Here is a 66,824-nt window from a genome sequence, read left to right as displayed (position 1 = left end):
CACTGCATACAGATTATACAGCCACCACTAGAGGAAGCTCACTACATACAGATTATACAGTCACCACTAGAGGGAGCTCACTGCATACAGATTATACAGACACCACTAGAGGGAGCTCTCTACATACAGGTTATACAGTCACCACTAGAGGGAGCTCACTACATACAGATAATACAGTCACCACTAGAGGACACTCCCTGTCCTCCTCACCCAGCATCATAGCCACACTGTCCTCCCTCCCCAGCAGCATAGCTGCACTGTCATGCTCACTTACCAGCATAGCCGCACTGCCCTCCTTCACCAGAAACACAACTGTCCTGTCCTCCTCTGCCAGAAACATAACCCCCCTGTCCTCTTCCACCAGCAACCTAGCCCTACCAGTAACCTAGTCACATTGTCTTCCTCCACCAGAAAAATAGCCTCACTGTCCTCCTTCTCCTTTGTACAATGATAGATGGAATCTGATTGGGCTATAGGACAATAAGGTCAGCTTTCCTTTCCACCAGTTTTGATAAATCTCCCCAAAAGTCCATGACGCGGTTGCAGAACTTATTGCGATGATTCTGCTCGATTCCCAGAAGTTTGGACACTGGCCCTTTAGATTCATGAGATGTTTCCTTGCACACTGTGCAGCATCCGGGCAGAGAACGGATCCCACCTTGTAGAATTGACCATATTAACCTCAAGTGATCATATTCCAGAATTGAAAGAGTTAAAAGACAAGCTCGGCCCTGCTGCATCAGAGGGAGGCGGGGTGTAGAGCAGGAATAGGAAGAGCAGCTGCTCACACACAGCTGACTGGAGGGGCTGTGCAGAGGCCGATAGCAAACATGGAGGTAGAAAGGCCGGAACCTCACGCCTCCCTGAGGGCAGCACAACCACAGCCTGAGCCCCAGAGGAAAAGAGGAAAACGAAGGCCGAAGAGGGAGCGAGTGTCCAGAGCCAGTGAGATGGGCCAGCCTGTCAGGTGAGAGGCCTGTGCCACCTACAGCAAAGGGTACACCCCGTCCAATAATCCGGCACCGCGGCTGGAAAAGACTATATATCAGAGTGCAGCCTCCTTCCCTGCTGGCATAGCCACACTATCCCTTTCCACTGCCAGAAAGGCCTTCGTCAGGATTCCTGGTGGGAGATTTATCAAAATGATTCCACCAGCAACATAGCTGCATTATTCCATTCCACTGCCAGTATAATCACACTGCTCCCTGCGATCATGACGCACTGTCCCTTCCCTCCAAAAGCAACATAACCACACTGTTCTCCTCCCCCAGCAGCATAGCCGCACTGTCCTCCTCCCCCAGCAGCATAGCCGCACTGTCCTCCTCCCCCAGCAGCATAGCCGCACTGTCCTCCTCCCCCAGCAGCATAGCCGCACTGTCCTCCTCCCCCAGCAGCATAGCCGCACTGTCCTCCTCCCCCAGCAGCATAGCCGCACTGTCCTCCTCCCCCAGCAGCATAGCCGCACTGTCCTTTTCCACCAGCAACATAGCCGCACTGTCCTCCTCCCCCAGCAGCATAGCCGCACTGTCCTCCTCCCCCAGCAGCATAGCCGCACTGTCCTTTTCCACCAGCAACATAGCCCTACCAGTAACATAGACATATTGTCTTCCTCCACCAAAAACATAGCCTCACTGTCCTCCTTCCCTGTTGGCATAGCCTCACTATCCTATTCCACTGCCAGCATAGCCACACTATCCCACTCCTCCACCAGCAACATAGCCCTACCAGTAACATAGACATATTGTCTTCCTCCACCAGAAACATAGCCTCACTGTCCTCCTTCCCTGCTTGCATAGCCACACTATCCTATTCCACTGCCAGCATAGCCACACTGTTCTTCTCCACGCCATCATGATGCACTGTCCCACTCTGTGCTCCACAGAATTAGCCAATTGCAGCTACAGATTCCATCTCTTTTCCTCTGTCTTTCTTCAGTAATGACTCTCCCCTGCCTCCGGATGGCGCCATTGGCTTCCAGACCCTGGTGGAGGACATCACCTGCTCTGTGTGCCTCGATGACCTACAGAACCCGGTGTCTATCGTCTGTGGTCATACCTTCTGTAGAAACTGCATAACCAGACACTGGAGCGCCCCACAATCGGGGGGTTACCTGTGCCCCGAGTGCAGGACACCGTGCCCCCCACATCAGATTGTCCCCGACTATCGCCTGATGAACCTCATTGACAAGATCAGAAAAGGAATCCAGGAGAAAACCAGTGTGACGGTAACGAAGCAGCATAAAAAAACATGAAAATATAATCAAAAGTGAGAAACTGGCGTCACTCGCATCTATTGTTCCCACAGGAACGTCCACGAGCCACAGAGCAGGGTTATCCTGTGCAGCTGGTGTGGACGGACGGGAACGGCTGCTTACACTTGGACGAGTCAGTGGTCTACAACTGCTTCATGGACAGCCGTCTAAGCAATTACCCTGTCTACATGCTCTGCGTCATCGGAGAAAAACGGCGCGGGAAGTCGTTCCTGATGAATTACATCATGAGAGCCTTGAAGAGTCAGGTGAGGGGAGCTCAAGGGGGGCACAAACTTATTGCGTCCTTATATAAGAAACTTTTATATCAATCTGTCAGGATAGTAGATGTCATTTGTAGTGATCTCTGGTGGCCATTAATATTACTGGATGCCTAATGGACGGCATGTGACGCTTAAAGGGGTTCTCTGAGAATTCATAAAATTTCTGGAAATACTTAAATATTACTTTACTATAAATATGTTCCTAAATACCTTTTATTAGTAATAATGAATTGTTTTGTCTGGGGAGCGATCATCAGAGGCAATAAAATGGCCGCCGTCCTATTAGTACACACAAAACTTGTCCTCATCACACAGCAGGACGGGTTACTTCAGAGCACTGAGCTAAAGAGCTGCCTCATCCTCCTCTCTGCTCTGTTTGTCAGGGATTATGATCCTGAATGCAGCTGGTTAGTGTTGAGCGAGCATGCTCGGCAGAATATCAGTTCGGCTCGAGCATCGCTATGCTCGGCACATGGCGGTAATCCCGCACGTTTCGTGGCTGCTAAGCAGCTAATAAACGTGCAGGTAAGTATTGCCCTCACTGTAATGCTAGTAGCCATGTTAGCTACTGGCATTACAGTGATTGGCTGGCCGGAATGCGTCATCGGGTGCTATATGACGCATGTTCGGCTGATTCTAAGGCTATATGCACACGACCGTGCCGATTTTTGTGGTCCGCAAACCGTGGATCCGCCAAAAACGAAAGCCGCCCGTGTGCCTTCTGCAATTTGCGGAACGGAATGGGCGACCCATTGTAGAAATGCCTATTCCTGTCTGCAAAATGGACAAGAATAGGACATGTTATATTTTTTTTGCGGGGCCACGGAACGGAGCAATGGATGCGGCTCGGATGTGGATCAGAACTACGGTCATGTGCATGAGGCCTAAGTCAGGGAGAGCTGAGCATAGGAAGGGACAGACAGTGTAGGGAGTGTTACTGGAAGATTTTTATACAAAAAACTTTTCAGAGACCATAGAGTCCTTTTAAGGACTATTGTGTGTGACAGTAGCTATATATATTTTTTTAGCGCATCCTGCGCTAAATACTGTGTAATTGGCCGCTGCGGACAGTTAAATTATCTGCGCCACATCTCCTGTTTAAAGTGTGCATTCCTAAAATATCAGGGACATCCAGTGTCCTTTTTCCGTAGACAGTGTCCGCTACGGACAGTGACATTACCTGCGCTACATCTCCTGTGTAACGTGTGCGCATCCTAAATATCAGTGACATCCAGTGTCCTTTTTCCGTAGACGGTGTCTGTTGCGGACAGTTACATTACCTGCGCTACATCTCCTGTGTAACGTGTGCACATCCCAAATATCAATGACATTCATTCAGTTTAATTATTTATTAGGCGGTGGTGGCAGCGACATTGCAAGCGCTTTTGGCCAGGGACGCTACATTTCCCGGATGGAACACTGGGTGAACATTGTGGAGGCCAGGAGCAAGTCGTACCCTGGGATGGCAGAGGTGCTACCGACGCCAAGGATTGCGAGCCCTACTTCCATCGGGGTTTCCGCCGCCACCTACATTAGTGCCTCCCCCCCTTCTCCTCCTCCACCTCCTTCTCCTCCTCCTCCACCTCTGAATTATCATCTTGCAGCAGCAGTCAGCCATTGGTCAGTAGCTGGAAGCAGTGTAGCACTGCAGTGGGGAAGCGGCAACAGGCCGTGATGAAGCTTATTTGCTTAGGTGACAAACATGACACCACCGCAGAGCTGTACCTCTCACCCACAAATTTTCTTACATTGTCAGCTCGGCAGCAGGCACTCGTCCACACAATTTTTACAATGGTCAGCTCGGTAGCAATCCCTCGTCCACACAATGTTTTAATTGGTCTGCTTGGCAGCAGGTCCTCACCTACAATCTTTTACAGGGTCAGCTCAGCTCCTGATGATGACAGCGAAGTCTCGCCTGTTGGGACTCTGGCACACATGTCTGACTTCATGTTAGGCTGCCTTTCCTGTGACCCCCGAGGTATACGCATTTTAGACAACACGGATTACTGGTTGTTCACCCTTCTTGACCCCCGCTACAAAGAGAAATGATCATCTCCAATTCCTCTGGTGGAGAGGACAAGCAAAACGGTGCAATACCAGAAGGTCCTTGTGGAAAAATTGCTCCACATTTTTTAGGGCTGACATCCAAATGGATCGTGGATGTCACGGGGACGTGCAATCGCCCAGAGGTTATCTAGCGTCAACAAAGCGGCAGCAGGCCCTCGCCCGTAAGAGTCTTGTCAACACAATTCTCACCGCCGGGGGTCACGTAACTAGTTAGTACAGAGGAGTCTTGTTGGTTATCGGAATTAACCATACAAATCGCTCCACCAACTCACGACGGCCATGCACCACCATCCACAGAATCGAGCAAGAGCTATCAATCTGTCAATCCTTTCCGTGTCTGGGCCGGGTGAGGTTTGCCGTGTTGAGTCAAATTAAGCCGCAGGCTCCACTCCTGGTGGTGCCCTTCCGTCAATTAGTTTAGTTTTCGCTTTGCAACCATACTCCCCCCGGAACCCAAAGACTTTGGTTTCCCGGAAGCTGCTTGGTGGATCATGGGAATAACTCTGCCGGATCACCTGTGGGATTGTCTTTAAACCTCTGACTTTCATTGTTGATTAATGAAAACATTCTTGACAAATGTTTTCACTGTGGTTCGTCTTGCGCCGGTCCTCTAGCGGGGCAATACGGATGCCACCGGCTGTCCCTCTTAATCATGGCCCCAGTTCCAAAAATCTACAATTTTTGGCTGCACTTTATATGCAAGTAAATATACAGGAAAGAATGTTTCCTAACAATTTTTCTTTCTTCGGTTTGGTGCGTATTATTGTCAGTCTGTAAAAGTGGCGTACTACTTGGACAACATTGCCCCCAGCAGTGACCTGGGAGTCCAAGATGCATCTAATGAAAGGTATTTGGGAATATGTTTATAATATAGCAGTATTTAAGTATTATCAGTAATTTTATTTTAGGAATTTCCAGAAAATCCATTTAATTTCCCCTGTGATCTCCAACAACACCAGATTATAACAGAGATGCAAAGCCATAAACATCTGGATTTTATGCAGAAAGGGCCCCAAAACTCCCTCTTATGTCCATCAACTTCCATATTGTATACTAGTTCCTACATTTATTGGGCACATTTGGCAATGGCCCACTAATTTTGAAAGCGGGGGCATTCAGGGCTTCCTGGGGACAGAAAATGAATTTGAGGCTTGCCTGGTCTCATGCAGTGACTGGTAGGTTTGGGGTGGCCCACAGGCAAAATCAGGCCCCTAATTTGCCTTTGGATTGTATTCACCTGGATTCTTTGCTATATCATCTTGTTTCAACCTGACGGATTGAATAACTTCTTGTAGGAGAAAGGCAAGGAGTTCAGTCTGGGAGCAGATGATGAGCCTCTCCAAGGCTTTGAATGGAGAAGTGGCATAGACAGCACTACAAAGGGCATTTGGATCTGGAACAGACCCTTCATCTTGGGCGAAACAGGAGAGAAGGTGAGATCCACCAGCTAAATTTCGGTTATGGGCTCTCTCATTCTTAGGTTGTAAAAATATTGACCATTACCAGAAGGCTGGAAAGCCAAGTGCTCCATTTCATGGTCCATCTCACCTGTGAACCTCAATTCATATGACTTTATTATAGTTCCATTCCTCATTGACCCCAGTTTTCCTCTTCTCAGGTTGCGGTCTACATTTTGGACACAGAGGGGTCACTGGACATTGATGGCGACCGGGAAAGCTGCATTAAGTTGTCTGCATTGTCCATGCTCCTCAGCTCTCACCTGGTGAGAAATCTCCCAGCTCTTCCTTATGCCATACACAATATGAAGGATTGTTGATCTTATGGTGTAAGAATCAGAGAAGAATTCACAATCTGTTGTATTTTCCAGGTTTTCAATGTAGCTGGAAGCTTGAAGGTGACAGAATTGGACTACATGGAGGTGAGTGTTGTTTGGACATATGGCTGGACCTTCTAAGGTTTCTGATGAATTTTATGGAATAGACCTTTTTATACAATGCATTTCTGCATGACTCATTGATCGGAGTATGTCGGCTCTCAGATGACTCCTAAAGGGGTGTAGGACTGAGCAAGTAACTGGTTTATCTGCATATCCAAAGATAAGACTGACCTACTTCCTTGACTACAGGTAGATTGGAACGAATGGATGTAATGCTCAGGAGAATGAGTGCTGGACCTCATACAAGTAGAACTGTGGAAGCTTTGTCAGGGGTTCAGATATAAACTGGAAATTTGATAGAGATTTATAGTTCTTGAATTTGTATGGAGGATGTGGCCGGTTCTTGGGGCTTCGTGTAAGGCAGGCTACATAGGTATGATGACTTCTCCGGCTAGACTTTTATCTTTTGATGATCTTTGCAGCAGCATGGAGCATTTAGAGATAGACCACTAAATCTTAATGACGTTTGGAGGTCCGCCTTGATCTTCTTGGCTGATGTATGAGTCCTGTTGAGATCCTAGCATTTTACTCATTTTACGAGGGGGCAACACAATTCATCATGTCTGGTTGCAGTGCAGAGAAATTATGCAGTACAAGGAGATGCAACCAGGAAATGGCCATTGCTTGATATGACTGGACTGCTTGGAGAAGGGTATGACATGTTCCGCTTTAACTTTCCACCAACAGGTTAAGTGCCCTCCAGAAAATTACTTTCATGTGTCCATCTGATGTATGATTGTGAGATCCATTGGATGTGAGTGTGTCCTGTGTACAGCGCCGCCAAGTGTTGATAATAACTGACATAACTCATATCCTTCCAGATGTATCTCCACATGGGAGAAGAGTTTGGCTCTCAGCAATTACAGGTAGGTGATCCTGTAGGTGACCTTGTCTTGTCTGCACCAGTAAACAGCTGGTGATCTCAGGAGCTTGAGCTGGACCTCTGGTTGGGGGCGTTTATACAAGGTTTGTGTCATTCTATTTTCTATAGCTGATGCTCAATGTCGCCCCTTCTCTTGCTGTTTCAGTTCTTGGACATTTTAATCAGAGACTGGCATGACTCCATCAATTGTGGCCGAGATGCTGCTCGGTTTTACATCAGTCGGGAAATTGAGGTATGAAAATTCATGAAAGCCCTCCTGACCATCTCAGTCTACATGGTCAGAGTTCTACCAGTGTCACATCAGATTTTACAGGATGTTTATAAGTTGTGGAGACCATAACGGCAGCTCATGCTGTGTGGTCCATGAGAAGAGAAAGCTGCCTTAGCTGACTGTAAAGCCAGCCATCAGTGGCAGACTGGCCATAGACTCTACTGGGAAACTTCTCGGTGGGCGAATGGCCAGTGGGCCATCTGAACCCTCCATACGGCTGGCCAGTGGCAGTTTTTGAGGATGTATTTTGTGCTTAACTGTGGTATGAGTCCACTTTAAGTTTCTTTCCATGGGCCACTTTAAGTTGCCAGTCCGTCCCTGCTAGCCATTCACTTCCTTCCACTAGATGTCTCTGCCCCCCTCCACTAAGCCCTGTGTCTCCCCACCAGACCCCCTATGTGTCCCCGCTGGACCTTGGCTACAAGGATCGAGCATTCTGAAATCCAACTCCTTGATAATTCTTTTCCTTGGAGAAGATTCAGCACATCTCCATACACCCTTGGTGGTTGGCAGGTCATCAGGTTCATCCACTGTTCATCTAATGTCTATGGCCGTATTAAACGTTGTCTCCATTTTTTTTATATCCATGTTAGAAGCTCCAGAAGGGCAGTAGTTACCCCAAAGTTTTATGGGGTCTGAAGAGCAGTCACACTCGCTGCTTCCTCCTCCCACACCCGGGCAAAGGCATCACAGGAGAGAGCCAAGGACGACTCCAAGGTGAGGTCCTCTGACACAGTGGGTAATGGGGAGAATATGGGATCTGGTCAGTTACTTGAGCCTGACATAATGGAATTAGATCGGGGGTGGAAGAATGCAAGTTTGGTGACTACGAGGAAAGATGTAGAATTTAGAACCATGATGCTCTTGCTCCTAGAAGATCATCCAAGGTTAGGTGACCTCCATTTAGGTTTGTGGGGGATGGTAGATGACCTTCGTTTGTTACATTACATGATGAGCGCCACATTTTTATCCCCCGAAGGAGCATTTATTATCTGATGTGACTTCTCTAGATGTCTTGGTCACGATATCTTGAAATGAGTTGAACCTCCATATATCACAGTAACATTCTCACTGATCACGTGTAATGTCTCCTGATAGATATGGATGAGGATTTCCAGGAGAATCTGAGCTTGTATGTGGCGGATGTGGTGCGAGGAGTGTGGCACCGGACTAAGACGGACATAACAGGACAAGTGCTGACCTGCGGCCATATTCCCTCCATGTTACAGGTGAGAGGGGAGTTTTCATTTTTCTTTTTTTTTTTTGTTTGTTTTTGGAGGGGTGGGGCTGTGACTACAGAGGTATCATGGAGGGGTGGGGCTGTGACTACAGAGATATCACGGAGGGGCGGGGCTGTGACTACAGAGGTATCACGGAGGGGCTGTGACTACAGAGGTATCACGGAGGGGCTGTGACTACAGAGGTATCACGGAGGGGAGGGGCTGTGACTACTAGTGCAGATTACAGTTGACACTGCACTGATCTCTCGTTTAGGTTTTCGTTGATGTTCTGGAGCAGCAGAAATATGGTTTCTCCACCCCGATGGAGGTGAGTGACGTCCTCCTATAAAACCTATGATAAGATGTGACTTCTACAAGGACCTGTCTACAGACTTCACACCAGGAGACCCCGACCACGTGCTCCTGTACGGTGAAATCCGGCGATTATTACTATATACAGAGCAGAACCAGCTCCACCTCACCCCAGTGTAGCCTGCAGAACCTGGAGCAAGAGAGGATGTGAGTGGGAGGAGCTATAGATGCAGAGGTGGGTGGAGCCATAGGAGGAGTTATAATCGGAGAAGGCAGGAGGAGCCAGAGAAGGAGGTTATCAGATGGGAAGATCTACAGTGGTTTGCGATGAGAAAAAGGACATTGGGGTAAGGGCCAATATGAGAAGGGAGGAGCTACATAAGAAGTGGGAGGGGCTTGTAGGCAGGTGGGGGCTTTCTGAATTCATTGTGCAGTAGTCAGTGATGGAGGCTCTGAAGATATCACCGACTGGTTACGATGTGTCAACAATAGACGATTTCTAAAGGTTCACAGCGCGGAGATCGCTCCCGGCCCTGGCTGCTCCGCTGTGCTCCGGGTATGTAGGTTTGACACCACTGCAGCCAATCGCTGCTCCCCTTGTGTCATGTGACCATTTGTAATTGGGTTGGTAGAGGAGACCAGGTCACCTCTTCGGCCAACGATTGGTTGCAGCAGCATCAAACCGGAAGTTTACCCGGAGCACAGCGGAGCAGCCGAGGCCAGGAGAGAAGGAGCTGGGAACCAGTGGTGCTGGGAAGCAGGTAAGTAGCCTTCCCTTGGCAGGTATGCGCAGGAGGAGGGGGGGGGGGTACTGTTGACCGCTGAGAAAAATGACTGACTGCAGTGGTCATGTACTGGGATAGCTGTCGACCTCTGAGGACAGTAACTGGCTGCAGTGGTCATGTACTGGGATAGCTGTAGACTGCTGAGGACAGTAACTGGCTGCAGTGGTCATGTACTGGGATAGCTGTAGACCGCTGAGGACAGTGACTGGCTGCAGTGGTCATGTACTGGGATAGCTGTAGACCTCTGAGGACAGTGACTGGCTGCAGTGGTCATGTACTGGGATAGCTGTAGACCGCTGAGGACAGTGACTGGCTGCATTGGTCATGTACTGGGATAGCTGTAGACTGCTGAGAACAGTGACTGGCTGTAGTGGTCATGTACTGGGATAGCTGTAGACTGCTGAGGACAGAGACTGGCTGCAGTGGTCATGTACTGGGATAGCTGTAGACCGCTGAGGACAGTGACTGGCTGCAGTGGTCATGTACTGGGATAGCTGTAGACCTCTGAGGACAGTGACTGGCTGCAGTGGTCATGTACTGGGATAGCTGTAGACCGCTGAGGACAGTGACTGGCTGCAGTGGTCATGTACTGGGATAGCTGTAGACTGCTGAGAACAGTGACTGGCTAAAGTGGTCATGTACTGGGATAGCTGTAGACCGCTGAGGACAGTGACTGGCTGTAGTGGTCATGTACTGGGATAGCTGTGGACCGCTGAGGACAGTGACTGGCTGCAGTGGTCATGTACTGGGATAGCTGTAGACCTCTGAGGACAGTGACTGGCTGCAGTGGTCATGTACTGGGATAGCTGTGGACCGCTGAGGACAGTGACTGGCTGTAGTGGTCATGTACTGGGATAGCTGTGGACCGCTGAGGACAGTGACTGGCTGCAGTGGTCATGTACTGGGATAGCTGTGGACCGCTGAGGACAGTGACTGGCTGTAGTGGTCATGTACTGGGATAGCTGTGGACCGCTGAGGACAGTGACTGGCTGCAGTGGTCTCATGCCGTATCCCGGTATATATCACCGCTGCTGTTTGTAAAGAATCAGGGACAGGAGGAGCGCGGCAGTGCTGGACTATGGGGGGAGTATATGACGGTTTAATATTTTAACCTATTCTCGGGCTTGTCTGAGATTTTAATTATCTTGGAAACCTCTTGCTGTCATCATAGTCCTGTAGTTCTGCCAATCACCAGTAGAGGGCAGTGTTACAGAACTCCTGGAGTGTATACAGTAACTAAAAACTGATACAATGAAGGATACAAATAAGTTTCAATCACAGGGTGAATACATTGTAACCGGCAGGATGTAGCAGCACTACAGGGCGGTAGACGCTCTTATCATTCTGCCTGATTCTGCTCGATATCACCAGTTACAACATATAATATGGCGGCTGAGGGGGTGAAACAAATCCACACCGCATGGTTCATTCCGTCACTCTATAGGCTACAGATGGAAGAGGAGGGAGGAGCCACAGAAGGAAGACTAGGGAGGGGCTACAGATGGAAGAGGAGGGAGGAGCCACAGAAGGAAGACTAGGGAGGGGCTACAGATGGAAGAGGAGGGAGGAGCCACAGAAGGAAGACTAGGGAGGGGCTACAGATGGAAGAGGAGGGAGGAGCCACAGAAGGAAGACTAGGGAGGGGCTACAGATGAAAAGGTGGGAGGGGCCACAGATGAAGGAGGTAGGAGGAGGAAGGGAGAGAACAGAGACTGAGGAGATGGGGAGCAGATCGGAGGAGTTGGGAGCCAGTAAACTCCTGGTCCTTCACTGCTTGAGGCTGGTGATGTGCAGACGTTATAGTATAGACCACTGTCTATGGCCACTAAGGTCCATCCATGTAACACCGTCATCCTCATTGCATCTTCTTCACTCCACAGATGTTTTATGCCATCAAAAACCAAAAGATCCTTGAAGGCACCAAGGAGGAGCTGCAGGAGTTCCTGCAGAAGCAGGTAAGTCACCTGGAAAGGTCTTCTGTTCTGTCCATACATTTAAACCTTCCATTGTGCGTAAAACGATAAATCCCATCTTCCGGGAACCTGAAAGACATCAGAATGATGTCCTGTGACCTGTCATTCATGTAGACCCCAGATGAGCTGGAGATGTGAATGTGGAGGGCTGACCTCGATGGCCGGATGCTTTTCATTGTGTCCTTTTCTCTCCCCCCTGTAGCCGAACCACCTTCTCCCATCCACAATGAGGACCCTGGTCTCAGAGAAGGCAGCAGAACTCAACGCAAAGTTCAAAGACTCCATCCAAGGTCCCAACATGTCCCACCACACTGAGCTGCAGAAAGAACTGGAGTCTCATCTCCAAGAGGAGCAGGCAAAGTTTTGCTCCAGTTACACCACGCGCTTCACATGCAGTGCTGTTACACTGGGAGTCACCGCAGGTCTGGGCTTATATGGGGTGGTCGGCGCCGCTGCAGCCAGGGGGACTGTCGTCTTTGCAGCGCAGCCGGCAGTGGCAGCTGTAGCAGAGAAGACAGTGGCGATGGAAGTAGTAACGGGCACGGTGGCACTGCTGAAAACAGGGTTGTCTGCAGTTGTGGGGCGATTTTTCCGGTTGTAGGGTCCCACCACCCTATCTTTGGGGCAGAACCTCAATATTCTTACTTGAACCTCACAGAACCCCGATACAACCAATCACTTCTGCTGGATGCGCTGCCATAATGCAGATCTTGGCTTTAAAGCTGGTTCACACCATCTACTTCAGAGGAGAAAATCAGGGACCTCTGCATAATAAGGGGTTCACTGGGAGCGGAAGACTGCAGGGGGGTGCGGTGCCAGATTGGTCCTCTGCCAATAAATAAAGAAGGTATCGGGATCTTACCTGATGTATTCTACTCTATTTATACCCAGAGCTGTATTCATGATTCTGCTGGTTCCCACACTAAAAGCATACGGATTTCAACAGTTGATGTATATGGTTCATTTAACATAGTCATGAAGTACTGTGAATGCAGCTCTGGCTGTAACTGGAGTATAAGGTTTGATGCGTTCTTTAAGTTGCATTTACAATATTCTGCAATGTGGATTTTACGAGGAACTTTGGCTTCATTTGCTTCCAGTTAAATTCTGTGCTAATAAGTCTATAAAATACATAAAAATGCAAAGACGATAAATGTCTGATAATTACTCTTCCTGGACACTTATCCTGTACTGCTCCTGAGTTACCTCCTGTATTATACCCCAGAGCTGCACTCACTATTCTGATGGTGCAGTCTCTGTGTACATACATTACTTATCCTGTACTGATCCTGAGTTACATCCTGTATTATACCCCAGAGCTGCACTCACTATTCTGCTGGTGGAGTCACTGTGTACATACATTACTGATCCTGAGTTACATCCTGTATTATACTCCAGAGCTGCACTCACTATTCTGCTGGTGCAGTCACTGTGTACATACATTACTTATCCTGTACTGATCCTGAGTTACATCCTGTATTATACTCCAGAGCTGCACTCACTATTCTGCTGGTGCAGTCACTGTGTACAGACATTACTTATCCTGTACTGATCCTGAGTTACATCCTGTATTATACTCCAGAGCTGCACTCACTATTCTGCTGGTGCAGTCACTGTGTACAGACATTACTTATCCTGTACTGATCCTGAGTTACATCCTGTATTATACTCCAGAGCTGCACTCACTATTCTGCTGGTGCAGTCACTGTGTACATACATTACTTATCCTGTACTGATCCTGAGTTACATCCTGTATTATACTCCAGAGCTGCACTCACTATTCTGCTGGTGCAGTCACTGTGTACATACATTACTTATCCAGAGAGCGAATCTTCACCAGGTCTCCAAGAATGTTCCTAACCACCCCATCCATGGGGAGGATTTTGCGCTGCGTCGAGACTAAACATGGTGCCTGCTACGTGTAGTACCTGACCACTGAGCTGACTATGAATAAAGTGCAGCGGTCCCTACCACCCAGGTGTCTGAATGCTCCATAGGCCCATCTGCATAGGAAAGAGTGACCGGCCTAGGCCAGCCGATGGAGGTCCCCATCCTGGTGTAAACCTTTATGTTAAAGGGACATTGAAGCAGGAAGTGGTCCATGCTCTCCAGCACACCACCGCACTCCTCCCGGGGACACCCACCTGTCCTCAGAGCTCCTACACTTCAGATTGTCCCTCAATCACAGTTTCCCATGGAAGCAGCGCCAGGTCAAGTCAAAAAACTTCAAAGGGAGCCCTTAGCTGACTTGATTAGACAAGATAAAGAAATTGTGGATTTCAGGTTTGGGGCCCATGAGGAAAACATTTCCCTATATGCAGACGACATCATGCTGTTTGTGGGATCGTATGGTTCACTTGGGAGGATTTTTCAAGTATTTAAAGACTATAGCAACTATGCGGGACTGAATATAAATTGGTTGAAATCAGCTTGTACCCCGATTGATCCTTTAAATGTTTTTTTACCGGGTCCACTCGAAATTAAAGAGAGGCAAGAACCGGTTAAGTATCTAGGCATTCAGATAACATCTATGTACAGTTGAATGTACTCCCAAAAATACACGAGAGGCGTAAAAGGATAGAGGTTTGGGGAAAAAAATGCCCATTTCGATGGCGGGACGTATTTCGCTTGTGAAAATGTGTATGTTGCCTTCCTTGAACTACATATTTTGGAATGCACCGATAATAATCCCTAAGAGAATTTTTTTAATAATATTCACCTTAATAACTGATCTGATATAGAGAGGGAAAAAAACGAGAATAAGAACACAGATATTGTAAATTCACGAGAAAGAGGGCGGATTATCAGTCCCCGATTTGGACCTTTACTTTATGGCTGGTCAGATTAAAAATATGATAACGTGGAGTAAATCACATGGCTGCAAGAGCATGATAGCGGGGCTTAATAAAAACTTGGAAAATTGTAGTATTTTTCAACTACTAGAAGCAGAGTTTTTTTCACAACAAGTTAACAAACCGCCCCTATCTGAGCTGTGGAGTAAATCCTGGAATCGGTAAAGGAATTGTGGTCCCAGAAGGGTCCACATTCAGACACGCTGCTAGGGCATAACATCCATCTAAGGGAATTTAAATTAATAGAAACAAAAAGTTTGGTGGAAATATGGAATTTTTAAACTGGGCCAAAAATGGAAGGAGGGAGATATAATTACCTATCAAGATCTTAAAAACGAATACTTATTTGGAAATAGAGATTTGAGCTTCTTTTATTATCAATTCAAGCAAGCGGTGCGAGCAGAGATAAGAAAGGGAACGCAAATTGTCCCCCTCCCATTACCCTTAGCCAATATCACTAAGCTAGCTGCAGGGAAGAAATTGGTTTCCAGGATATATGGACGCCTACTCCACCAGAAGACAAAAAAAGAGCCCTTATTACTTTAAATCATAGATGGCAAGAGGTACCTTACCTGCAACAGGAAGAATTTGGGGAAAAGGCTATACGGTCCAAAAATAGTGTGTCGGGTAATTTCTCTTATAGAATCATGCAATTTAACATATTATATCGCCTATACTACTCTCCCAAGATATTCATGAAATGTTAAAAAACTAAACAATTTAACTGTAAAAAATGTGGAGAAGAGAGAGTAGATGATGTCCATATACTTTGGACAGGTATAAAAACTCTGCAATTTTGGAGGGTGGTGAACGAAAACATAGAGAGGTACCATGCGTTTAAGGTCCCGACTTGATTTGAGTTTGTGTTCTGGGAGTGATGGATAAAGTAGACGTTGTTCAAGATCGAGAAGTAGCAGCCAAACTCTTATTCTTGGCAAGAAAAACCATTGTAGCAGACTGGGGAGCCGGGACAATACCAACAGTCAAGGAATGGGAGAATTTGACAAGACTCTCGCTCGTTAGAGAGGAATTTCACTTGGTATCAATTAAGAAAAAACATATATTTGCTAAAAAAAATGGCAGAAATGGTTGAGATAGCGGGCTTGGTTGGCGGTGGACTCGGGGGTGGGGGGGTCGGGGGGTGGCGGGTGCAGGAGATGGGGGTGGCGGGTGCAGGAGATGGGCCGTGGCGAGTGCAGGAGATGGGCCGTGGCGAGTGAGGCGGGGACACTTTTATATACATTTTTTTTTTTTTTTCTCCCTACCCCCTTCAGAATAAGACACAGCAACAGGGAAGGTACAAGGGGTTTTGCAGCTATATATTGCTGTTTACTATTATATGGTTAATGAATAAGAATAAGGGACAAAGATGTTATTCTCTAAAATACTTGTATTTATTAAAACTAATAAAGACTAAATTAAAAAATCACAGCCATACCAGAACTTGCTTTATAATCAATAGGGATGAACTCGTGCTCCATAAGTCTCAGTTCAGTCATTCCCCACTTTCTTATAGCTGTAGGAAGTAGAATAGTCTTAGGCTGGAGAAGTGGCGCTCTTCCTTCTATACAAATGGATAACAAGGGAAGTGGATACTAATGGCTGGTATGAAGGCTCTCGGCCTCGTCACATAAAAACAAGGACTTTCCAAAGTAAGTGGAACATCTGGCTTAACAACGCACCCTGCCGTAATCCAATTGACTCTCCTATTAGAAGATGAGAACTTATTATGTTGCTATTTTTTCTTTCTTTTTTGTTTATTCTTCGGAATCTGGTGCTCTGGTATACCCCCCCCCCCCCCCCCCCCCCATACCTACTTCCCTGTAACTTATGCCGATGTATGAGTTGTGTTCCTGATACTTTTGTGTCCTGATGTAAACCTGTATTAATGGTGCCTTATCTTTGGTTCCAAATAAGTGTATTGTATAAATTCCTTTTCTTTTTTGGCCTTAATCCAATGATTTAACCCAACCCCAGAGGTGCTGTATACTGAAAACGGTTTAGGACTTTGCAGCGCGCAGGTACTGACACATACTCAGACCTGGCTGATGGAGAACCACTTCAGGCAGTGGACACAGGGATTGGGTGTTACCACTTCTGAAGACCTGGAGGATTGTCATGGACCAGTTCCTCCACACCTGTCCTATGAAAGTGATACAGTTTATTCTGGACCAGGAGCCCAAAACGCTGGATAAAGCTGCCCAGATAGAGGATGTTTATGCTGGCAATCAAGTGCCAGAGGAATCCTGCTGTTCCAGGTTGGAAAGAGGGAACCCCCCCCCCCCCCCCACACTGATGATAGTCTGCAGAAGCTGTGGGAGATGGCTGGTCGGACCTCTGAGGACACAGAAATAATAACCTGGGACCATGTGAGACTGTATAGACAAAGTATTCCCACTGGTCCCCATCAGGATGTATTCAAAGACAGGCAACTCGTGGTACCTTGGCAGTTCCGAGAGCAACTCCAACGGGTGGACCATGAGATACCATTAGATGGTCACCTAGAGATAAGTAAAACGAAAAGTCGTCTAAAACACAGCGTTTACTGGCCCAGTTTGGGGAATGATGTGGCAGGGTACTGCCATTCCTATATTGTGTGCCAAAGGGCTGACAAGGTGGCAGATGCACTTCTCACCATTAGGGTTGAGCGAACCCAAACTTTAGGATTTTTGGACCCCGGACCCTGAACCTGAACATTTCAGTAAAAGTTCGGGTTCAGTGTTTGGCGATTTCTTAGCGCTTTTTGTAAGGCTGCAGAGCAGCCAATCAAAGTTGAATACTGCAGTTATATTCTGGTTTTAAAAAAACACCCATTTTATGTAACACACTACATTTAGGGCCTTTGCTGCATTTCTGACAGTCCAATACAACCAGTCAATCCTGCAGTTATATTACTGGTTGAAAAATTCAAATTTTTGAGACCGTGAAGTAATTGAATTAACTTCGCCTGTTACACTGTTGTGTGACTTCAATACATTTTTTCTCTTTATGACACCGTCACAGCCTTACTGTCAGTGACTTTATTGTTGACTATTGGCGGTTACATTGTCGCCTGACATAAACCATCTGTTAGTTTAGTGGGTGAACGCAAAGAATGAAGAGACCGTCAAATAAGGGACGTGGCCCAGGTCATGGTGGAGCTCCTGTTGCAGGGAGAGGACGTGGTCGATCTTTGCCAGCTACATGCACAAGTGAAACCCCTTCCTCAGGTGAGTACACTGATGCCCAACCACTTATCTTTCAAGTTGAGTACATGGGAGGAGCACGTCTCGGATGATGACGAAACAGAGGTGCCAACTGCTGGGGCCTTTGAAAGTGTTCAGACCGACAAGGAGTGCAGGGGTGGAGACTGGGGGGGAGATGATGTGGAGGACGATGAGGTCCTCGACCCCACATGGAATCAAGGTCATGCGAAAGACCGATGTAGTTTGGAGGAAGAGGCGGTGGTCGCACAGAGCCACCAGCACAGCAGAAGAGGGAGCAGGGTGCAAAAGCGGAGCGGCCATCCTCTAGACCGTACGCCTCCTACTGCCCACCGCAGCAAGGGACCGAGCACACCAAAGCCAGCTCCAAGGAGTTGGCAGTTCTTCAGACAATGTGCTGACGACAAGACACGAGTGGTTTGCACGCTGTGCCATCAGAGCCTGAAGCGAGGCATAAACGTTCTAAACCTGAGCACAACCTGCATGACCAGGCATCTAAGTGCAAAGCACGAGCTGCAGTGGAGTAAACACCTCAAAATGTAAGAAAGGTCTCTGGCTCCTCCTGCTTCCTCTTCTGCTGCAGTCTCGGCCTCTTCATCCACCTCTGGAGTGACAGTGGCACCTGCCACCCTGCAAACAGAGGATCTGCCAGCAATACCAACATCTGGGTCACCAAGCATCTCCACAATGTCCCAAGGAAGCGTTCAGCTCTCCATCTCCCAAACACTGGAACAGAAGAGGAAGTACCCCCCTACCCACCCGCGATCCCTGGCCCTGAATGCCAGCATTTCAAAATTACTGGCCTTTGAAATGCTGTCATTCAGTCTGGTTTTAAAGGTCTTAAGGCGGTGGCTGTCCCACAGTGCGTCGTGCCCAGCCGCCACTACTTTTCAAGGCGAGCCATCCCTTCCCTGCACAACCAAGTAGGGGACAAAATCAGGTGTGCACTGCGCAACGCCATCTGTGGAAGGTGCACCTGACTACGGATACGTGGACCAGTAAGCACGGTCAGGGCCGTTATATCTCCATAACAGCACACTGGGTAAATGCAGTGGTGGCTGGGCCGGAGGCGGATAGCAGTTTGGCGCATGTCCTTCCACCACCGATGATTGCAGGACGCTTCAGTTTGCCTCCTGTTGCTTCCTCCTCTGCTTCCTCATCCTCTACCGGCTCCTGATCCGGTCAGCGTAACACCTTCACCACCAACTTCAGCACAGCCAGAGGGTAAATCACAGCAGGCAGTTTTAAAACATATCTGTTTGGGGGACAAACCCCACACCGCGCAGGAGCTGTGGACGGGCCTTGAACAACAGACAGATGAGTGGTTGCTGCCGGTGAGCCTCAAGCCCGGCCTGGTGGTGTGCGATAATGGGTGAAATCTCGTAGCGGCTCTGGGACTAGCCGGTTTGACGCACATCCCTTGCCTGGCGCATGTGCTTAATTTGGTGATGCAGAGATTCCGTAAAAATTACCCCGATATGTCAGAGCTGCTGTATAAAGTGCGGGCCGTCTGTGCGCGCTTTCGGCGTTCTCACCCTGCTGCTGCTCGCCTGTCTGCGCTGCAGCGTAACTCCACCTTGCACATGCTGGACAGACTGTGCGAGCAGCAGCAGGCCATAGTGGAGTTTCAGCTGCAGCACGCACAGGTGAATCGCTCTGCGGAACAGCACCACTTCACCACCAATGACTGGGCCTCCATGCGAGACCTGTGTTCCTTGTTGCGCTGTTTCAAGTACTCCACCAACATGGCCAGTGGCGATAAAACTGTTCTCAGTGTTACTATCCCACTTCTATGCCTCCTTGAAAAAACACTTCGGGCGATGATGGAAGAGGATGTAGCACAGGAGGAGGAGGAAGAGGGATCATTTTGTAGGGTTTCCGGGCAGTCATTCCCAAGTGGCTCCGAGGGTGGGTACTCAATTGTCCAGCCAGGGCACAGTTCTGGAGGATGATGAGGTGGAGGATGAGGAGATTGAGGAGGAGGAGGAACCGTGTTCACAGCAGGGTGGCACCCAGACCAGCTCATGGCCATCACTGGTGCATGGCTGGGAGGATACAGAGGACACAGACGATACACCTCCCATAGAGGACAGCTTGTCGTTGCCTCTGGGCAGCCTGGCACACATAAGCGATTACATGCTGCAGTGTCTCCACAACGACCGCCGAGTTGGCCACATTTTAACATGTGCTGATTACTGGGTGGCCACGCTGCTGGATCCCTGTTACAAGGACAACGTACCATTCTTAATTCCGTCACTGGAGCGTGATCGTAAGATGCGTACAAGCGCACGCTGGTGGTGGCATTCCCACCTGACAGCGGGGGCACAGTGGAAGCACAAGGTGAAGGCAGAGTACGAGGAAGAGGCCGCCAACGCAGCTGGGGCACTCACCATATTTTACGGTGTAGGATTTCCCTGAGAGATGCTCACTGATCAGGGGACCTAGTTTATGTCTAATCTTATGCAGTGCCTCAGTAAGAAAATACAGGTGCAACACCTGGTAGCCAGTCTCTACCACCCACAAACTAATGGTGCGGGTGAAAGATTTAATGGGTCCCTCAAGAAAATGATCAAAATGCTTGTAGATACTCATGGACGAGACTGGGAGAGTTATGTCCCACACCTGCTGTTTGCTTACAGAGAGGTACCTCAGGCTTCAACAGATTTCTCAACCTTTGGCGGTTGCCTATAGGCTATACCACTATAGAGAAAGAATGTTTGGCCATTGTATGGGCTTTGCCGAAATTGCAGCCATACCTGTATGGGTGAAAATTTACTGTAGTGACCAACCACAACCCCCTTAGTTAACCCCCATGCCCCGCATATAGGGTTGCAGGTGACAAGGGAAGCTGCTGAGATTGAGTTGATTCACACATGACTACACTATTACTTCACTATCCAACACAAAAAGGGCAGCGAGCATGGCAATGCAGATGGGTTATCGTTAGGTTTGCCACCTGTCTGGTATTTCACCGGCCAAACTGGTATTTTGTTCTGCCTGCCGGTGCCGGTATTTTTCTTGTATTTTCAGGCTTGCACTATCTGGCCAGATCACACAGTGGGTGGCCTGTCCCAGCCCTATGAGGAAAGCTCTTTATTTGTGTCCAGGAATGCAGTCTAAGGAGGACCGCTGGGCGGCAGCAATACACGTTAGCAGGCCGCCAAGCCAATGAGGAGCCGGCTCTACACGTGTGCCTGCTGACCTTGATTGATGCCGCCCAGCAGTCCATAGCAGGAAGCATGCCGAGGTCAGGATGGAAAGACCTCTCTGCATGTTGTCAGCGCTGCTCTCCCTCCTTCGTGCCTCCTGACCGCTCCAATCCTGTAGCCTCCAAGTAGGAAGGTAAATATGTTGGTGATAATTACTGTATTTTTCATCCTATAAGATGCGCTCTTTTCAAAAGTGGTAGAAAAATTGCAGTGTGTCTTATAGAGCGAATGCTGATGACCGCTTCCAGTAGCTGTACTCGCCTCTCCTTGTCTTCTTCCTGGCCCCGCTCTACACATGTCCTGACCACGTACAGCACCAGGACATACTGCACGTAGGCGCTCACTATGACCTGACACTGTGCGACCTCCATTCACCGCTCACCTGAGATCGTCACAGCCCCTATAATGTGCCAGTATAAAATGCCTTTAGTTAGTGCCCCCAGTAGATGTCCCAATAGTGCTCCTCTGCCTCCCCCCAATAGTGCGCCCAACAGAATTGAGTCAAATAAAAATAAATCTAAACTGACATACTTGGCTCCATGTAGCTGTCACAGATGTGGTGCAGGCCTCTTCCGGCCTGTGTCCCGCGCTGTACACTGCCTGACTCAGGCGGCCGCATGATAATGACATCATTGCACCGACCTCTGATAGGACTTACAGGCACTAGGCCTGAAGCCTATCAGAGGGAACTGGAGAAGTCGCCCCCGTGCCCCGTGGCAGCATTCATCTGTATCGCCATCCTGAGAACAGGTGACACAGTTGTTGAATATAAAGAGATGAGCGCTCATTTGCCATTGCCCTGATGCTGCCCCCCACTTTTCTCCAGGGTCGCACCTCCTGAGGCGATGGCCTCACCTTGCCTAATTGACGGTGCGGCCCTGCATGGTTGTACTTGCTCCAGCACTGCTTTGCTCTCTCTCTCACCAAACTGGTTTACACTAGACTACAGTCCGCATTCACTCATCTCCTTACATAGAGGGTGACACCAGCCCCATCTAGTGGTGGCTGTTAGATTTGTCCTGTCTCTGAGCTCTACAGGCAGTGTGAGACCAGATATAGACAGGGCTGTGTCTTTCCAAATCATGTCCAATCCACTGAACTTACCACAGGTGACTCCAGGTGTAGAACATCTCAGAGATGATCCAGAGAAATGGGAGGAACCAGAGCTAAATGTCATGTGTCATAGCAAAGGGTCTGAATACTTACTGTATGTCAAGGAGAAAGGGTCTGAATACTTACTGTATGTCCAGGTGAAAGGGTCTGAATACTTACTGTATGTCCAGGAGAAAGGGTCTGAATACTTACTGTATGTCCAGGTGAAAGGGTCTGAAATAGAGATGAGCGAATCGAATTCCACATTCGATCCGAATTTCAGGATAAATTCGATTCGCCTAGAAGCCGAATTTCCTCGTGGCGTGATGACGTAATCTCGCGCCGCACAGGATTTCGGCCAAGATCTTCAAGCAATATGGCGGCATCTGAGGGGTACAATGATGAGGGCGGCGCTATCGCTGCTCCCTGTCATTGCACCCGCTACTTACTTCTTCACGAAGCGCATTTTTTTTGTAATTCGTCACAAAGCAAATTTTTTGGGTGAAATTCTGAAAATTAGCCGAATCTAACTTTTAAGAAATTCACTCATCTCTAGTCTGAGTACTTACTGTATGTCCAAGAGAAAGACTCTGAGTACTTACTGTATGTCCAGGAGAAAAGGGTCTGAGTACTTACTGTATGTCCAGGAGAAAGGGTCTGAGTACTTACTGTATGTCCTGGAGAAAGGGTCTGAGTACTTACTGTATGTCCAAGAGAAAGGGTCTGGGTACTTACTGTATGTCCAAGAGAAAGACTCTGAGTACTTACTGTATGTCCAGGAGAAAAGGGTCTGAGTACTTACTGTATGTCCAGGAGAAAAGGGTCTGAGTACTTACTGTATGTCCAGGAGAAAAGGGTCTGAATACTTACTGTATGTCCAGGAGAAAGGGTCTGAATACTTACTGTATGTCCAAGAGAAAGGATCTGAGTACTTACTGTATGTCCAGGAGAAAGGGTCTGAGTACTTACTGTATGTCCAGGAGAAAGGGTCTGAGTACTTACTGTATGTCCAGGAGAAAGGGTCTGAGGTCTTACTGTATGTCCAGGAGAAAGGGTCTGAATACTTACCGTATGTTCAAGAGAAAGGGTCGGAGTACTTACTGTATGTCAAAGAGAAAGGGTCTGAGTACTTACTGTATGTCCAGGAGAAAGGGTCTGAGTACTTACTGTATGTCCAAGAGAAAGGGTCTGAGTACTTACTGTATGTCCAAGAGAAAGGGTCTGAGTACTTACTGTATGTCCAGGAGAAAGGGTCTGAGTACTTACTGTATGTTCAAGAGAATGGGTCTGAGTACTTACTGTATGTCCAAGAGAAAGGGTCTGAGTACCTATGTTCAGGCCAAGTTTTAGTTTTTCCTTTTCCTCCTGTCTACATTGCACTATTTTATTTTCCCATTATGAGGTACTGTGTGAAAATTGATGGGAAAATGTGTTGTTTTTGTTTTTTAGCACAAGGAACATAACAAAATGTGAAAAAAGTAAAAGGGTGTGAAGACTTTCTAACTGCACTTTAATGGGTTTCCGGCGAGTCTCTGGTCTGGATATAATGGGCATTTGGTGAGTTTATGGTGTTGGCACGAGATAGTATTAAGTTGTTGGTGCTGTTCTTCCTGTTCTGTCGGTTGCTCAGGGGTTAATTTCTCAGGGGCGTTGCCTTCTCGGTTTCGTTTCCCATACTTTCTTCTCTCCTGCAGGCTTCGCCATTATCGGAGTGACCGGTGGCTGTGCTGGTCACATGGGGTGCGGCAGCTGTAAACCGTAAGTTCCCCTCATTTATTCTATACTGTAGTGTGTTTGAGCCTTTTATTCCCGGCACAGGTCATGTGATCCCGTGTTCAGACGATCATATTGTCGGCATTGCTTACACTGTACTTTTTCCTCTTCTTCTGATCTATGCTGTGTATCAGTCTGACATGCATACAGATGTAGCAGAGCTGGATTTCTCATGTACCTGCATTGCTTGAACATTACTCTCTGAGCAAAAATTATGCAGAATTCCTAATAAAACCACAGATAGCAGATCATGATTAGTGTTAATCACGAATATTTGAATTGCGAATTTTTATCGCGAATATAGGCACTTCGAAAATTCGCGAATATTTAGAATATAGTGATATATATTAGTCATTTCGAATATTATTATTTTTTTTCAATCAGAACACATGATCCCTCCCTGCTTCTAGATTGTGCGCCAATGAGAAGGCTGCAGTATCTTTGACTTTAGGAGTAGTGTTGATTGCGAATTTTCGTGATGTGAATTTTTATCGCAAATTTTTCAATTGCCGAGTAAAAACATGAATCCTCCCTGCTTCTTGCTTGTGGGCCAATGAGTCATTGGCCCACAAGCAACTTAAACAGGGAGGAATCATGACTTTAGATTGGAAAAATGAAGAATATTCTAAAAAACTAATATATAGCACTATATAAAATATATACGTTTTTTGGAATATTCATAATATTCTAAAACAAGAATATAGAGCAATTTAGCTAATATAGTGCTATAATCTTCTTTGTCTAATAGTTGTAATTTTTTTTTCTCATCTGAAGTTTAGATTGGAAAAAAAAGATTATAGCGCTATATTAGCTAAATTGCTCTACATTCACTTTTTTCGAATATTCGCTATATTGCTATATATTCTTGTTTTAGAATATTACGAATATTCGAAAAAACTAATATATTCGATATAGTGCTATGACTCATTGGCCTACCTGCAAGAAGCAGGAAGGAATCATGTTTTTACTCGGCAATTAAAAAATTAGCGATAAAAATTTGCATCACGAAAATTTGCATAATACTCGATCATTACCTTGCCGATTTTTTGAGTAAAAAAAAGTTGAATATAACGAATATTCAAATTCGCAAATATTCGACGAATATTCTACAAAATATTTGCGAAATATCGCGACTTCGAATATGACCCCTGCCGCTCATCACTAATCATGCTGAGACTCTGAGATGAAGCAGAGCTGATTGTGTCCTGTGATGCACCTGTATCAGTGTCAGACCACATATATTCCTTCCTTGTAACGTTCCTTTTATTCTCTCCTGGATATTTCTGTGTTACAGCTGCCATGTCATATGAAGGCTCTGCTCATTTCTTCAAACTAGAAGAGGATATCACCTGCTCCATCTGCCTCCAGGAGCTCAGTGACCCGGTTTATATCACCTGCGAGCACACCCTGCATCTCTTCCTACTGGGCCACCCCACAACCCCAAGGTCATCGATGTCCAGAATGCAGGAAAGTCTGTCCTAGAGACCAGCTTATACGTGCCTACAGCCTACAGCACTTGGTGTCCAAGGGTCAGCTGGTTCTCAAAGAATAGAAGTCCAAAATGGTGGGTGAAAGTGAGTTGTCAGAGCAGAGTGTGACGGTGCGCGGTCTATAACAAACACTGAGTGATGACTAATATTTAGTCTTATCTGGTGCAAAGTCCATAGTTCACGGTGCAACACAGATCTATGACAGTTTGTCAAGATGCCATTTGTAATCTGTATAATGTGTTATTAGTGAATAGAAGGGACCGCTATGGGCACCTCAACCACGCCAGTGATGTTAGTCTAAGATAAATGAACCAGAGACAACCTCCAAAAGAAAAGTCATTCACTCCAGTGAGATCTTAGGTGGGTTTACAGTGGAGACACCTGTAGATCTTTTTAGATGACAGGCCATTAGACACCGCTTGAGACACCACCAGCTTTAGTAGGCATTGCTTTACCTCAAGAGTTATATAGAAATACCATATTCTTCATCTTACATGCACTTTGTCCTCAGGATTTCACACGTCCCATCCAGTTGGTCTCCACTGATGCAACATGCAAGATGTGGTTGGATGAATCCGCTGTGGACAGATGCTTTTTGGACAGTGAGATCTCCGATTACCCCCTGTGCCTCATCTGTGTGATCGGAGAGAAGAGAGGAGGAAAATCCACCTTGCTGAATTATATTCTGAGAGCTCTTCATAGACTGGTGAGGAGCCATAACCTGCAGTATACAGGGCAACGTCCTACAGTACATGAGTGGGGATGAAACTGTCCCCTTCACCACCCTCCTGTCCAGGGTCAGGTGTCAGGCTTGTATTTTCTCCAGCCACAAACCAAAATGTACTCTGTACAGATGAGGGATCTGCACACATTTACACTCTCCATATGGAAGGGAGTGGTGAAATACACTGAACTAAAATATAAACACAACACTTTCGGTTTTGCTCCCATTTTGCATGAGCTGAACTCAAAGATCTGAAACATTTTCTACAGACACAAAAGACCCGTTACTCTCAAATATTGTTCACAATCTGTCTAAATCAGTGTCAGTGAGCGCTTCTCCTTTGCCGAGATAATCCATCCCACCTCACAGGTGTGGCATATCAAGGTGCTGATTAGACAGCATGAATATTGCCCACAATAAAAGGCCAATCTGAAATTTGCACAGTTTTGCCTTACGGGGGGGGGGGGGGGGGGAACACATCTTCGTGGCATAAAGTTGATCAGGTTGTTGATTGTGGTCTGTGGAATGTTGGTCCACTCCTCTTCTTCAATAACTGCGAAGTTGCAGAATATTGGCAGGAACTGGAACACGCTGTCGTATACGCCGATCCATAGCATCCCAAACATGCTCAATGGGTGACATGTCCGGTGAGTATGCTGGCCAGGCAAGAACTGGGATGTTTTCGGCTTCCAGGAATTGTGTACGATCCCTGCAATATGGGGCTGTGCATTATCCTGCTGCAACATGAGGTGATGGTCGTGGATGAATGGCACAACAATGGCCTCAGGATCTCGTCACGGGATCTCTGTGCATTCAAAATGCCATCAATAAAATGCACCTGTGTTCGCTGTCCATAACATACGCCTGCCCATACCATAACCCCACTGCCACAATGGGCCACTCGATCCACAACGCTGACATCAGCAAACCGCTCACCCATACGACGCCACACACGCCGTCTGCCATCTGCCCTGTACAGTGAAAACCGGGACTCATCTGTGAACAGAACGCCTCTCCAACGTGCCAGACGCCATGGAATGTGAGCATTTGCCCACTTAAGTCGGTTACGACGACGAACTGCAGTCAGGTCCAGACCCCGATGAGGACGACAAGCTGCAGACGAGCTTCCCCGAGACGGTCTCTGACAGTTTGTGTAGAAATTCTTTGGTTATGCAAACCGATTGTTGCTGCAGCTGTCCGGGCGGCTGGTCTCAGACAATCATGGAGGTGAACATGCTGGATGTGGAGGTCCTGGGCTGGTGTGGTTACACGTGGTCTGCGGTTGTGAGGCCGGTTGAATGTACTGCCAAATTCTCTGAAACGCCTTTGGAGACGGCTTATGGTAGAGAAATGAACATTCATTGCACGGGCAACAGCTCTGGTAGACATTCCTGCAGTCAGCATGCCCATTGCACGCTCCCTCAAACGTTGCGATATCTGTGGCATTGTGCTGTGTGATCAAACTGCACATTTCAGAGTGGACTTTTATTGTGGGCAGTCTAAGGCACACCTGTGCAATATTCATGCTGTCTAATCGGCACCTTGATATGCCACATCTGTGAGGTGGGATGGATTATCTCGGCAAAGGAGAAGTGCTCACTGACACAGATCTAGACAGATTTGTGAACAATATTTGAGAGTAACGGGTCTTTTGTGTCTGTAGAAAATGTTTCAGATCTTTGAGTTCAGCTCATGAAAAATGGGAGCAAAACCGAAAGTGTTGCGTTTATATTTTTGTTCAGTATACATACCAAGTAGAGATGAGAGAATATTTCAAAAATTCGATTCGGCCAGTTCGCCGAATTTTTTGAAAAAATTTGGTTCGATCCGAAATTATTAGCGGAGAATCATGTTAAAAAAGTCTATATTTCCTGGCTGCAGAGAGTCTTTATAGCGGTGTAGAACACTGTGCCTGTATAGCGGTGTAGAATACTGTGTCTGTATAGTGGTGTAGAACACTGTGCCTGTATAGTGGTGTAGAACACTGTGCCTGTATAGCGGTGTAGAACACTGTGCCTATGTAGTGGTGTAGAACACTGTGCCTGTATAGCGGTGTAGAACACTGTGCCTGTATAGCGGTGTAGAGCACTGTGCCTGTATAGCGGTGTAGAGCACTGTGCCTGTATAGTGGTGTAGAACACTGGGCCTGTATAGCGGTGTAGAGCACTGTGCCTGTATAGCGGTGTAGAGCACTGTGCCTGTATAGTGGTGTAGAACACTGGGCCTGTATAGCGGTGTAGAACACTGTGCCTGTATAGTGGTGTAGAACACTGTGCCTGTATAGCGGTGTAGAACACTGTGCCTGTATAGCGGTGTAGAACACTGTGCCTGTATAGCGGTGTAGAACACTGTGCCTTTATAGCGGTGTAGAACACTGTGCCTGTATAGCGGTGTAGAACACTGTGCCTGTATAGCGGTGTAGAGCACTGTGCCTATATAGCGGCGTAGAACACTGTGCCTGTATAGCGGTGTAGAACACTGTGCTGTATAGCGGTGTAGAACACTGTGCCTGTATAGCGGTGTAGAACACTGTGCCTGTATAGCGGTGTAGAACACTGTGCCTGTATAGCGGTGTAGAACACTGTGCCTGTATAGCGGTGTAGAACACTGTGCCTGTATAGTGGTGTAGAACACTGTGCCTGTATAGTGGTGTAGAACACTGTGCCTGTATAGCGGTGTAGAGCACTGTGCCTGTATAGCGGTGTAGAACACTGTGCCTGTATAGCGGTGTAGAACACTGTGCCTGTATAGCGGTGTAGAACACTGTGCCTGTATAGCGGTGTAGTACACTGTGCCTGTATAGTGGTGTAGACACTGTGCCTGTATAGTGGTGTAGAACACTGTGCCTGTATAGTGGTGTAGAACACTGTGCCTGTATAGCGGTGTAGAACACTGTGCCTGTATAGCGGTGTAGAACACTGTGCCTGTATAGCGCTGTAGAACACTGTGCCTGTATAGCGCTGTAGAACACTGTGCCTGTATAGCGCTGTAGAACACTGTGCCTGTGTGCGGTTAGCGGTGTAGGAAACACTTGTGCCTGTATAGCTGTGTAGACACTGTGCCTGTATAGCGCTGTAGAACACTGTGCCTGTATAGCGCTGTAGAACACTGTGCCTGTGTAGCGGTGTAGAACACTGTGCCTGTATAGCTGTGTAGAACACTGTGCCTGTATAGTGGTGTAGGACACTGTGCCTGTATAGAGGTGTAGAACACTGTGCCTGTATAGCGGTGTAGAGCACTGTGCCTGTATAGCGGTGTAGAACACTGTGCCTGTATAGCGGTGTAGAACACTGTGCCTGTATAGCGGTGTAGAACACTGTGCCTGTATAGCGGTGTAGAACACTGTGCCTGTATAGCGGTGTAGAACACTGTGCCTGTATAGCGGTGTAGAACACTGTGCCTGTATAGCGGTGTAGAACACTGTGCCTGTATAGCGGTGTAGAACACTGTGCCTGTATAGCGGTGTAGAACACTGTGCCTGTATAGTGGTGTAGAACACTGTGCCTTGCAGTAACACCCATAGGGAGTCTGCTGTGCTAGTGAAATAACACTGTGAGTCCGTATGACATGCAGATGACGGGCGTCGCTCTTAGAATCACTGCACACTTCACTTATTGGGGCAGTCACGGGGCCAAAACTGACCAAATAACTCAAGTATGATCTCAGCCTTACAGGTCGATGTTAGCGCCAAGAAGAAGCGCACTCCTTTTACACCATCATCAGCTGATTCCACATAGATGTCTACAGACCTATTAACCCCTTATACAAGTAGAGCCCCCGACAGAGAGGAGAGGGGGTCAGCAGTAAGTTTGTGTTGACGTCACTGATTATTTTGCCCTTCCTCTGATCCGTCAGAACAATAACCCCCAAAAAACGGACCCAACACTACACACTGACCGACTGCTACCGCAGCTGCCTCCGTGAACCCGTGCACCTTTACTTCCCAGGCAGGTAGGTTCCTGTGAAGCAGGTGGTCTACCCCAGGCACGTTTCTCTACCGACCTCTTACTGCTGCCACCCTGCTGACTCCCGGCAACGCTAGCGACTTGCTGGCTCCGCCGCTGCCTCATGGGAAAGCTGCCATCCTCTTCTCCCGATGATGATGAAGCCCCTAATTCACCCGGCTCCCAAGTGCGATCAGCTACATCATCTGTGGGGGTGTCTGATGTCACTTGGGACGAAGTGGATGACCGAGTAAACCATTCAAGAACCGCCGGGTTGTTGGTCAAGACCGCTAGATGACACCGGGAGCTCAGGCTTCTCACTGCAACTCCTGCTGCCACCTCCCCTTACTCTGCTGCCACCCCCCTTACTCTGCTGCCACCTCCCCTTACTCTGCTGCCACCTCCCCTTACTCTGCTGCCACCTCCCCTTACTCTGCTGCCACCCCCCTTACTCTGCTGCCACCTCCCCTTACTCTGCTGCCACCTCCCCTTACTCTGCTGCCACCCCCCCTTACTCTGCTGCCACCCCCCTTACTCTGCTGCCACCTCCCCTTACTCTGCTGCCACCTCCCCTTACTCTGCTGCCACCTCCCCTTACTCTGCTGCCACCCCCCTTACTCTGCTGCCACCTCCCCTTACTCTGCTGCCACCTCCCCTTACTCTGCTGCCACCCCCCCTTACTCTGCTGCCACCCCCCTTACTCTGCTGCCACCCCCCTTACTCTGCTGCCACCTCCCCTTACTCTGCTGCCACCCCCCCTTACTCTGCTGCCACCCCCCCCCCTTACTCTGCTGCCACCTCCCCTTACTCTGCTGCCACCTCCCCTTACTCTGCTGCCACCCCCCTTACTCTGCTGCCACCTCCCCTTACTCTGCTGCCACCCCCCTTACTCTGCTGCCACCTCCCCTTACTCTGCTGCCACGTCCCCTTACTCTGCTGCCACCCCCCCTTACTCTGCTGCCACCTCTGCCTGCGCCAGAAACATTTAGGCCTCTGCCACTTCCCTGTGCAGGGCCTGGCACTTCTCTGTCTGACATACTGTTAGACAGGGGTGTTGCTAGGGTCTCAAAAGATCCAGGGTCCAAGCCCCAATGTATATGGCCCAATTCGACCAACCAACCCCAAACCCCCCCTCCCACCCCCCGCAAACACTAGCACTGCAGAAATTTTACTGTACTTGCTATCCCTCTCACATCCGGTGCCTCCAGGTGACGTCTCCTCTGATGTAGATCTTCTCTGTCATCATCTTCTCCATTCTGTCCAGACAACTTCTCTCAGCCGCCTCGTCTCTGCAGAGTGTGACACACGGACATCTTAGCTTCCTTACTTTTCTGTACCCCCAAATATTATCCTGAAGAAAAATGAGTGCCCCCCATAGTAATAGTACTCCTCATAGTCCCACTAATAGTAATTCCCTCATTAGTAACACTGCCCCCTACAGTGCCCCCCAACAGTGATAATGCTCCCCAAGAGGGCCCCCATTAGTAGAAGAGCCCTCCGGTATTAAAAGTGCCCTCACAGAGCCCCTAGTAGAAATAAGGCTACCCTACTGTTCCCCCCAATTGTAATAAAGCTCTCTACAGACCCCTCAGAAGTAATAAGCCCCCATAGTGCTCTTAGTAGAAATAATGTGGATCTATAAGTCCCTCCTATAGAGCCTCCAGTAGTAATAGGACCGCCTAATGTCCCCTGGATTTAAAGGGACCCTGTCACCTCCTATGCCACCCTCACTGAGCGTTTCTAAATGTTCATTGTGTTACCCTAAACATATAAATTACACTTTTAATTTCATTTGCAGACAAATTCAATAAGTATTATGCATTTTTGTACTTCCCGCCTTTTATGCAAATTAAGAGTCATCTCTTACTTGTGTAACCAGAGAAGAGTCATATTTTCAAGCTCTGACTCATCTCAGGTTAATTTGCATATGTAACAAATCATTTTTTTGACACAATGAAAGCACACAGAGCTATGGGGACTGGGTATTAAGGATGTGCTAGCGGCCATCTAGCAACCCATGTCCTCAGCTCTATACACAAAATCCTGGTGACAGGTTCCCTTTAAAATGTCCCCACAGTGCCCCCAGTATTTATATCGCCCCCTACTGTTATAATGCTCTCCCTGAAGTTCCCCCAGTATTTATAATGCCCCCTGCAGTGCCCTCTGTAGTTATATTCCTCCGTTTAGTGTCCTCAGAAATCATAATTCCTCAGCCCATCCACCATACAGTCCCATGTAAATAACATTTCTCTTCTCCGCCATAGAGTCCCATGTAAATACCATCACACTATCTCTCCAGGCCCCTCCAATATACAGTCCCATGTAAATAACATCCCTCTCTATCTACAGCCCCCTCCAAAATACAGTCCATGTAAATAACATCACACCATCTCTCCTGCCCCCTCCAATATACAGTCCAACGTAAATAACATTACCCCCTCCCCAGCCGCCTTCAACATACAGTCCCATGTAAAGAACATAACTCCCTCCCCAGCTGCTTCAAACATACAGTCCCATGTAAATAACATCACCCCTAAATATTCAGTCCCATGTAAATAACATCACTCCCTCCCCAGACACCTTCAACATACAGTCCCATGTAAATAAAATTACCCCCTCCCCAGCCACCTCCAACATGCAGTCCCATGTAATTAACATTACCCCTGAACATTCAGTCCCATGTAAATAATATCACTCCCTCCCATAGCCGCCTTCAACATATAGTCCCATGTTAATAACATCACCCTGCCCCAGTCACCTCCAACATGCATTCCCATGTAAATCACATCACCCCCTCAACTTTCAGTCCCAGTTAAATAACTACAACTCCCAGCATTGCTCTGCTTCTCACACTGAGTAATCTACCCCTTCACTTACCTCTCCTCATGTACAGACCTCGCCATAGCTTCTTCCCAGGACTTCTCTTCACTGCTGAGCCGTCCTCTCCTGCACTGATCACACAATGGTGACATCATCGCAGGTCCTTTCAGCTACTGCGTTTAGCACTGATCACATGACCTGTGATGTCATCACAGGACCTTCAGCTCTTGCAGGGCATTAGATTAAAATGCATTGTTATCCTGAGGATGGCAATACAGTTGTATCTATCTGGCAGGTGGGACATTCGGGGCCTGGGACAAAGCATCAGGGGCCCAGGCCCCGAATGTTTTAACCTAGCAACGCCCCTGCTTGTTAGATCAAAAAATAAAATAAAAAGGAAATTAAAACACCCCAAAAAGGGCTGTAATTTTCTCACTTCACCACACAATGGCAAATATTATTTTTGTGCCACTAATACACGCAAAAAAGAGCTTTAGAACATATATCTGCACCGCTGAACGGCAAATATATTTCAATTTTGCCCCTAATACACAACAAAAAGGGCTGTAATTTTCCCACTTCACCACACAACAGCTAATGACCCCTTTTTAAAATACAAGCCAAAAAATGCTTTAGAACAAATAACTGCACCGCACAAGGGCAAATAAGACATAGAACTATTTCCTTGTAATAACCCAGTTAATGGCGCTATCACACAGCACTTGTACCCCAATATGGGGTACATTACAGAGCTGTATGATGGCAATGTGGCTCCGCAGTCAGTGCAGCAAGGTGTAATAGGATTGCTCCTGTTCCCCAGGCTGTAACCTCCCCGACTGAACCCTGTTCTACATAAACTGCTGTGGAATGATTCCTCCCTGTCCTTTCCCTGCACCTTGAATAATCTTTCCCTGAACTTGTAAATTGTTTTTTGTAGCACAATTATGTTTTTTCTCGCACTGTCCCTAGCGCCTGCTGACGTCTCTCCCTGCACTAAGTGCACTGGAAAATGGCAGAATCCAAGATGGCTGTCGCTATTTATAGGGCTGTGACATCACAGGGCTGGCTGGCTGCTGATTGGCTGCATGCATGGCATTATGGGTGATCCCGCCTTCCCTGAGTTCCTTTCTCCGTGTCCTTTACATATGCAGCAGCCATTTTAGGAAAAAATTTGATTGGTTACCACGAATCGCGAGGAAATTCGGATTCGGTGCGAATCGAATTTTTCTTGAAATTCGGATCGAATATCACTTCGTTAACTTCGATTCGCTCATCTCTAATACCAAGTTCTGTTCTTCTGAGGGTTAATTCTTTTGCCATGGTACATGCCCCTCCTCGCTGCCCCTGGAATACTTTAGAAGGTTTTGAAGGATGGTGGCTGCCCAATATTGAGGACATGGGCCACCAATCCTTTCGGCCAGACATTAGGAATCCTGTCCTGAGGTGAAGCTAAGCCTAGGTCTGCTCCTTCCATCATGAGTGAATGGGAAGGTGACACAACAGCCTTGGTCCTCATCTTTTTCTAATGTCATGTGAGCGTTGTAAGGCCAGCAGGGCACGTTAGACAGCTGTTGGGCAAACTTTCATTCAGTTAACAGCTGTCCTGACCTCTTCATATAGATTCGCACTCATCTCAGTTGTACGTTAATAGAAGAGTTGAGGCGTATCGTGTACAGGAATTTAGATGATAAAAGGCCATAGCTGAGGATAATGCATGTTGAAATCTAACATCCTGACCCTTCTTCCTCCAATATATTTCATCCGGGTAGAATCCATGCACACCCTTATGCACTAGGTCAGCCGGTCCCACCCGCAGATTCAGATGACATTCATCTGAGGTGTATGACCACCATAACGCCACACGTCTACTGCACCCATCTTCTCCCTCATGATCTCATTCACAACATGATGATTTATTACACTGATCTTTCTGTGTGCAGGAGAAGGGTCAGCCGGTCAGCCTGGGGGAAGACGATGAGGCCCTCAAGGGCTTTGATTGGAGATCTGGGACAAACAGTGTCACCAAAGGGATATGGATTTGGGGTAGACCATTCATCCTGGAGAGGAACAGAGAGAAGGTAAGGAGCCCAGTGTGTCTCTCTCCTCAGGTCTCCACTATGGAAGGCAGGTGAAGTCCTTATGTGTTATGTGCATGAGGACAAATTTATCATGCGACGAAGGAGCTTCATCTACATCATCAGTATAAATTACATTCGGCAACTTTAGTATCAACTCAAGATCTCTGCTTGCTCTGTGTTAAAGAGAAGACTTGTTCACATCTAGAGGAGTAAAACCTCTTCAAAATTAAGTCCTGCTCGCATGTCTGAGAATGTGTTACCATGTATCAGTATAAGTAAGAGTCTATGGCCGGCAGGTGTCGGACTGGCAACATAAAGAGGCCCTGGAAAAAAATACTAAAAGTGGCCCCGTTTTGTAGTCAGGTCCAAATTGATGAAAGGCAGAGCCAGCAATACCATATAGTGGCCCATTATAGCACCCCAACAGAGCCAAATACCACAGTCCATCACAAAATACTGCCAGCAGCACAAAATACATCCCCAAAGACTTCCACTGGCCGGCCATGGGGAGGGCTCAGGCGGCCCCCTGGGCATCGGCCAACTGGGAAATTTACCTGTAAGGTCTATGGCCAATCCGCCCCTGATGGCAGGAGATATATGCTGCTGCGGCTGTGATTCGCTCCCAGGGACGGTCTCTACTGATACACTGTAGCAAACTCTTGGAATATTCATAAGTTTATATCCTGATGACTACAGTGAACCTGTTCATTACTGTTACAGAAGTGCATATTTTAGGTGATCTGTATGATCTAATCTGTTAGATTGATGTGAGTTCTGATGTGAACCTCCTTTGTTCTCCTCTTCATAGATGGCCGTGTTTGTTCTGGACACAGAGGGGTCACTGGACATTGAGAGTGATCGAGAGACCTGTATCAAGCTGTCCGCCCTGTCCATGCTCCTCAGCTCCTACCTGGTAGGTGGCTCTCAGTCTATTGGGAGATTTGCTCTTACACCTAATTTTTCCTTGTGTCTTGGAGATCTGGAGAGGGTTGAAGGTCTTTGTTTTTTACCTTCTCAAAGTTGCTGCAGGAACCCCCATACTCAATCATCTGGTAGAATCTTGCTGCTGATTTGAATGTATCAGTATGGTGGACCCCTAAAATAAATTTTACTGGTAGGCTCTAGGCAGCCCAGTCCGACATTGCCCCCATACATAGATCAAAGGAGACAATAATCTGTAAATGGAGTTCTTGTATCAAGAAAAACAACCATCATAAACCAGATGTGGATGACCTTCAGCATACGCCCATCTGAAATAGTTCACAGTGTCAGCGCAATTCATGTGATTCTCATCTTCTTTGTGTGGTGCAAAATCAATTAGAAGTATAAGTATGTACGTATCATACTGCTTTATAATGAGACCAGACACACTAGGTGGTTTCTTGAAAGCATCTTTCTCTCTTCTCTGGGCCATGGTAGAAGAGAGAGCATTATTCACATTACATTGACCTAAATAGCAGACATGACATCACAAGAGGGGGGTTCCTTAAGAAGAGACTATTGGCTCCTTAACCTGATAGGAGTGGTTTCAGCAACTTCAACTCTGAGTTCATAGGTAGATTTAAAAACTGCAATGTAATCCCCATTCCCACAAAAGAATGCCCACATGGCTCATACATCTGGTTTGTGGCCATCTAGTGGACAAAAATGTGTCCTACAGAATGTTCACACCACATACACATAGAGAAACAAAGCCCATCTCTCACAACAGCCATTCCTGGGTTCTGCCCTGTCCTGCTCCAAGTAGATAAACCAGTACGGTACGGCCATACTGGGTGGAAACATTGCTGATTTTCTGCCACAGAAATGTAATAAAATCAGCCACAGAAATTCCACTGTGGAGAATCCGTCTTGTGTGGCCGTAACTTTGTATATACTGGTCTGTGCTAGAAATTTCTGCAGCTGAAAATCTGCTACATTCATCTGATTGGGGAGAGTTGGGACACCACACGTATCGATCTCTCTCTCCAATGGGATATGTCATTTTACTCGCTCCCCCAGGGTATTGAATCACATCTTGTAGTGGGGGTGATGGGGTGTACACCCATTACTGTCTCTTTGTGAATGTCTCCCAATGTAATCTTTGTTTGTTCAGATCTTCAACATAAGCGGAAGCTTGAAAACCACAGAGCTGGATCACCTCGAGGTACGGCGCAAATCTCTTCAAATATCTATGATGTTGGTGTCAGGCCCTGAGCATCATCTACAGTCTTGTGAAACATCTTCAGATCCATGATCAGGAGTTTACATCCAAGGATTGTTTATTGTGTCATCAGAATGTATCGGTCACTGAGGTGGAATGAAGACAACTCTGTCCATGTCCACTGCTGGATGAGATGGACTTGACTGGACTGACCATGATGTTTGTCTTTTCAGATGTATCTCCACATCTCAGAGCTGACCAGGGAATCATTTTCTCTTCAATATCTACAGGTGACTACTGCTCTGCGTCCCTTCTGTCCACACATAGTCTTCCGACCTCTTCTTAATGTCTTGTGTGAAATGTGAGGTCAAGTTCCTCACATATACTCTGTTCTTGTTTATTCATGAAACAAACCTTAGTTGATCCTCTATGCTCCAGCTTCTCTCTCATCAATGTAACCATTGTTTAATCTCTGAATCTTGTCTGCTCGGGATCCTGCTGGGATTACCGGCCATTATGTGCTTGGGTAGTAGTCCTCTCCACAGGAACTTCAGGATGACCAAGCAATATACTAGTAGGTAGGTCAGGGTGTATGGAGAGGTGATAGACACGAGCAGGGGGCAACAATACTTTGGTTTTCATCCCCTGTCTCTGTACCCACAGACCACAATCCTTCCAACAACCTCTACTGTTCTCCCTCTACCTCTACCTCTACCTCTTGCCAACATCAGCCTCTTAGCTCCATACTCCCATGAGATGTTATTACCATTTGATGTTTTATATTTCAGCACTTGAATATTCTGGTTCGTGACTGGCAGGGCGACGACAACTGCGGACGAGAAGCTGCTAAATCCTACATGGAGCAAGAGACTGAGGTATGATGGCGGCGAACATAGACATCACATCCAGACGACCAATTAGAATTCATGATAGATCATTGATTATAATGGTTCCGCTGGAGGACTAGGGCCCTAGGCTTCAGTCTGACCAAGGGCCACATCTGCATGGTGGAGTCTGTTCTTGTGAATAGAACTGGACACTGGGACTGCAAGGAACATAAAGATTTATATTTTGTTTCTGTAGAAATTATGGAAAAGTGCAAAAAACCACCGTGTGCTGGAGACTCTGCGCAGTCCATCCGCCAGCGGCTTCCTTCTGCCTCACCCAGGGAAAAAATTCCTGAAATCGAGTCAGGGGCAGCTTTCAGGTAAGATGGCTGCTTAACGGGACGGTCACTGAACAGAGTAGGAAAGGTGTGAACCACCACTGATGGAAAGATTCTACGACCCAGAACAAGGAGGAAAAGCTACACAGGAGCTCGAGGAGCCCGAGCTGCGTCTCAGTAACAAGAGGATGACAGGACTCTAATTATTGTTTTTAGGTGATGGGAATAGAATTGCTATTAGATTAGAACGTACATTAGAACGCCCACCTGTGTGTGGCTTTGGTCGTCTCCTCAGCGCTTACTTCTTCATCAGCTGTAAATTCCCACAGGTTATAGTCCAAACTATCAGACTTGGTGATGATACATCTCTTAATTCACAGACATGGATGGCGACTTCAGGGATCACCTGACAACGTACGTCTCAGACCTCGTGGTAGAAGTTTGGCTCCACCGTAAAACTAACGTCCACGGCGAGAGGATCACATGTGGTCATTTGGGTCAAACTCTAAAGGTTAGACATAAAACATTATTAATACTAGTACACAGGAGGACCTCACTGGTCATTAGGCAGCTGCACCTGTAATAATGCAGTAGAGAAGCTGAAGCACTGCGGGATTTATACTGGAGACGCCTGCTGTCTCATCTCCAGAAACAATATAGCAATCTATAGTTGCTGAGCTAAAAAGGTTTAACAACCTGTGTATAATGACCTTTCTCTAGTGGTGGCTGTATAAACTGTATGAAATGAGTTTCCCCTTGTGGTGGCTGTATAATCTGTATGTAGTGAGCTCCCTCTAGTGGTGACTGTATAATCTGTATGTGGTGAGCTCCCTCTAGTGGTGGCTGTATAATCTGTATGTAGTGAGCTCCCTCTAGTGGTGGCTGTATAACCTGTATGTAGTGAGCTCCCTCTAGTGGTGACTGTATAATCTGTATGTAGTGAGCTCCCTCTAGTGGTGGCTGTATAATCTGTATGTAGTGAGCTCCCTCTAGTGGTGGCTGTATAATCTGTATGTAGTGAGCTCCCTCTAGTGGTGACTGTATAATCTGTATGTAGTGAGCTCCCCCTAGTGGTGGCTGTATAATCTGTATGTAGTGAGCTCCCTCTAGTGGTGGCTGTATAATCTGTATGTAGTGAGCTCCCTCTAGTGGTGGCTGTATAATCTGTATGTAGTGAGCTCCCTCTAGTGGTGGCTGTATAATTTGTATGTAGTGAGCTCCCTCTAGTGGTGACTGTATAATCTGTATGTGGTGAGCTCCCTCTAGTGGTGGCTGTATAATCTGTATGTAGTGAGCTCCCTCTAGTGGTGGCTGTATAACCTGTATGTAGTGAGCTCCCTCTAGTGGTGACTGTATAATCTGTATGTAGTGAGCTCCCTCTAGTGGTGGCTGTATAATCTGTATGTAGATGAGCTCCCTCTAGTGGTGGCTGTATAATCTGTATGTAGTGAGCTCCCTCTAGTGGTGACTGTATAATCTGTATGTAGTGAGCTCCCCCTAGTGGTGGCTGTATAATCTGTATGTAGTGAGCTCCCTCTAGTGGTGGCTGTATAATCTGTATGTAGTGAGCTCCCTCTAGTGGTGGCTGAATAATCTGTATGCAGTGAGCTCCCTCTACTGGTGGCTGTATAATCTGTATGTAGAGAGCTCCCTCTAGTGGTGACTGTATAATATGTATGTAGTGAGCTCCCCCTAGTGGTGGCTGTATAATCTGTATGTAGTGAGCTCCCTCTAGTGGTGGAGGCATAATCTGTATGTAGTGAGCTCCCTCTAGTGGTGGCTGTATAATATGTATGTAGTGAGCTCCCTCTAGTGGTGGCTGTATAATCTGTATGTAGTGAGCTCCCTCTAGTGGTTACTGTATAATCTGTATGTAGTGAGCTCCTTCTAGTGGTGGCTGTATAATCTGTATGTAGTGATCTCCCCCTAGTGTTGACTGTATAATCTGTATGTAGTGAGCTCCTCCTAGTGGTGGCTGTATAATCTGTATGTAGTGAGCCCCCCCCCCCCCCCAGTGTTGACTGTATAATCTGTATGTAGTGAGCTCCCTCTAGTGGTGACTGTATAATCTGTATGTAGTGAGCTCCCTCTAGTGGTGACTGTATAATCTGTAGGCAGTGAGCTCCCCCTAGTGGTGGCTGTATAATCTGTATGTAGTGAGCTCCCTCTAGTGGTGGCTGTATAATCTGCATGTAGTGAGCTCCCTCTAGTGGTGGCTGTATAATCTGTATGTAGTGACCTCCCCCTAGTGGTGGCTGTATAATCTGTAAGTAGTGAGCTCCCTCTAGTGGTGGCTGTATAATCTGTATATAGTGATGTCCCCCTAGAGGTGGCTGTATAATCTGTATGTAGTGAGCTCCCTCTAGTGGTGGCTGTATAATCTGTATGTGGTGGGGTCCCTCTAGTGGTGACTGTATAATCTGTATGTAATGAGCTCCCTCTAGTGGTGGCTGTATAATCTGTATGCAGTGAGCTCCCTCTAGTGGTGGCTGTATAATCTGTATGTAGTGAGCTCCCTCTAGTGGTGGCTGTATAATCTGTATGTAGTGAGCTCCCCCTAGTGGTGGCTGTATAATCTGTATATAGTGAGCTCCCTCTAGTGGTGACTGTATAATCTGTATGTAGTGAGCTCCCCTAGTGGTGGCTGTATAATCTGTATGCAGTGAGCTCCCTCTAGTGGTGGCTGTATAATCTGTATGCAGTGAGCTCTCTCTAGTGGTGACTGTATAATCTCTATGCAGTGAGCTCCCTCTAGTGGTGGCTGTATAATCTGTATGTAGTGAGCTCCCCCTAGTGGTGGCTGTATAATCTGTATGTAGTGAGCTCCCTCTAGTGGTGGCTGTATAATCTGTATGTAGTGAGCTCCCTCTAGTGGTGGCTGTATAATCTGTATGTAGTGAGCTCCCTCTAGTGGTGGCTGTATAATCTGTATGTAGTGAGCTCCCTCTAGTGGTGGCTGTATAATCTGTATGTAGTGAGCTCCCTCTAGTGGTGGCTGTATAATCTGTATGTAGTGAGCTCCCTCTAGTGGTGGCTGTATAATCTGTATGTAGAGAGCTCCCTCTAGTGACACCTACAGAAAGTTTTAATTTCTTTATTTAAATTGATGTAGAAATTTTGGTTCTCCGTGTGAGGAACATTAAACTTCTGTCCTTCATAATTATATATTTTATATATATTTTATTATCATTTGACCTGTTTTCTTTGAAAAACAACATGAAGTCTGATTTCCGACATTCCCTTTAATTCTAAGATGAATCTGAGTCCTGATATCGGGGCTTGGCATTTACCTGCAGACCTTCCTGTATGAGCCGTAGCTCGCACGGCGCGGTTTTCAGTGTTTTATTATAGCTCTGCTACATTTATAGATCCATGGTACAGATGGAGTCCTGTTCTCAGGGCGGATGAGTCTGTTACAATGTGTCAGCGCAGGTATTAGACAGGAGCGATGTTTGTGCTGCTGTCACAGAAGATTGTCTGCCTCACACATTGTAACAAACCATCAGCCGTGAGAGCTGGACTAGGTTTTCAGTCTCTGGATAAAACTCGAAGGTTGATGTGTTTGTAAAGGTTTTCTTCATTCTTTAATCTTTTTTTTTATTTCATTTCAGGATTTTGTCGGCACTTTGCAGAGAGAACACTTCAACTTTGCTTCCCCAGTAGAGGTAAGAGTGTAATGTCCATACAAGTTACACAGATGGCAGCCGAACGCTCCCCGGGCCATCAGCTATTAGTCACCACTCCCCATATCCCCGCTTTACAAAAAGCCTCGCTGAAAAAAGATAATTATGGGTCAGATTATGCTAAGGCTGACGGCTCCTGCGCCGGTGTTACTAAGAAGCCTGCTGGAGTCAGGCGGACACCTCGGCGCCTCTCTCGGCAGTCCCTGCACCCGTCGGCTCACTGACGTCACATCACTCCTGCCTCCTCCTGGGCGGCACTGGTGTCTGATTGGTGGAAAAGCACTTCCCGCTCATTGCGCCCCACCAATCAGCAGTGCAGAGGGGACAATCGCTCTTCTGTCTCCTCTGTCTTGTGGACTCTTCTACCAGGGCCAATTGTAGGTCTTCTGCTGCCTGAGGTGAAAATTGATTGGGGCCCTTATTCCCTGACCAAATTTTCAATCCAACCCCTCCCTCCTCAGTCAGGAAAACTCCGCACTAAACACCTCCTAATCCAGTGACGTCTCCTCTGTTGTAGATGTTCTCTTTCCTCATCTTCTCCATTCGGCCCAGACCACCATGATGGTTTCTATCAGCTGCTTTTTGTCTTTGCAGAGTTTACCACAAAGACACCTTAGATTCCTCATTCCTGCTGCCACCCGTAATACTGTGCCCACTGTGCTCCCGATGCCCCTAAATAACAGATCCATACAGATAGTTCCACCCATAGTTATAGTGCTCCCAAAGTCCCTCATTAGTAATAGTGCTGTATTGCACCCCCAATAGTGATAATACTCCCCAAGAGACCATCTACTAGAAGCAATGCCCTCCATACTGTGCCCAATAGCAATAAGGCCCCTATAGAGCCCCCAGTTATAATGAGGACCATCTATAAGTCACCCCTTTAGTGTGGCTGCACACAAAACTGCATATAATACAGAGCTAGCACAGTCTACCAGATCACACAGATGTAATGTGCACTTAGTTTTTCTCAGGTACGGATTCCGAAATCTTCACCCTTTTTAATGTAAGGATAAGATCTGACGGGAAAAAAAAAAAGCAGCACCAAAAACCACAATTATGAATTGCAGGGTCTGGTGAGGTTATAGTGCAAAACCCCACAGAAATACAAATGGAAATTTGTGCAGATTTCCTGCATGTTACCTGTGGCCGTGTGCAGACCCCCAGCAGAAGGACGATCCATAAGGAATCCTTATAATGCCCCCCCTGTACTATCCCCAATAGTTATGTCCCCTTGTAGTGACCTCAGCATTTTTTTATTTTTTTGTTTTTGTTTTCAAATTGTTTTTATTGGTTTTAAAGCAGTCAGGACGTACAATCTTTACTTGCCCTACATGGGCGCCAATACAAGAATGCATCTGAAGTAGTACAGTCGTATGAGAAAATGCAGATCACATAATAACAAACAAAAAGAGGAAGGTAAAACGTAGGAAGGTCCGAGGGAAGGAAAAGGATGTGGGGGGGGGGGGGGGAGAACATCCCTAATGTTGCCAAAAGGTAGGACTAGTTCCAAATAATTAATGCAATGATACCTTTGATGTTCACGAGATCCCTAGAGCTGTGCAATTCAGATCGAAAAACCTCTATAGTCTTTCCAAGGTTTCCATATCGCCTCAAATCTGTGTGGTGTTCGGGCCTCCCAGTGAGCTATCTGCTCAAGGCGGTACAATTGATCGCATCTATTGATCCACTGTTTTAATGGGGGTATCTCAGTCTTTTTCCAGTAAACTGCAATGAGTATTCTGGAAGCTGCCAGTAAAATCTGACTCAACTTTTGCGTATCTCTAGGGCACCTGAGATCCCCGAACACCCCAAAGAGACACACTTTCGGAGAGGCCGGAAATGGCATCCTACAGATCTCAGACAAGACCTTACATATTTTTTGCCAATAGGGAGAAATCTTAGTGCATTTCCACCATAAATGGCTGTGAGTGCCTACTTCCTGTTCACATCTCCAACAGTTTGGGCTGCATTCAGGGAACATGCGGTTAATTCTTTGTGGCGTAAAGTACCATTGAGTAAGTACCTTATAACTATTCTCTTGTAGTTTGACACACCTGGACACCCCATGAGGAGCCTTCAAAACACTATGTATTTCCTTCGCTGAAAACTGAATACTTAACTCGCTCTCCCATTTTGATATGAAAGGAAACTTGTCCGGGCGGGATAGGGCCAATAGCAGGCTATACAATTTAGATACCTTACCCTTTGAGTCTTTTAATTGCAGAGCCATTTTTTCAAAAATGGATTTTTCTAAAGGGACACTAAGACTTTTAAGGTGGGACTTCATAGAGTGAATAAAATGTGCTTTTTGGAAGTCTGGCAGGCACGCTACCGTAGGGTGTTTTCCCAGATCTTCAAAAGTTGGAACATCATTGTCTGGGCATAACGCTAAAACCGGAGTGGTAATAGCTTTGGCTCTGTCCGATATGGTTTCCCAGAACTGGGTCGAGGAGCGGCAAAGTACATCTCGAACCTGCATTAGGGTGAGATAATTAGTTAATAGGTGCTGTTTCTATTTAGAGTCCTTCCACATGTCCAAAGCGTACTTAGTGATGATGCTACACGTTTGTACTTTAGCGTGTTTTGGGGATTGATCCAAAAAAATGAGGGAGTGAAGTGGGAGATTTAACATATTATCTTCTGTATTTAGATCTAACCGTTCTGAGTAGGGTCTCAACTATTCTAGGCATCTAAGTGCAATCACTGCTTTATGATACGTATACAGATCTGGAATACCCAATCCCCCATTCCTAGGGTGTTGCACCATAAGAGTGAGAGGTAGCCTAGATCTCTTCCCACCCCAGTGGAATTTAGACAGGATTCCTTGCAGTTTTACTAAATAAGTTTTGGGGATTGGAATCGGCAGTGCTTGCAGGTAGTAAAGAACAGTGGACAACAGTATTGTTTTAATCAGTGTTCTTCGCCCGAACCATGAAATAAATGGGATATCCCAAGAACCCAATAGGTCCTCTAAACGTTTTGGCAGTGGCTGGAAGTTATCCCGAAACAAGTTTGAGAAGTCCGGGGTCAAAGTTATCCCCAAGAAGACTATAGATTCATTGGTCCAGTGACCTCAGCATTTATAATGCCCCCCCTTCAGTGCCTTCTGTAATAATAATTTTCCTTGTAGTACCTCCAGTAGTTATAATGTACCAGCACCTTCCAACATTCAGTCCCATGAAAAAAAGCATTACTCCCTCCATCATACAGTCCTATGTAAAGGGAGCAAGGGATATAAGAGGAGAGGACTAGAACTCCCATCATTCTCTGGCTCTCACATGGTTTCTCCCCTTTTTTCTCCTCATGTCACATGATGTCATCACAGGTCCTTCCCCAGGACTTCTCCTTCATCACTACTTCTCCCCTCTATTGCTGAGCTCCCCTCCCTCCTGCACTAATAACCTGCCAGTGATGTCATCACAGGTCCTTTTCCCCACCACTTCTCCTCTCCACTGCTGAGCTCCCCTCCCTCCTGCACTAATCACTGACAGTGATGTCATCACAGGTCCTTCCCCACCACTTCTGCTCTACTCTGCTGAGCTCTGCCCCCTCCTACTCTGATCGCCTGACAGTGATGTCATCACAGGTCCTTCCCCACCATTTCTCCTCTCCTCTACTGAACTCCGCCCCTCATACTCTGATCACCTGACAGTGATGTCATTACAGGTCCTTCCCCGCCACTTCTCCTCTCCACTGCTGAGCTCCCCTCCCTCCTGCACTAATCACTGACAGTGATGTCATCACAGATCCTTCCCTACAACTTCTCCTCTCTGCTCCTGAGCTCCGCCCCATCTTGAGTTCTTCACGGGTCCTTCAGTTTTTGCTCTAGTTGCCGCTGCTGTGTCTGCAGCTCTCATGTTCTCTTTTATCAGCCATTAGGAATCATTTACATTAGCCACAGACAACCCCCCCCCCCCACCCTCGGTGACCCTGTTGGCATGGGTAAGGGTAAATAAAAAATACTCTGTGGTGCCATGCTTTGCTGGGCGGCACCTTAGGCCCCTGCCATCTAGTGCCTAATTGTACATACGGCACAGCCCACACCCCTAATCTGCACGGTCATCTGGATCACCTTTGTCATGAGACGTTTGGACTGAGCTGTTTCTGGTTCAGTGCACTGTAATGTCCATTCAGACAGTCCCCACCACCTCCCTTTGCGCCATTTCTTTTTGTCCTCAGCACCTCTCCCCCCATACGCCCTACATTCACACTGTATAAAACGCTGCCTGCATTAACTCCTCGTTCTCTTCCTCCAGATGTTCTACTCATTTCAAAACCATAAAAACACGACAAACACAGAAAAGAAATTCCAGGATTTCGTGGAAAAAGAGGTAACAGAATGATAACGGTCAATGTATTCCGTATTTGCATGCACCGAGCTGGTTATTGGGGACCTGTCAGCGCAGCGGTAAATAAAGCCCCCCCACCTTAAGGCCTCGTGCTTTCACCCTGGATACATTGTGTTTTCTCCCATCCAGATCGTGGTACTAATTTTGATAAAAACATGTTTTTATGAAATGCTAATGAGTATCTGAGCAGCAGTCTCCAGCTGAATGCTGCGCATGCGCCAAGCTCACTCCTGCAGGACTTCAGGAGGACACGGTTACATCTACACCGCCGGGCGCTGTCACTGCAAGTGGTGGAAATTAGGACCTCGGATCAGGACGGGAGAAAGTACATTGTATCCAGGGTGAAAGCGCGGCTACAAGGTGGGTGGGCTTCATCTACTGCTGTGCAGACAGGTTCCATCTAAAAGGGTCGTCCAGGTCTAGAAAACCACGGCAGCTTTTCTCCAACAAACATCATCACCCCAGTCTCGGGGCTGTGTCTGGTATTGCAGCCCAGTCCACAGACGGGTTGGCGCTTTACCATTTTGGGGCCCTACAGAGCTCGCAGTCCTGGAGAGCAGCTTTCATAGAGTCCATGTATACAACGACCCTGCAGCACAGCCACATGTGGTGTCAGCGGTATAACTGGTGCTGCGGCTTTGCTGAAGGGTCCGCGCCGTGAAGCGCGGCGTGTCTTGTATTTTACTGCACGGATAATAAATTGTGGATGACGACCCTCCGCCTGTACCGCGCTGCATGTAACACACTCATCCTGAGCAATGACCTCTGACCTCTTTGTGTCCTCCTTAGGCTTCGACCTCTTCTCCTTTGAAGATCTTGGAAGTTATGCCCTCTAAGATGAGGGAGAAGGTCAGTGAGGAGGCATCTCGTCTTCTGGTTGAGTATGGGCAGAGTCTGAGAGGTAGCGATCTGGCAGCAAAGCAGAAGCTCAGGGAAGAGATGAAGGCGCTTTTAGACCAAGAAGTGGAAAAATTCTGTGCGGACTACTTCGCTCGCTTTAAAATGTGTGCGGTGGGGATCGGGTGCGTGGTAGGTGGCGGGGTCCTCAGCTTTGCTGGAGGCATTGTGGGAGCAGCTGTGGTTGGAGCAGGCCTGACTGCAGAGAGCGCGTTCTTACTGGGCAGTACGGCTGTCGGCATAGTCACCAGGGCACTTGGAGGGTCTGAAACACTACAGGCCATCGGAACTGAGGTCATAGCCGGCGTAGGGAGGGCTATAAGACATAAAGAGAAGAAGAAAGATCTGGGGAAACGGGCAATAACGATGGGGCAACAGAAGACACCCAACAGCTGATGAAGAAGCCAAAGTGAACAATCACTCCCATCATAGCAGCTGTAGGCACCAGAAACAACAGACATGGCCCAGAGGTTCCGACTCTACTACAGGTTTTATGGACCGTTGTGGCCCCGTCATTTATCTTACATTGGACCCCAATCTTTTATGATTTCCCTGGATACAATGGTCTGGTGTTCTTTTTTATGTGGGGGCGCTCTACAGATTTATGTATGCACTTAATACATTTAAGCCGGGCCATGAGATAACTCCACAAGAGGTAACAGAACATTGGCTGGCGCTAGAGATTCCCACCAATGACGCCTCCGGGGGCAGCGGAGCGTGCATCACATGACCATGCAGCTTCCATTGACTTGGATTCAGAGTAACTGTACTTGTGTGATCACATCTTAACCAAACGGGGGGCTGATGACCTCGTTCTCAAGGCCGGGGGGTCCTCGGCTCCAAAATAAGAGATATTTATTATATCCACATATATCAAAACCATAAAAAATAAACAAATAAAAAGTATGAAAATATAAAATATTAAATGTTAAAAAACTTTGCACATACGATGTAGCGTCCACCTGGGTAGCCCGCTAGAAACAGTGGTAAGCTGTAAGGGGAGACAGGTATGCACAACATAAAACGTGAACAAATGAGTAATATCCAGGAAGATGTGCCTCTAACATGTATAACCTATCTTCTATAATACATGTCAAAGGAAAAAAATGAAAAAATGGGGAACAATGTTCAATCATCATTCGTATCTTTCAGAAATTCACTACATCGTATGTGCAGTTTTATAACATTTAATATTTTGTGTTTGCATACTTATAATATATAATAAATATCTCTTATTTTGATACTTATTTGTCTTGGATACGTTCCTGGGTGATTAAGTGCCTGTTATTATATTCATTTTTCATTTTCTGTACAGTAAAGTACTAGATACAAATAAAATGATGTAATATTGAATCAAAATTGCTTCACTCTAATTACAGATGTCTAAGGGCTCTTTCACACTTGCGTTCTTCTGTTCCGGCATAGAGTTCCGTCGTCGGGACTCTATGCCGGAAGAATACTGATCAGGATTTTCCTAATGCATTCTGAATGGACAGTCCGTCCTTCAGGATGCATCAGGATGTCTTCAGTTCCGGAACGGAACGTTTTTTGGCCGCAGCAAATAGCGCAGCATGCTGCGCTTTTTGCTCCGGCCAAAAATCCGGAACACTTGCCGCAAGGCCGGATCCGGAATGAATGCCCATTGAAAGGCATTGATCCAGATCCGGCCTTAAGCTAAACGTCGTTTCGGCGCATTGCCGGATGCGACGTTTAGCTTTTTCTCAATGGTTACCATGGCTGCCGGGACGCTAAAGTCCTGGCAGCCATGGTAAAGTGTAGCGGGGAGCGGGGGAGCAGTATACTTACCGTCCGTGCGGCTCCCGGGGCGCTCCAGAGTGACGTCAGAGCGCCCCAGGCGCATGGATCATGTGGTCACATGGCACGTCATCCATGCGCCTGGGGCGCTCTGACGTCACTCTGGAGCGCCCCGGGAGCCGCACGGATGGTAAGTATGCTGCTCCCCCGCTCCCCGCTCCTACTATGGCAACCAGGACTTTAATAGCGTCCTGGGTGCCATAGTAACACTGAAAGCATTTTGAAGACGGATCCGTCTTCAAATGCTTTCAGTACACTTGCGTTTTTCCGGATCCGGCGTGTAATTCCGGCAAGTGGAGTACACGCCGTATCCGGACAACGCAAGTGTGAAAGAGGCCTAATTTCCTTCTTGTTTGCGGTTCTTTTTCAATGTGACAACTTTTTTTTTGTGCCTATTAACTCCATGAAAGATTACACAGAGAACAACACAAAAATCTAAACCATCTGCTTCCCTTTGTCATGATTTATATGAGGAGTTTCTGTCTGCCAAAAGCCACCACTAGACAGAGCTCACTACATAGAGATTATACAGCCACCACTAGGGGGAGCTCACTACATAGAGATTATACAGCCACCACTAGGGGGAGCTCACTACATACAGATTATACAGCCACCACTAGAGGGAGCTCACTACATACAGATTATACAGCCACCACTAGAGGGAGCTCACTACATACAGATTATACAGTCACCAATAGAGGGAGCTCACTACATACAGATTATACAGCCACCACTAAAGGGAGCTCACTACATACAGATTATACAGCCACCACTAAAGGGAGCTCACTACATACAGATTATACAGTCACCACTAGAGGGAGCTCACTACATACAGATTATACAGCCACCACTAGAGGGAGCTCACTACATACAGATTATACAGCCACCACTAGAGGGAGCTCCCTACATACAGATTATACAGCCACCACTAGAGGGAGCTCACTCTCACTACATACAGATTAAACAGCCACCACTAGAGGGAGCTCACTGCATACAGATTATACAGCCCCCACTAGAGGGAGCTCACTACATACAGATTATACAGCCACCACTAGAGGGAGCTCACTACATACAGATTATACAGCCACTACTAGGGGGAGCTCACTACATACAGATTATACAGTCACCACTAGAGGGAGCTCACTACATACAGATTATACAGCCACCACTAGAGGGAGCTCACTGAATACAGGTTATACAGCCACCACTAGTGGGGGCTCACTACATACAGATTATACAGCCACCACTAGAGTGAGATCAATACATACAGATTATACAGCCATCACTAGAGGGAGCTAAACACATACAGATTATGCAGCCACCACTAGAGGGAGCTCACTACATACAGATTATACAGCCACCACTAGAGGGAGCTCTCTATATACAGATTATACAGCCACCACTAGAGGGAGCTCACTACATACAGATTATACAGCCACCACTAGAGGGAGCTCACCACATACAGATTATACAGCCACCACTAGAGGGAGCTCACTACATACAGATTATACAGCCACCACTAGAGGGAGCTCACCACATACAGATTATTCAGTCACCACTAGAGGGAGCTCACTACATACAGATTATACAGTCACCACTAGAGGGAGCTCACTACATACAGATTATACAGTCACCACTAGAGGGAGCTCAGTACATACAGTTTATACAGCCACCACTAGAGGGAGCTCACTACATACAGATTATACAGTCACCACTAGAGGGAGCTCACTGCATACAGATTATACAGCCACCACTAGAGGGAGCTCACTACATACAGATTATACAGTCACCACTAGAGGGAGCTCACTACATACAGATTATACAGCCACCACTAGAGGGAGCTCACTACATACAGATTATACAGTCACCACTAGAGGGAGCTCACTGCATACAGATTATACAGCCACCACTAGAGGGAGCTCACTACATACAGATTATACAGCCACCACTAGAGGGAGCTCACTACATACAAGTTATGGAGCCACCAGAAGGGGGAGCTCATTGCATGCAGAATTTTTCTTAGACAATATCCTGCTACCTCCCTTTCCCTGTGGTTCCCTCTAGGGATGAGCAAATCAACTTCGGACAAAACATCTGAAGTCGATTTGCATAAAACTTTGTACCAATACTGTACCAAGCAGGAGCTCTGTACAGTAATAGAATGTATTGGCTCCGATGAGCCGAAGTTATTGTTTTGCAAAGTTTTGTGAGACTTTGGGTAATAACTTCATAAATTAATTTGTACTGTAAAAAAACTCGGGTTTGGTTCCAAGTGGTTTTGCTCGATTCTCAGTCTGGACACTGGCCCTTTAAACTCACTAGATGTTTCCATGCAGAGTGTGCAGCATCTGGTCAACGGAGGTATCTCGCCTCGCAGAAACGGCCTCATTAACCTCAATGATCATGCTACAAGAGGTATCGCCCAGAAAAGAGAACTATCTCACTAGTGCCACCCTGTGGAAGTGACTCGCTATGAGTCAAAGTCCAGCTTTAATTTTAACCCTCACAGGCTATTTAAGGTCTGAGAACAAAGTTACCAGAGGATTCACATATCCTTGGGTTCACATACTTTTGTAAGGTGCTTTTTCCTTTTTTTCACTCTAAAATTGTACAAGACCAAAATAATCCACTGATATTGCTTAAAATGTGTTTTATCTTTAACGTTATGTCTTGTGGAGATAATTTTGTCTTTATCTTGGTAAATTTTTTACAGTAACTGTAATTTTGACCAGGAGTGCCCAAACTTTTGAATGCCACTGTAGATATGAGGTAAAACAGGAAGCATCTGAAGCTGTATGCTGTCCACTGTTTCCGATGGTCACATCTGCCTTCCTCTTAACCGAATTCTTTTTTACACAAACAACTGACTGCCACAAGGAGCCCGTGTACCATGGGGGGGGAGCTATAGGGGGTGCAAAGGTAGCAGTCGCTACCGGGCCCAGGAGCCTGAGGGGGCCCAAAGACCTTTGTGCCTCATAAGTAGTGATGAGCGGCAGGGGCAATATTCGAATTCGCGATATTTCGCGAATATTTGGGCGAATATTCGCCATATATTCGAGAATTCGCGAATTCATGATCTCCAGGCATTATTTTCTCGATTGCGAAAATTCGCATACAATTCGCATATAAATATTCGCATAAAAATTCGCATGGACTGGTATTTTCACAAAAAGCGAATATTCGCAATTACGAATATATTTAGCGAATTTCGAAATATTCGCGAATTCTCGAAGTGCCGATATTCGCGATTAAAATTCGCAATTCGAATATTCGTGATCAACACTACTCATAAGAAGACACCAGTATTATAGAAAGTGCATGCTGGTCAAGTTATAGCTTTGGCTGGAGGGAAGGGGTTAGGTCAAGAATTTGGCATAGGGGGGTTTGGGGGTGGTCTACTGTTTACTTTTTTTGCCGCAGGCAGCATGAAAGCTATGTGCTTCCCTAGCCACAAAACACTGAGAGAAGGGGGGCCCAAGCTGAACCCTTCGACCAGGGCCCATGAGCCTTTAGCTACGCCCCTGCGTGTACCCCGGCAACAAAAAGAGTGCCTGCTTGACCCGTCCGATACACCGAGAGGAAAATGTCCAACCCAATCTCAGTGAGGTGAACATCATTGGGCCTCTTATGGCGGAAGCTATCACCTTCCAGCTGGCAATGGCAAACCATTATGCCAGACCGCAATCTAACAAAACATGCAACACGGCCATTAACTGATCTGCCCAGTCATTTCACTACCTCAGCATCCCTCACCCCTTGCCATGTAACCCATTGAATAATTTTTGACCAAACTAGGATGATCTCATGGAAGAAACCCTCCAGGTCAGCCCAGAGAAGGGTAATCAATTCTGCCATTTTGAGGAAACAAATATCATGCCACCAGCATGGAGCACAAGAATCAATGGGAATAGATAGCCTGACTAAGCTCCACCACCTCCGGAAGTACTTGGGTCCACTTCAAGCCCCGTATGACTCGTCACAACACTTCGAGGTTAGGAAAACTGAAACTTCTACCTCCAGGTCTACAATCAGCATGTTACATCGCCCAGAACACATACAAATAGCCCAGAAAGCAGACAACTGGGCGACGGGCCTCTGAAAAGTACAACCATCAGTCCAATAGATTAGCCGGAACCAAAAACATTCCCCTTCCCGATGAATCACAAGAAATTCTGACGCTGCCCGGGCTGGACCCTCTGGGATGTCAAAGCTGTGCAAAGGAGTCCGTACACCCCAGCCAAAAATATCTATTTTCGAATGATGAAGACAACGATGGAACCAACCATTTGAAACCATTTGAAACCAGAACATCATCCATCAAGAAAATGAAAAACGCCAAGCTTGAAACTGGAGGGTGAAACCAAATTCTCGATCGTAAATGCCCTGAAAAAAGCCAAACAAACCCCAACTTTTAAATAGCGCGGCCTCGTAAGGAGACAGGAATGTCGGGACGGCATATTGAATAAAGAGTGGGAAACCAGACGCCTGCAATCCCATTTCACGTATTGTTCCTTAAAAAACCTTTAAAGCCTGCCAGATAAGAAAAGTCTTGATAACATCGTCCCAGTGTCACGACCTTTGGTCATGGTCGTGACTTCTTGTGACCGCATGCAGTTGCCTGCGGTCTAGGTGTGGTTGCCGCTGGCAACATTGGATATGTGGCAGCAGCGCTGCCTGAGCGGTGTTAGGCAGCTTGCTGCGGTAGGCATGCGGTTGCACCTGGCAACCTCTCCTTTAGGTGTGCCTTTTATTGGTGGGCACAGTGTGTTTGTTGTGTGTGGACACTGTTCCTTTTAGTTGCTGTCTTCCCTTCCCTTCTGTGGTGTTGGAAGGGTTAATTCCCTTCCCAGTGTGTCTGTGAGTCACTGGGTGTGTCTGACCGGTGGGTGGGGCCACTTGGCCTATAAAGCCTCAGTTCCTGGCTTGGTTCAGTAGGTTGCTCTCAGCCATGCTGGCTGGAGCAGCCTCCTGTTTCCACCATCTACCAGTGGGGACCATCCTTCTGGTCATAAAACCTCTGTCGGGAATTTCTATGTTTCACGGTGTTATTTAGGTGTGTGTGGGGTTTTATGTTAGTGCAGCTTGTGGTCCTGGGTTCCTGTGGGATGTCTGGTGTGTGCTGTGTTCGTTGGTGTCTGAACCGCAGCACCTGCACATGGGATCCAGGGTTTGTTGTCTGTGGCAGGTGAGTGATGTGTTGGTCCCATTTGCCTGTCACTGCCATAGCTGTTATTGTATTCCCCTGTGTTGCTTGGCCGTTGAGACTCCTGCTCCTCCGTGTCTAGGAGGAGCAGGTCGTCTTACTCTGTCCCCTAGTTCAGGGCCGACTTGAGGGCTCGTAGGGACTTTTAGGTTCCGGCGTATGAGCCCTCCTACCACCAAGGTCGGCTCATACTGACAGGGTCAGCGTTAGGGACGCAATAGGAGGTGACCTGCTCCCTAACTCTGTGGTCCCGGCCAAGGGGTAACCCTATCATCTCCTGGCACCGCACGGCTGGGGGTTTCCCCCACCGCCAGCCGTGACACCCAGCCCAACAGTTGCTTGTCAAACTCTATACCCATCTTCTCCTTGGAAAAATGGACACAGAATTTCTACATGAAAAATTATAAGAATTCAATAGTAAGAAGCCAAGGTCGCTATCGCCAGGGAACACAAAAAATATTCAAAGCAACAAATAACTGAAACCAAGCCGGTCTCATATCGCAACACCCATTCCAGAAATGTGCTAAAAAGCTCTGAAAAATAACACAATACGGAACAACCCACTGGCAACAGGTGTCATAATAGTACAACCCATCAACGCAACAACCTAATAAATGATAACAGTCAGAGAGGAATCACCCGCCCCCCCCCCCCCCTATTTTTCTCAATTAATAGTTCCTAAAAGAATGGGCCAACAAAAATCCGGGGAATTTCATCAATAACATGTCACATGCAGTCAGGGACAACTTCCCTAAAAGGGTTTGTTACCCATCATCAATGTTGTGCTGAGTGTCGACTACCCCCCCCCCCCCCCCAGCTGGAATCAAGGCCTAATAACCCCTATACACGAGAGCGGAGACAGATATGACCCAGCAACTATCGAGGGATATGTGTCAGCAGAACTCTTCTACAGTGTCCTGAATAAGAGGAACCTCAGCTTCCTCACCCAGCACAACGTCCTCCTCAGCAAAAGCCAGACAGGCTTCATGCCAAACCACCGCACTACCCTGCACAGCCTCATCAGGAGCAATGTCCAGACCTCCGTACCACAGACCACATCTACACCCTGTACAGCCTCATCAATAGCTAAGTCCACAATACAAAGCATGGAAAGATCTATGCCAGCTTTGTGACCCTAAGAAGACCTTTGACTCAGTGTGGCACTCATATAATGTCATCAGAAGATCCTACACTGAGAATAGGTGCAAAGTAAAGGAGAATGGCTTATTCCTAGTAGAGTCGAGGAGTCAGCCCCAGTCCAGCCCTCTCCAACATCTACATCAATGGGCTGGTAGCAGCTCTGAAGTCCTCCTGAGCACCAGGTCTCGTCCTCCATGACACCTAAGTGAAATTTATGCTTTATGTAGACAACCTCCTGCTACTGTCACCAACTGAGAAAGGTCTCCAAGATAACCTGAAAATTCTGGAGAAACGTAGTACCACGTGGGCATTGCCCATCAATCTAAAGAAAACCAACATCATGGTGTTCAAGAGGAGAAACTAGAAACCAGCCGGGCGTCCTCCCTTTCTGCTAAAAAACTGTCCAGTTACAGAAACCGACAGACTAGAAATGATCTTGTCAGGAAGCCTGAAACAATACATAGCGACACTGAATGACGTCATACAAAACCTTCTATGTCATCACAAGGCGTCTGCACCATCTCAAAGCACCAGTGACCATCTGGCTTACCAACTCAGCAAGGCTGCCATAACTGCAGAGAAGTGGGAGAAATGGAAGCTACTTAGGAGTACATACAGGGCCTGATGTTTCTTTATCAATATCCTTCTTCCTAATTTTACTTTCTTTTCCTAAGATATGGATGTTTAATGTTCAAGCCATTTTTGTCCCGACTTTGCCTTAATCAAGACTTATTGGTTGATGTAAGTGATTCCCAGATATGGGAGAATGGAAATAGTACGGACAATGCTAATGTCACTTTACTAGGCAATATATGTTTGTTTCCTTGGAAGGATTTTGATTGGAATGGTTTGAAACTTTACATAATCAATAAACAATATGTTACAAAAAAAATAAAATCTTTGCTAGCATCATCGCTCACTCCTCCTGTATGGCAGTGAGGACTGGGGTCCAGACACATACCCAGACTGGTCAAAGTGGGACTCTGGGCCACTTATTTTACTTAAACGTGGTAATGAGCACAACCACAGATGCTGGTAACACACAATTAAATGTACATACACCCAACCAGGAGGCTGAGAACCTTGTGCCCCACAGTGCCCCACAGTGCCCCACAGTGCCCCACAGTGCCCTCTGGTGGATGCTAGAGGTAAGATCAGTAATTTACCTGCTGGCGGGCTCAAATAGACCAGCCACGCCTTACCTGTTATTACCCTAGAATCATGAACAATTGTTTGGGTGCGTGGTGCGGCTAGCCTGCGGTGCAACACGAAGGCTTACAATCCTATTATACTCTATAGTATTCCCCCTCCAACAACTGGCCATGTGGCACATGCCATAGTGTTTCTTCAGAATAAACGCCAGCCTAGCTTGAGTTTGTGGTGCAGCTTGTCAGCTTTCCGGTGTGAACTTTAACTGTTAGGGTTCATAATACTTATAATGTCATAATCGCAAAAAAAGGGGTGTTTGAAACTTTGTTCTGCAGCCCCAGAGTCAGGGGATACTGTTTAGATCTGACCCCTATACCCAAATTATACTGTATGTAAAAACGACTATATAGTGCCACCCTAGATTCTGAACCTGTCACCCTGGTCCCGGCAGCCGTCTGAGGCACGGACTATGCCCCTGCTGCTGGATCGTGGCGTGTCCCGGCATACCTGTAGCACAAAAGAAGGGCGTGATTATTCAAGAGCTTGTTTGGGCAGCGCGACCTATCACGCTGATCCTGAGTGAAGGACGGTGCCTTAGCCACGCCCCCTTAACTCCGGCAATAGGGAAGTAAGCGCGACCTATCACGCTGGTCCCTAACGAGGGCCGGACCCTAAACCACGCCCCCTACTGTTATAATGCTCTCCCTGAAGCGCCCCCAGTATTTATATCGCCCCCTACTGTTATAATGCTCTCCCTGAAGCGTCCCAGTAATTATATCACTTCCTACTGTTATAATGCTCTCCCTGAAGCGCCCCCCAGTATTTATAATGCCCCTTGTAGTTATATTCCTCCTTTTACTGTCCTCAAAAATTATAATTCCTCAGCACCTCCACCATACAGTCCCATGTAAATAACATTATTTCCCTTCTCTGCCATAGAGTGCCATGTAAATACCATCACACCATCTCTCCAGCACCCTCCAATATACAGTCCCATGTAAATAACATCACCCCCTCAATACTCAGTACCATGTGAATAACATAATTTCCTCCCCCAGTCACCTTCAACATACAGTTCCATGTAAATAATATTACCCCTGGACCCTGAACATTCAGTCCCATGTAAATAATATCACTCCCTTCCATAGCCGCCTTCAACATATAGTTCCATGTAAATAACATCACCCTGCCCCAACCACCTCCAACATGCATTCCCATGTAAATAACATCACTCCCTCAACTTTCAGTCCCATTTAAATAACTTCCCTCTCTTCAGCCCTAACATAAAGTCCCAGTTAAATAACTACAACTCCCAGCATTACTCTGCCTCTCCCTTCACTTACCTCTCCTCATGTAGCAGACCTCATCTCAGCCGCTTCCCAGGGCTTCTCTTCACTGCTGAGCCGTCCTCTCCTGCACTGGTCACATGATGGTGACATCATCGCAGGTCCTTTTCAGCTACTGCATTTAGCACTGATAACAGTCAGAGAGGAATCACAGGTCCTTCAGCTCTTGCAGGGCATTAGATTCAATTGTATTGCTGTCCTAAGGATGGCAATACAGTTGTATCTAGCAGACAAGCAGGACATTCGGGGCCTGGGACAAAACATCAGGGGCCCAGGCCCCGAATGTCTTAACCTAGCAACTCCCCTGCTCCCACACCTGGATGACGATGGATCCTCTCCTCACACAGGTTCTCAGTGTCTCTCTCAGCCTCACTCTAAAATGGCTGCTGAATCACTTTCTTTTCCAGGCTTTTGTTTAACTCCACCCCTGAGAGCTCCCAACATCACATAAAATGCAGTCTGTTGCTTAGGAAACAGCGGCATCTTGTGGCCAAACAGTAGAATGTCCCTCAGGTGTCATTGTTTTGTAGCAAAGCTTCATACCTGGACACCAGGCTTTCTTGCCAGCAGCTTTATCTGCTCCACCAGATGCTTATGAATCGCCTGCTGTTCTCTGAAGGCTGCTTGTGTAGATTCATAGTTACTTGCTGGTTAGCATTAGTCATGTGCTGGTTAGTATTAGTCACTTGCTGGTTAGCATTAGTCACTTGCTGGTTAGCATTAGTCACTTGCTGGTTAGTATTAGTCTCTTGCTGGTTAGCATTAGTCACTTGCTGGTTAGTATTAGTCTCTTGCTGGTTAGCATTAGTCTCTTGCTGGTTAGCATTAGTCACTTGCTGGTTAGCATTAGTCACTTGCTGGTAAGTATTAGTCACTTGCTGGTAAGTATTAGTCTCTTGCTGGTTAGCATTAGTCACTTGCTGGTTAGTATTAGTCACTTGCTGGTAAGTATTAGTCACTTGCTGGTTAGCATTAGTCACTTGCTGGTAAGTATTAGTCATGTGCTGGTTAGTATTAGTCACTTGCTGGTTAGTATTAGTCACTTGCTGGTAAGTATTAGTCTCTTGCTGGTTAGCATTAGTCACTTGCTGGTTAGTATTAGTCTCTTGCTGGTTAGTATTAGTCTCTTGCTGGTTAGCATTAGTCACTTGCTGGTTAGCATTAGTCACTTGCTGGTAAGTATTAGTCACTTGCTGGTAAGTATTAGTCTCTTGCTGGTTAGCATTAGTCACTTGCTGGTTAGTATTAGTCACTTGCTGGTAAGTATTAGTCACTTGCTGGTTAGCATTAGTCACTTGCTGGTAAGTATTAGTCATGTGCTGGTTAGTATTAGTCACTTGCTGGTTAGTATTAGTCACTTGCTGGTAAGTATTAGTCTCTTGCTGGTTAGCATTAGTCACTTGCTGGTTAGTATTAGTCTCTTGCTGGTTAGCATTAGTCTCTTGCTGGTTAGCATTAGTCACTTGCTGGTTAGTATTAGTCACTTGCTGGAAAGTATTAGTCACTTGCTGGTTAGCATTAGTCACTTGCTAGTAAGTATTAGTCACTTGCTGGTAAGTATTAGTCTCTTGCTGGTTAGCATTAGTCACTTGCTGGTAAGTATTAGTCACTTGCTGGTTAGTATTAGTCACTTGCTGGTTAGCATTAGTCACTTGCTGGTTAGCATTAGTCATGTGCTGGTTAGTATTAGTCATGTGCTGGTTAGCATTAGTCACTTGCTGGTAAGTATTAGTCACTTGCTGGTTAGCATTAGTCACTTGCTGGTTAGTATTAGTCTCTTGCTGGTTAGCATTAGTCACTTGCTGGTTAGCATTAGTCACTTGCTGGTAAGTATTAGTCACTTGCTGGTAAGTATTAGTCTCTTGCTGGTATTAGTCTCTTGCTGGTTAGCATTAGTCACTTGCTGGTAAGTATTAGTCACTTGCTGGTAAGTATTAGTCTCTTGCTGGTTAGCATTAGTCACTTGCTGGTAAGTATTAGTCACTTGCTGGTAAGTATTAGTCTCTTGCTGGTATTAGTCTCTTGCTGGTTAGCATTAGTCACTTGCTGGTAAGTATTAGTCTCTTGTTGGTTAGTATTAGTCACTTGCTGGTAAGTATTAGTCACTTGCTGGTTAGCATTAGTCACTTGCTGGTAAGTATTAGTCACTTGCTGGTAAGTATTAGTCTCTTGCTGGTTAGCATTAGTCACTTGCTGTTTAGCATTAGTCACTTGCTGGTTAGCATTAGTCACTTGCTGGTAAGTATTAGTCACTTGCTGGTAAGTATTAGTCACTTGCTGGTAAGTATTAGTCTCTTGTTGGTTAGTATTAGTCTCTTGCTGGTTAGCATTAGTCACTTGCTGGTTAGCATTAGTCACTTGCTGGTTAGCATTAGTCACTTGCTGGTAAGTATTAGTCACTTGCTGGTAAGTATTAGTCTCTTGTTGGTTAGTATTAGTCTCTTGCTGGTTAGCATTAGTCACTTGCTGGTTAGCATTAGTCACTTGCTGGTTAGCATTAGTCACTTGCTGGTAAGTATTAGTCTCTTGCTGGTTAGCATTAGTCACTTGCTGGTTAGCATTAGTCTCTTGCTGGTTAGCATTAGTCACTTGCTGGTTAGTATTAGTCTCTTGCTGGTTAGTATTAGTCACTTGCTGGTTAGTATTAGTCACTTGCTGGTAAGTATTAGTCTCTTGCTGGTTAGCATTAGTCTCTTGCTGGTTAGCATTAGTCACTTGCTGGTTAGTATTAGTCACTTGCTGGTAAGTATTAGTCTCTTGCTGGTAAGTATTAGTCTCTTGCTGGTTAGCATTAGTCACTTGCTGGTTAGTATTAGTCACTTGCTGGTAAGTATTAGTCTCTTGCTGGTTAGTATTAGTTACTTGCTGGTTAGCATTAGTCTCTTGCTGGTTAGTATTAGTCTCTTGCTGGTTAGCATTAGTCACTTGCTGGTTAGCATTAGTCACTTGCTGGTTAGTATTAGTCTCTTGCTGGTTAGCATTAGTCTCTTGCTGGTTAGCATTAGTCACTTGCTGGTTAGCATTAGTCACTTGCTGGTTAGTATTAGTCTCTTGCTGGTTAGTATTAGTCATTTGCTGATTAGCATTAGTCACTTGCTGGTAAGTATTAGTCTCTTGCTGGTTAGCATCCTCTTGTTGCAGCTGACGGTTACCCACTTTCCCGATGTCTGCAGTTTTGGGCTTTGTAAGAGCAGCAGACTTAACCACGACACATGACTTTCTGGATTCTTGTGCCTACACCCACATATCGGGGATCTGTGTCCCCCGGGTTAGTCAGGCACAGCAAGAGCGCAGTCACTCCACTCATATGTAGCGCACCTGACCACAACCAGCGTTATCTGCTCTTCAGGCAAACATACAAAAGAAAATCAGCCACAAACTATACTCCGAACCAGTGAGAGCCGAGCCTTCAGGGGTGAAGATTCTTTGGACTTGGCCTAGTTCTCAGCAGCTCTCACAAAATGCGTCCGTGATCTAGGCCTGCTCAGAACCAAAGGGGGTGGGAACAGCCCATCACCCAGGCAACTGAACTAAAACTGACAGTTTTAACTATCTTTTGCCCAGAAATAACCATTAGGGAAACATAAAGCATAAGGAAATAAGTGCTTTAACAATACATTTCAACATTTTAACTCTTTATCATTCAATTAACCATTTGAAGTGATCTCAGTGGTCACTGCACATGGTTTTAATTTATCTTAAAGAGGAACACCCCGCCCAAAGGATGACCACTCAGGTTTCTAAATTTTCACCTACGCAAGGAGTTCTCTAGCATTGACAACCTGAACTGTTCATGTCATCCACAGAAGCAAACGTCATAGATCTGATCTGGGGACAGCAGAGAAAGGGTTAAACAGAAGTCAACAGAAGAACAGACACATGTATCAGACACATGATTACAGTAACTGCTCCTCCTCCTGTGTGAGGATCAGTCAATAGCACGAGGCGGAGGAGGCGTCACCAGGAACTTTCACTTTCCATTCCAGCTTCCTGTAAACTGCGAGAGATCAGGAAACCAGTGAGCGTCCGCATGTCATGGGAACTGTTCTGTCTTCATACACGTTCGCACAGTGTGCAGTCTGACATTCAGCATAAACCATTCCTGTCTTCCAAATAAGGGGACTGTTCTTTGTAGTCTAACTTGTTTATTGGTAAAACAGGATTGTTGATTGGTGAAACTACAAGAATACAAATAGCAGGTATAAGTATAAAGTATAGATAGCATGTACTATAAGATTTGCATTAACACTGAAGCACATGGTAAAATGGCTGCCTGCACATAAGATTACATCTCTAGCTAGCAGTAGTAACAACTCCATGAGTAACAATTATAACTAGCTGAACAGCTCTGCATAACACAATGTCCCTGAAACAAAGGTAGATCTCTCACCAGATATGATTTTACAAGGATGGTGGAGTTTGAGAAGGAGATGTGCAAAAAGACAGTTCTGCTGATGTGTCCTGGAGACTGGAGGCTTCTCTTTCCCAGGATGCTTTGCACTCCCACAATGCAGTGCACCACCCACAGTGCAGTAGTCTTTGTAACAGGAAAAACAAACTGTAATACAGCTTAACACCGCTAGATGGTGCTATAACCACATAAAACACTTCAGAATTACCAAGGCTCTGGCAGAATGAACTAGAATCATTTTCTAACCCTGCTTGGCAGAACAGGGATACTGGGAGCATTTACACCAGCTGCATCCTCCAGGATACTCTCCCCTCACACTTTGCTCCTCTGGCTGCTGAAATCCATGTCTGAAGAAGGTCCAGAGCTGGACTGAAGATGATCATTTATCTGTTTCTCCTGTGTATTACCTAAAGGGCCACTAACCCCTGAAAAATAAAAAAAACGGAAGCTTAGCCTGCTCCATATGTCGGTGGTCCTTTTTTCATGGACATCTGTACAGTGCTGCAAATACACAGATCCTACAGCCGGTGAAGGGTTTCCTTGCTCCCTGCGGTTCGGCTGGAGGCTCCGTGCAGGAGCTCGGGGTAGACAGGACATCTGCGGAGCGGTGGGGCTTAATATCGAAGCTCTTAACCGGAAGCTGCAAAACTTCTACAGAACCGTCCCCTGTGTGTAGGGATACTAGCCAGTACCAGGGAACTGACGCTACAGAACCTGCTACCCAGCTTTCTCAGGTGCCAGAATGTCAGGTTTGTACTGTCTGTACAGGCAAATCTGACATCCATCAGTGCGGGAAAGTTGGATTACAAGTCTTGCGGAGCTATGCTCAGAAAATTTTACCCTTAAAATGTGCACGTAATCCAGCATTCCCAGGTGCCTAGCTATGGCACTATTCAGGAGTGAGGAGGAGGATTTATCTCTGTAGATTTAGTATTCTGCAAACTCAACTTCAGAATTGTGCCTGCAGCTCTTAATGTGACTGAAGTATAAGACATGATGTAACAGTTGAATGGTGCCTGCAGCTCTCAATGTGACTGGAGCATAAGACATGACGTAACAGCTGAATGGTGCCTGCAGCTCTCAATGTGACTGGAGCATAAGACATGACGTAACAGCAACATGATCCCTACAGCTCTAGATGTTACTTGAGAATACAACATGATAAAACAGCACTATTGCTAACTAGGAGATTCCTTTCAACAAAATTGCCATGCCCCATGTAGACAAATATTATCCAGACTAAACCCAGCCGCCTCCTCCTAAACCCCCTGTCTCTCATGCACTAGCATCAGAGGGGTGAGAGTGAGGGGGAGAAGACATGGCTGCAGCCTGACAGGACAATGCACTGCTTTTCTATTGTATTTTTCATGGTCTGCTATAGCGTTATCTGAACAACAAATAACAAAGACAAATATGGAGATGATGTTACATTTTGTTAGTTGTTTTTTTGTGTTTGGATTTTGGTTTTAGTTCCTCTTTGAATAAATATGCATATGAGATGATCAGGGGGAAAAATACTGAGAATAATGGAAGTTTCTGGATACAATGGGGATATCAGGGTAAAGGGAGTGCACAGCATGTATATAAGGGGGTAAAAAGTGTACTGTTTGGATATAACGGGGTGATGGGAGTATACGGTGTGGATATAACGGGGTGATGGGCGTATACGGTGTGGATATAACGGGGTGATGGGCATGTACAGTGTAATTATAATAGGGTGACAGGAGTGTACGGTATGGATATAATGGGTTGACATGAGAGTATGGTGTGGATATAGCAGGATGACAGAAGTGGACGGTGTGGATATAACAGGGTGACGGGTGTGTGTGTTGTGGAAATAAAATGGTGACGGGAGTGTACTGTGTAGATATAAAGTGGTGACGGGAGTGGACTGTGTGGATATAACGGGGTGATGGGAGTGTACAGTGTGGACATAACAGGGTGATGGGAGTGTACAGTGTGGATACAAAGGGTGACGGGAGTAAATGATGTAGACATAACAGGGTGATGGGTGTGCGTGGTGTGGATATAACGTGGTTACTGGAGTGTACAGTGTGGATATAACGGGGTTACAGGAGTGTACAGTGTGGATATAACGGGGTTACTGGAGTGTACAGTGTGGATATAATGGGGTAACGGAAGTGTACGTGTAACATGCTGCACCCCCAGGGCCGATCGTGTCCCAGGTCAAAAGGAATGCTGGGTGGTGTGGTGCGGCCTTAATAGTCTGTTTGTGTCACGGCGCTCCTACATGGATACCATCGCTCCCCAGTGTTAGGCTCTGAAGCAATAAAGGGGAGAGTGATGATGGAGAAATAGCCGAGTCCAGACTTTTATAAAGTGTAACAGCTTTACTTGCATAAAATTGCATCCATACAATATGCAGTCTTTCTCTTGGTTCCAGCAGGTTTAGGGTAAACTAGTAGGCAAACTTGAATATATATTCTTTATCTCTCTCTCTGCTGTACTAAACTCTATTTAGTCTGGTACCTTTGGCTGTTGACCCCCTCCCAACACTCAGTCAGTTAATCTGTAAGGAGTCCGCGATTCTCCTCTCCTACCAACTCGAGACTAGACTGAGGTCAGATTCACTGAAACTTCCTGCAGCCCCTCCCTTGGTAGGAAGCAGAACTGGTCCACTTCTGCCCAAATGGGGGAGAATGAAATGGTTTCATTTCATCTAACGATCTCTCTGCCATCTCCGCTGCCACCTGCTGGTGAACCAGGCATATAACATGTAATACAACAAATATCCATTACATAGCAGAACAATTGATGCACATTGTAAGAGGACCTGGAATAAACACACAGGTGACATTATGGCTAGCCCATTAGAGACAGTAGCAGAGTGTAGGAATGGTAATACCACTATCGGGTACATAAGGTGTGGATATAGTGGGGTGACAGTAGTGTGCGGTGTGAATATGAAGTGGTGACGGGTGTGTATGGTATAATTATAATAGGGTGACAGCCGTTGTATGGTGTCGATAATTGTGTGACAGGAGTGTATGGTGTGGATATAATGGGGTGATGGGAGTGTACAGTGTAACTATAATAGGGTGACAGGAGGTGTATGGTGTGGATATAATGGGGTGATGGGAGTGTACAGTGTAACTATAATAGGGTGACAGGAGGTGTATGGTGTGGATATAATGGGGTGATGGGAGTGTACAGTGTAACTATAATAGGGTGACAGGAGGTGTATGGTGTGGATATAATGGGGTGATGGGAGTGTACAGTGTAACTATAATAGGGTGACAGGAGGTGTATGGTGTGGATATAATGGGGTGATGGGAGTGTACAGTGTAACTATAATAGGGTGACAGGAGGTGTATGGTGTGGATATAATGGGGTGATGGGAGTGTACAGTGTAACTATAATAGGGTGACAGGAGGTGTATGGTGTGGATATAATGGGCTTCTGTGCTGGATTTAACGGGGTGACCGGGAGAGTATGGCGTGGATATAGTATAACAGGGCGGTGGATCATGGGTGCGGCTCTTCCTGTTCTTGGTTGGTTGTTTAGGGGTTAACTCAGTCAGAGATGTTGCCTTTTTTTATCGGTTTCGTTTCCTGTTCATTCTTCTTCTTCTTTTCTCTTCTGTAGTCTCCACCATTTTCGGGGTGACCGTCGGCTGCGCTGGTCACATGGGGTGCGGCAGCTGTAAACCGTAAGTTTCCCTCATTTATTCTATAGTGTGTAGGAGCCTTTTATTCCCGGCACAGGTCATGCGATCCCGTTATCAGACGATCATATTGTCGGCATTGCTTACACTGTACTTTTTCCTCTTCTTCTGATCTATGCTGTGTATCAGTCTGATATAAATACAGATGTAGCAGAGCTGGATTTATTATGTACCTGCATTGCTTGAACATTACTCTCTGAGTCAAAATAATGCAGAATTCCTAATAAAACCTCAGATAGCTGATCATGATGAGACTCTGAGATAAGACATAGATGATTGTGTCCTGTGATGCACCTATATGAGTGTCAGACCACCTATATTCCTTCCTTGTAACGTTTCTTTTATTCTCTCCTGGATATTTCTGTGTTACAGCTGCCATGTCATATGAAGGCTCTGCTCATTTCTTCAAACTAGAAGAGGATATCACCTGCTCCATCTGCCTCCAGGAGCTCAGCGACCCAGTTTCTATCACCTGCGGGCACACCTTTTGTAAACCCTGCATCTCTTTCTACTGGGCCACCCCACAACCCCAAGGTCATCAATGTCCAGAATGCAGGAAAGTTTGTCCTAGAGACCAGCTCATACCGGCCTACAGCCTACAGCACTTGGTGTCCAAGGTTCAACTGGTTGTCAAAGAAGAGAAGTCCAAAATGGTGGGTAAAAGTGAGTTGTCAGAGCAGAGTGTGATGGTGCCCGGTCTATAACAAACA

At 46.6% G+C, this 66,824-nt stretch overlaps 3 protein-coding genes across 3 annotated transcripts in view; all 3 read left to right on the top strand.

The window, feature by feature from the left end:
• The first annotated feature begins 751 nt into the window (after positions 1 to 751).
• On the top strand, positions 752 to 13,090 carry LOC122944365 (RING finger protein 112-like). Its single transcript, XM_044302544.1, has 13 exons — positions 752 to 967; positions 1,936 to 2,224; positions 2,305 to 2,517; positions 5,895 to 6,032; positions 6,218 to 6,322; positions 6,428 to 6,478; positions 7,318 to 7,362; positions 7,525 to 7,611; positions 8,244 to 8,367; positions 8,749 to 8,879; positions 9,145 to 9,198; positions 11,848 to 11,922; positions 12,143 to 13,090. Exons 1-13 carry the CDS (start codon positions 831 to 833, stop codon positions 12,539 to 12,541), a joined length of 1,848 nt encoding a protein of 615 aa, XP_044158479.1. The 5' UTR covers positions 752 to 830; the 3' UTR covers positions 12,542 to 13,090.
• Positions 13,091 to 21,223: 8,133 nt separating this feature from the next.
• LOC122944367 (RING finger protein 112-like) lies at positions 21,224 to 48,746 on the top strand. Its single transcript, XM_044302547.1, has 15 exons — positions 21,224 to 21,337; positions 23,746 to 23,853; positions 23,991 to 24,054; positions 25,364 to 25,633; positions 26,071 to 26,265; positions 34,988 to 35,125; positions 35,934 to 36,038; positions 37,221 to 37,271; positions 37,502 to 37,558; positions 38,057 to 38,143; positions 38,352 to 38,475; positions 38,814 to 38,944; positions 42,045 to 42,098; positions 46,376 to 46,450; positions 47,258 to 48,746. The coding sequence occupies exons 4-15, from the start codon at positions 25,631 to 25,633 to the stop codon at positions 47,759 to 47,761; spliced, it is 1,524 nt and encodes a 507-aa protein (XP_044158482.1). The 5' UTR covers positions 21,224 to 21,337; positions 23,746 to 23,853; positions 23,991 to 24,054; positions 25,364 to 25,630; the 3' UTR covers positions 47,762 to 48,746.
• Positions 48,747 to 66,003: 17,257 nt separating this feature from the next.
• LOC122944366 (RING finger protein 112-like) overlaps positions 66,004 to 66,824 on the top strand; it is a 15,155-nt gene continuing 14,334 nt past the window's right edge. Inside the window, exons 1-2 of the mRNA XM_044302545.1 lie at positions 66,004 to 66,099; positions 66,487 to 66,767. Of these exons, the coding sequence (XP_044158480.1) occupies positions 66,492 to 66,767 (276 nt within the window). The 5' untranslated portion in view covers positions 66,004 to 66,099; positions 66,487 to 66,491. The remainder of the gene's footprint in view (positions 66,100 to 66,486; positions 66,768 to 66,824) is intronic.

Source organism: Bufo gargarizans, chromosome 8 (assembly GCF_014858855.1).
Source record: "Bufo gargarizans isolate SCDJY-AF-19 chromosome 8, ASM1485885v1, whole genome shotgun sequence".
NCBI lineage: Eukaryota > Metazoa > Chordata > Amphibia > Anura > Bufonidae > Bufo > Bufo gargarizans.
Note: the sequence above shows the minus strand (reverse complement) of the source record. Positions and strands in the feature narration are given on the sequence as shown.

Excerpts from the sequence above, each read along its gene's own strand:
- LOC122944365 (XM_044302544.1), top strand. The coding sequence starts at position 831 with ATGGAGGTAGAAAGGCCGGAACCTCACGCCTCCCTGAGGGCAGCACAA. Across the intron at positions 6,323-6,427 it reads TGCTCCTCAGCTCTCACCTG|GTTTTCAATGTAGCTGGAAG; the intron begins GTGAGAAATCTC and ends TGTATTTTCCAG. Across the intron at positions 8,880-9,144 it reads ATATTCCCTCCATGTTACAG|GTTTTCGTTGATGTTCTGGA; the intron begins GTGAGAGGGGAG and ends TCTCTCGTTTAG.
- LOC122944367 (XM_044302547.1), top strand. Across the intron at positions 26,266-34,987 it reads TGAGAGCTCTTCATAGACTG|GAGAAGGGTCAGCCGGTCAG; the intron begins GTGAGGAGCCAT and ends TTCTGTGTGCAG. Across the intron at positions 42,099-46,375 it reads ACTTTGCTTCCCCAGTAGAG|ATGTTCTACTCATTTCAAAA; the intron begins GTAAGAGTGTAA and ends CTCTTCCTCCAG.